This window comes from Erithacus rubecula (assembly GCF_903797595.1).
Source record: "Erithacus rubecula genome assembly, chromosome: 3".
NCBI lineage: Eukaryota > Metazoa > Chordata > Aves > Passeriformes > Muscicapidae > Erithacus > Erithacus rubecula.
The window spans coordinates 45,304,505-45,374,387 of NC_136689.1; the positions used below are offsets into that span (position 1 = coordinate 45,304,505).

Here is a 69,883-nt window from a genome sequence, read left to right on the forward strand (position 1 = left end):
TCCCTGGAGATGGAAATTTGCAGTGTCTGGCCATGTACTGAGTAACAGTCACCTTGTCAACAAATGATGAACATTTTTACTAAAGTACATCTTTGAACCTTAATTTTCAAATGTTTCTTCATTCCACCAGTCTTTTTGCATATTCCTGCACTGATATTTTGAATAACAAGGAAGCTAGAAAGAGATGTGTGAGTTTGGTTTAATCATCTGCAGCCCTTCTGTGCATTTTTTACTTGCAAGTTCAGCTTCAATCATATCTGCTGTGGTAATTCTGTTAAACTTCAGTTTAACAGACATAAGGGAAGCGTAACACCTACCAGAAACAAGAGAACAATTTCCATCTTTCTCTTTTTTATTTAACCACATAAGTACATGTCAACAGTTGGCATAAACTTCATAAAAATACAGTACCTTTTTGTGCCAAAACATGAGTCAATGTTTATATAAAGACATTTTTCCTGCTTAACATTAACATTTTAAAAAGTAACTTCCCAAAAGCCCTTTTTTGTGTTTCCTTATAGAAATTTTTCCAAAATCTATTCTGTAAAAGTTAAAAAGCTAATGCATTTTCAGCCATTCTCCCTCACCCTCTCAATAAAACAGATTATAAAAAAATAAGATGTTTTAGAGTACTGATCAGTTGTTACGCTACTACTTTATCACAGGTTCCCATTTAATTGACACTGTTACAGGCGTGATGGATGGTGTCCCTACAACATCCAGGATCACCAGATGCTATTAGGGCTAAAAAGACCAGTCATACCAATAGACTGATGTGAACAAAAAAGCTGAGCTGAAACAAATCTGAACCATTAATGATACATGGTGAAACATCAGACCTTAGAAGTCTTATGATGCTGTAGAATCACAGGAAGCTGTCATAGCTCCCAATGGCAATAAACATACAAAAATTCTACCAAGTCAGTTAAATGACTAAAGGGTATCCTCACACTGGGTATCTTGGAAGGTGAGTTTTCTATTATCTAATTATAATACTGGTGTGACATCAAGATGACAGAAAAACAGCAGAACCAGTCTAATAATGCTGGAGCATTTATAGCCACACAACTGACTACACCCATAGCACAACTGGGATAAATTTAATTTTTCTTTAATGCCGATGAAAAAGTCCAGGCAGAATCTAATATATGGGGAAAGGAAAAAGGGCATTAAATTTTGAAAGTAATTTCCTATCAAGTTAGGCGCTGAAGGTCTAGTTAAGGCAGTGAAGGATTTGTTTGATTATCTTTCTAAGGCTATGACAGATTTTTCCTGAATAAAGCATCTTCCCTTAAAATTTTCATGTATATTATGCCAGCTTATTTTGAAAGCATAAGGAAATGCTAAAAACCCTTGGACACTTAGAAGCTAAATATTGCTTACTGCAAATATTACCCTTATTAATCTTCTTCTTTAATATCAACAGGATTCCAATAACATGCACCAAAAAAATGAAGTTTCAGGTCTACCTACGAACTTTTCCATAGCTACTTTAAGCTCTTTTTGGATCAATGTTAAATAAAATGTGCAAATTTATAATCATTTGCATAGCAAATCTCAAGGGACTGACCCTGAAATAGAAATCCAACTGCTAGGTTTAAGATATTTCTACAATCAGAATTCACTTAAAATGGTAAAAAATAAAATACACATTTTTCCATTTTAAGTCTAGTAAAAAAAGTATTCTGATTTAGAATTCTTAACTGAATGCTTCATTGCATTGAAATATTATTCCTTCGGAATCTTCAAGACTCTGTAATTGCTATTTTCAAATACTGTGATGAAATATGGCCTGGAATCCTTGCTCATAAGGGTACATAAAGGAATTTTTCCTCTATTAGCAGGATCTTCAACATCCCAAATTTCAGGCATACTGCAGCCAGGCCTAAAAAATAGGAATATGAAAACAGAAATGAAGAAATGCCATAAAAAAACCATGAAGCTTGCTTCATAGCGCCCCATAAATACCTGATTGTGCCATCTGTATTTTTTAAGTTTGCCTTCATACTTGAAAAATTAGATTACAAAATCAATAAATATAATAGTAATTTAGAAATAGTATTGAGAATGTGTAAAATGCATCTGGCTTTTGTGGTTATGTAATTAATAAAGAATTAATTTGGAGGAGGAAGCACATAAAACAATGCAAATTATGTAACACATTATACATTACCAGGGACCCTTAAATCTTCCAATATAACGGACAGTGATATACATATTGCTAACATTTCTAAAGAAAATTCAGGGAATAAAACACCTTTAAAAAGTAGTAACTCCTTGCTTTTTATAAAAGATCATTGCCAACATTAATTCCCTGTACAGCTGCCTTTCAAAGTTATTATAACTGAGAATTTTCTAATTTCATCAAAGAAAATAGCAAAGAAATTGAACAGATACATTTAATTTTATTCTAAATGAAAAGTGAATAAAATCAAAAATCCAAAGTAATTGTGTTTTGGAGGCCAGAAAGAGAAACCAAGGGAGGAGGAGAGGGGAAAAAAAAAACCAAAGCTCTTTCTGAAAAACATCTTATATGTGACAAAATTTTTAGTGACTATTAGTGGTCACAGATTTGGTGCTCAACTATCTTTTAATTTGCACCTTTTATTCATACTAGGCTTTCATTATACACACATCTGTTCTTGCCATCAGAGAATAATTACTCCTTTCCTTTGTAATTACTTCTTTCCTCCTTTCCTTCACTGTTTTACAGTGAAGTTTAAAAACCCATACCACACAGCTTTCCAGGTTCACAAAAAGAACACAAGGTTGCTAATGATGGTAAAGTCAATTATACTGATTACTATCTACAGATGCTGGACAAATATGTATTTTGAATACTTTCAATAAATAAAGCACAAATTAACATTCCAAAACTTGATATGAATCTTCGACTACATATTTGAGGGATGTATCATTCTTGTGAGAAAGAGGGATATTACTTACTTTTTTCTGCTTACACACAATGACTCTTCAAGAATGTAGTAATTCACTCCTAGTTTTATCAAATCTCTTTTTACTTGGCTTGCAGGTTTTCGACTGTACATGGAATACACTACTTTAGTTCTGGCCCTTCAAAAATAAAAATCTAAGGGTTAGCTGCAATAGAGCATGAAAATGTAAGCTTTGACCTTAGACTGGAGAGAAGGGCTTTTTTATTTGACAAGGTTACTATGCTAAAGCAAGTTTACATTAATAGTGCCATTTGCTTAAGTATGATTATGTCTTCACAAATATAGTACTTCCAAGAAAAAGTTTGGTTTATCTGCAGCAGGAGACAACTTTGTAACAAGATCCATGGCTACTGTGAACTGAAAGTGTAAAGATGTCAAACCAATGCATTCACCATGTAATACTGAAGGCCAGAAATGACCTTCCTTGAACTGGGGTGATCAGGAGGAAGCAATCCTCAGCCAAGTCTCTCCAGATCCCTGTCACTGTGTTTCACTATGGTAACACTGCCCTTGCTGGGACATTCTGAAATGCAGAGCATAAGACCCGGAGTCCACTTCAGTAATGAAGGAAATTCAGCCCTTGGATACCATGATCCTGTTTCAGAACTAGATGACCTTTAAGGTCGCTCCAAACCAGGCCAGTCCATATCTCATCCAGCAATATCCTCCTCCAAATGTGCAAAGCATGATCCTGTTAAAGCTCATTCATTTTCTGATACTTAGTATGGGTTCTGCCTGTACCTTGTTTTTCCCAAACATGCACTGGTCCCGCAATTTTGTAACCAGGACAAAATATTTCAAATGAAAGGGACCTACAGTGATCATCCAAGACCCACTGTCTGCCAATTCAGGGCTGACCAAAAGTTAAAGCCAGTTAAGGCCAGGCAGAAAACTAAGGACATAAGGCATGTAAAATGAATTCCTGACTTTTCTCTTTTATCCCTCTCTATCTTGCTTCTTTCTTGTTGTAGATTTCTTTTAAGCAGTTTCACCAAATTAACAAAAACATGATGCACTATTAAATTCAGTAAAAGAAATTAATGACCTTTTCATAGAAATCAATTTCAATTTAGGCAAAGATCCTGATTTTGGAAACAAGAAGAGTACCAATCTTAGTAACTCCACTACAAAATTTCAGCTTCAATAATTAACCAATTATCACAAAAAATGGCAGCCAATCACAGAAAGCTATTAGAAATAAACACCCTGGCTATCCTAGGGGGAAAAAAAATATCTGTCTACAATGTCAGGAGTAACCAGAATGAAGAAAGGATATAATTGTACAGATTAAAGAAATCCAATTCCTTAACTTGATTCTGATTTTCTTGTATGTAAGTTTCAAACAACATCTGTCCCTAGAATGTATCCTTTCTGATGGACACAAACCCTGAAGAAATAATGCATGTGATTTCAATCTGACTGAAATAACAAATCCAGTTCTGCGAGGTTTTAACAAATTTTACAATGTAACATGATGCCATTCCTACTGTGTATTACATACATTACGAGAATCCATAGCAGATGCAAATGAAACCTCAACAACAAAGTTTACCTTAAACCTGCATCTTCATAGTGAGGATGATTTACAATAGGACGAAGTGTAGACAATTTAACACTTGCCATTGTAGGCATTGCTCCTGCAAAAACTGCATCTGAAATACACAATCAAAGGCATTTTTGAAATAAGAAATCAAGCAGATAGAGAAGCAATTCAAATATCTGAAGAGTAATCCTGCAGAAAAACCATGAAGAGGGTAGGGTACTCCTTTTTACAAGGCCATATGTGACATCAACAGGAAATGCACAAAATCAGTGTTTTCGTTTGTGGTTTTTTTAACCTTGAATATAAGCCATTAGATAACTAAGCATCAAAGAATGGAGATTTAATGCCCCTTATTTTTCTTGAATTGGTAGAATAACATACTCATTATAACAACACACTTTCATTAGTCACTTTCATCAGTGTTAAATGAGCAATAAAATCTCAGTTCACTTTGGCTTTAACATATTTTCCTTCTAGAAAGGCAACTACTTTGTTTCCAACCACTTTTCTGACAGATTTTAGGAAAAGGAGGGGTGTAACCACAACACACATAGTCATTTTTAAATCTCTTCTAGCAAAATACTGATCACATACCCACATACAGGACCAGTATAATTTAAGAAAAATCTGTTTTAACTGGACTTTGGCAAAGATGTTTTTGTTGAGAATAATACACCGGGGTTAGAACTTCCAGATCAGTAGCCTGGAGTCTAACAAAGTTAGCTTTTGCTGCTTTTTTCACTGGAGATACCTTTTATGTGAACAAGTAGACATGCCAGAGCCATAGACAGTACCAACACCTCTGCAGTCATTTGTGACAGGTTCTGTGGTCAACCTCACAGTAAATAGGGACATCCTACATTATTAAATAGTGTACCTTGTCTGGTATTGACTTGTATCCACTCTAAAAGTTCTTCCTGCGGCAAATTGCTAAATTCTCCCATGATGTTCCACTGAGTTCGAAGATTTGCAGATCCCTCTATTGTCATCAATGCTAAAATAGCAAAGACCAATGTTTTGGGCTGGATTTTATAGAAGAGCCATCCAAACAACTGAAATGCAAGAATCAATTAATTCCTAGACAACAATTCTGTAATGTTGTATGCAGAACAATTAATTTTTATTTCTCTATGAGGAACCTGACATATATTGCACTATGAAACATCTCTGCTATTTCTTCTTCACTAAACTTCAGATTATAATTCATAGTATTATAATATAGTTCAGAACATAAGAATATATTATATATAATACATATTATATTTCAGAATATAATTCCTAAGAATTTTTAATGGTTTAACAAATATTTTACATTACATTTCAAACTACCAATAAATAAATAAAAAATTTAAAAATTCACATTAATGTAAATTTTTAAAGTTGTAGCTGAAATGTAAAAATCTGCAAGTAAAGATGATTCAATAAAGCTAACTAGACTTTTACAGTATTTTATCATCTGTTTACATCCAGAGGTTTTATATGTAGTATACAGATTAGAGACTGTACTGCAAACTTTCAAAACTTATTAGAAAAACAGACTTTGAGGATAGTAAGTTTAATGCTGCTTTATATATCCCAATCTTTCCTTTCTTGAACTGGGGCTTGCATTGTTTCCTAAAGACAATTTGCTTGAGGCTCTAAGTGAATATTCATAAATATGGGAAAATGGGTAGTTAAATAAGTAGTACTAAATTTGCTGTGTTGAAGCTTAATTTAAGCAGCAACAGTTTACCACATTCATCTTTGAACTAAACCTTAAATAACAAAGTATGAACTACATTTTTTCCAATTAGAAGGCTCCACACATTAAAAATATCAAACCCACCTAAATAAATAAATTTAATTCATAATACCATTACCTGGGGTTCTTTTAAGTAAAGCATGAAACAATAAAATAATATCTCTCAGTAGAAGCTCCCACTAAGCTGACTACACCAATTAGATAGCGTGTGTTATCTTTCTTATAAACTAACCACAAACTACCTCAGAATACTAAAATTCTCCAGCCACCTCTCCAAAATAACAGTGTACTCTGCTCTCATCCCCAAAGACCCAATAACACTGTGAGAAGAACACCAATACTATCCAGGAAAAGTTAACAGCCCAAATAGACCTGACCACTGTGTGGATCTGGAAGAATGAAGCATTTGTAGGCTGCTCTACATGAGCAAACCTCCTTTTCACCAACAGCTGCAAAAATGTCACTTCATGAACATGTTAGAACCTTTGACAGTTCCACAGTTTTAAAATCATAGAAAACTGCATTACTGCCACACTTTTATAAAACCTCATTAATGTTCAAAGTCCCTGAATTTAGCACTATTTTGCTTACACAAGAAGCCTAGAATGATTGAATATATACGCAATGCAAAAGCAGCATTTCTTTCATGGGATGCTGTTCCTTATGTGGTGCTTTATCAATTCAATGTTTTGGGTTGTTTTTTGCTTTGTTTTTTATCCCTAAATGATTACTTCAAGTCTTTCTCCAGATATTTTGTTTTCAAAATTTCCACTCAGCATAGTATCATTTCCCCTAACAGAAAGAGGAAATGTGTGGATGTAAATTTCAGAAGTCTGAACAGAAACAACAGCAGATATGAGTCTAATTTGAAGCACAAACTGTAAATTCAATGACAAAAATTAACTGATACTTAATTTAATTACTCCTCTTGGTTCAACTTGAGAAGTAAAGATTCTAATCACAGGTTTCTCATAGTTAAAATGCACCTGTAGAGAGGAAGGGAGTTACTCCCTTTGCAAACATGCAGCTACTTTATATTTTTATTTCATTAAAAATCCTTTCTTGAAAGTGTGTTATGAAGTGAATTACTTTCACATGAAAATCAACATCAGGTCACTTCTTTTCATCAGAAAGCATTCCAGACAAGGAAAATATTCCTTATTAGAAAAAGAACATTATCATTTTTATTGCCACAAGCCGCTGATAATGGAAAAATGAAAAGTGCAGGGATTCATGCAATGGGCTGAAAGAACACAACATACAAAATTTCTTTTCCATATGCAAATAGTAATCTTTAGCCTTAAAACAAATTAGATATACTAATATACCACTGCAGATAAACTTTCATAGTCTGCTAGATGAAAGGGTAGTGTTGACCTCAATTACAATAAGGGAACTGCCTATCTTAAATTTGCGTAAATTCTTGCATCTGTAAAACCAAATTGTCACTTATTAACTTATGTTCATTCAAACAGCTAAAACTTAATCCTATAATAAAATGTACCGAGTGTTAATCAACAATTTGGTCATAAGTCCCATCTTCCTCCATCCAAGAAATTCTGGATCAGTATTGCACATACAGTCAGATTTTTCAGCCTCAACAAACTACTTCTCCTCAGCAGTTGTAATGTGGAAGGAGCAGAAAACCTGACACAGCCTCCTTGGAAAATCATCCCTTAATTGCTTCCCTAGAATGACTAATGCTAGAAATACCTAACCCCCTTCTTGCAGACCCCCACATTATCTTTTTTTTTTTTAGAAAATTGGTCCTTTTTCAATCCCTTGAGTGATTGGTCACTTTTTACCTAAAACTTTTAAGTAGCTGGTTAGCTTTTCAATTCTTGATATTGTTGGTTCATTTTTTAAGGCACCCTAACCCTATAAAAGCCCCTTTAATACCTTATGTACCCAGACTGCTGCTCAGACCCCTTTGTAGAAGAAATAAAGTTGTTTCAGAACCTCTGTGCAGCTTTCTCAGTCCCTTTCTCTTTGCTGGCTAAGAAGGTACTTGGCAAGCAAAGATCACAAAAGAGCTACTAGCCTGTATTCTACGCTTGCTTACAACCCAGTACCTTCTGGCTGAAATCTGCCTGAAGCACCAGGAAAAGCTGTTCCTTACAGAACTTTTTATTCAGACTTGTAGCAGCTTGGGGCAAACTCTAAGCCCCAACAGTCACAGGTATAAAAAAAGCTCATTAAAAAACACTCAGTATTTTCCTGGCCCTACAAAAACAAGCAAATCAACCAAAACAAAAATGAAAAAAAGAAGTTTTCTTATTGTTTGCTGAAGTCTTAGAAGTTATCTGCTCAATGGTGGCTTATGGCAGCTCCCAGAACAGGTTATCATCTGCAATTGCAGCTCCCTGAGAAGCTTACTCTCACTCTACAACAGGAAACAACAGAACAAACAAAGGGATAAAATGTAGTTGGAAGCCACAGATAAAAAATACTGACAAAATAATCTGAACTTGCCCTCCCTTCCAATATTTACACACTTATGACTTCTAGCATCCTCTAAGATCCAACATGCAACAATTATGAAAAGCACCAGCGTTCACTAATGTGCCTCATGACTCCAGCTGCACTACTAAACACCCATAACAATCCAGGAAGAATTATTGAAATGCTATTACTCAGCTGTCAATAAAAATAAAAAAGTCACCATGCAGCTAAAAAAAAATCAGGACAGATTTTACTGTGGCACAAAATATATAGATACTTTTAGTTCCAAACTTCACTACAAAACTCTAGTACTACTACCACCAGCACAACCAACAGGGCAGAAAAGCCCATCAGGAAACACATAGTCAAAATAAGAACTAAGAACAAATCAACATTGGACAGCATTAATTTAAATCATAATTGTTATCTAGAAATTGCACGTTAAAAGAACATTTTTTCATTTTTTCTGAACTTTGAAAAACAGCTTCATTTCAAATTACTCAGAAACACCTTATGAAAGTTCACTTAGAAAAATAACCAATGCAACTGCTATTGCTTGAACAACCAGACCACCTAAAAGGATGCCAGCTTTCAAGAACTAAGAGCTGCAAAACTGAACACCTGGTAATCTTCTAGAATAGCAAGCATGTTGAGGAAAATCCTAAATTCCAATACTCAATTTCAAGATGGCTAAAGAAAGAGGTTTTGACAATTTCTTAGTGTTTTATATTTTAACTGTAGAGATTCATTTGATATTGGCCAACTTGCAGCACTTTCACCTATGCCAAATTCATCAGGCATCAAGAAAGAGATAAGCATAACATATAAGCAGACTGATACTGTGTAATCTGTCCAGTGTTACAAAGAACTGCCCTTCTCTAAAGATCACTTAGGAAGCAGTTCAGTTTTCTGAAAAACAGTTATTTGTTCAGCTAGCCTAAAAAGCTTTTGCCTCTTTTTTTGCTCTTTTGCATAAACCCATCTCATTCACTCATCTTCCAGTTGTCTGACATGGTTATCAGCTGTTTCACAGACAGGAAATGCCTTCACCATACCACCCCAATTCCCCTTTAGATACTTTCTACAAAATCACAGTGCAGTGCACAGTGACAGGAACCTCTGAAGATCCAGCCCTGCTGCTTGAGCATGGTCACCCAGAGCAAAGTCCATGTCCAGAGAGCTTCTGAATACCTCCAAGGATGGACACTTCACCACAACACTAGGCAACCTGTGCCAGTGCTGACCACCCTCACAGTGAAAGTTTCCACATGCTCAGAGGAAACATTCATTTCATCATGTGCTCATTGCCTCTTGTCCTGTCACTGGGCACCATGTGAAAGACCCTGCCATTCTTCCCAGTTTTGCACCATCAGCAAACTTGCTGAGAGTGCACTCTGTCCCACCATTCATTCCACTAATAAAGATATTGAACAGTCCTGGACCTAGAATTGGCCCCTCAGGTTACTGGCCTTCATCCAGACTTGGCACCACTGATCATCCCTCTCTGGGCTCAGCTGTTCACTATTCAATCTACATCCCTGCCTACTTCCCAAAGGACTACTTACCCTACGTTTGCTGCATGTTAAAAGCTTCTAAAACAGCTATTTAAATAGCGGTTTAATCACATCCACTTCTCAAAAACACAGATAATGAAAGCCTATTCTAAGACCTTTTATATTTGGAGAAAATCTAGTAACATTTGGTGTTATAAATTATTTCAAAGTAGAAATCTCAAGTCTGAGTTAGTCATATCAGTTCGATTTTCAACACTGAAATGTTTTCAACACGCAAGACTTCAAACAAGACTTCTGGAAAGAATTAACAGACAAGAAATATGCAAGGTAATCAGCTCTGAAGAGCTGTAAAAACAGTGTAAACAAAGACAAACACTGGATAAAATTAATAGTCAATAAAAGCTTGCAGGTTTTTTTTTTTCACAGAGGTGTGCAAACACAGTAAAATCTGTCTCCCTGTGCTCAAGCTCAATACACAGCATGTTAACTTATATAACAATGCAGTTGGACAAGTTGCATAAAGCAAGCCTTTTGCTTTATTTTGGAAGAGGGAAGAATGGAACCATTTTTTGACAGGCAATATAACCTGGTTTATTTTTATCTGGTTCCCTCATATTCAGCAATTACACACAGAGAAATCTGCTTTAGGACATATATCTGTGTAATACTCTAAGTATGAGATAGCTACAGGAAAAAAAGAGACCTTACCTGTTTTGAACACACCAAGGAAGCCATAATACACAGATGTGGTGTTAAAAACAGTTTTAGTCTCATGATTAAAATTGCTAGGACACTGTATGCCAACAGCTGCAATGCATGGAATACCAGCTGAAAAGAAAAGAAGAAACCAAAAGACACAGAAGCAAATTTGCATAGTTTTCATTTCTGTCTTAAATACACAACTTCATTTTCAGTATAGCTTAAATGATGAACTTGTCTGAAAGGACTCCAAGTCAAGTTAAAGTATTCATATTTCAGATGATGATAGCGAGTTTCTGTTATCTTCTATCTAAAGTGCATGTAGTGCACCTAAGGAATGGAATAACAGGAAGAAGAAACATTATCAATAAAAAAAAAGGAGCTAAGAAACAGCTAGCTATTTAAAAAATCCTTAGACATTAACAGGCAATTATATATGCAAGATTTCTTGTATAACCTTTATAGAAGTTAAGAGACCCTGCTTTTTATTGCCCCAAATACCCAAGTATGGAATAAGAGAAGCAAAGATGATCACTCTTGATAATCACATAATCAGAGGCAGCTTGCTTTAGTATTCTAAAAAGCAGATATGTCACTCACTACTCTTTTAACATTAACCTATGTTACTTGTTAAAGTGCTGTGCTAAATCAGAGGCATTTTTGCAACCAGTGCTTTTATCTGATTATCATGGAATCATATAGGTTTGAAAAAACCTCTAAGATTAATTCCACTCATTAATCTAACACTGTCAAGTCCACAGCAAACCATGACCAACACTTTTGGGCATTTTTCCTAACATCCAACCTAAACCTCCTCTAAAGCAACTTGAGGTTAAACCATGAGACATCTACCAGCTTTCTGGACCACCTGATCCCAGTGTTTCACCATTCTCACTGTAGAAAGATTTCTTCCTTATAGCTAGCCTAAATCTACCTGATTTAGGCACAAGGGATACCTTGTCCTTCTTACAGGTCCCCTTTAAGTAACAACAGGCCCCAGTAAAGTCTCCCTGCAGACTTCTCTTCTCCAGGCTGAACAACCTCAACTCTTTCAGTCTGTCCTCATAGGAGAGGTGTTCTACACCTGTGTTTTTGTGGACGTCCTCTGGACCTGCTCTAAGAGTCCATGTTCTTCCTTTGCAGAGGGCTCCAGAGGGGGACACACTACATTGCTTTGCACAGTTTTACTAAAAAGAAAATGGAAGGTCCAGTCTAATGCCTTTTGGAGAAGCTCAAGATTCCTCTCTTGCACAGTCACCCCCATAAGCCAGTATATTCCTTTGTCCAACATTCCAGAGTTATTCTGGTGACATACCAGACCTAATTTAAGATGAAGGAAATAACAATGCAAATACTTAGCTTTGAATAAACCATGTGTATCAGTATCAGCCCATTGCAACCTGCATTTCAATACTGAGTATTTGCATTAACACAGGAGTAAGATCGTGCAGAAAGAGAATCTTACCTCACCATGGTTAAAGCGTTCTTCTCTGAAAAAAATAAGAACCCAAAACTCAACATTATTTATGTACTACAGAAGCACCTATGTACATTATTTATGTACTACAGAAGGTTTTATTTTAAAATCATCTCTAACAGCATTAGACAATGCAACTAATCCAGTAAATTTTAATCAAGTGTCAAATTTTTTTTCCCCCTCTATGCAAGTTTTGAAATAAATTGCAAATCACAACTATCTTCCTCAAACCCTGTATCTATTTGGAAATCTTGACTTTTGATTTCAGCAGGCTTTTAAAATTATTTCTGTGAGATCAAACTCAGGTATCTTTATAACCTGGAAGAAAATAATGGGGAAAAAAGAATTTGCATTTACTATTTATAACAAAAAAGCAAAAAGGCTTTTTTGCAATAACATAAACATAATACATAAATATTGGTTTAAGAACAGAGCAGAAAAAGTAGATCATTAAACATAAAATCTAGACATAAATGGGTCAAGATGTCTTAAAGGAGAGGAGGGGGCAGGGGGACCTGTCTGGCCCCACCACAGGAAGCTGAGCACAGGGAGAATGTCTGCAGCCAAAAAGGGCTGGAACCAAGTTACTGTTCTGTTTTGTTGTTAATTTTCACAGCTGTTGTTATTTTTGCTTGTCTTGTTAGATATATTAGTAAAGACCTGTTATTCCTCTTCCCATATCTTTGCCTGAGAGCCTCTGATTTCAAAATTATAACTTGGAGGGAGGGAGGGGGGTCTGCACTCTCCATCGCAGGGAGGAGTTCCTGCCTTTCCTGGCAAATACTTGTCTTTCAACCAGGACAAATACTTACTTTTCATATCGGCCTGTATGAGATAAGGACCACAAAATATATTTAATTGCCTGAAGAAAACAAGAGACAACAAAACGTATGAACAGACTATCAAAAACATTTTGAAGCATTTTCAACATTTGCTCAATTAAACTATACCTGGGTAATCTCTTTTCAAGATAATGCTAAGATAAAAGACATGCAATGTTTTAGCTGAAAGTTCTTTTAGAGGATGTTTAATTAGCAGTTAGCAGTTATCCCATCTGTTCCTGAGCAAAGTTTAAGTTGTTTTTACACAAATTATACATAATCAAATTTACAAAAACAGTTACAAATTCCAGTTTTAGTATTGATCAGCTAAATAACAGAAATTTTTTCGATGCTTAACATCAAATTAACTTTTATCAGGACTCAGGACTGGACCTTTGCAAAAATCTTTGTAAAGAGAACAAAGAATTTTAAATACATGCTTTTGAAAATCCGTATTTTTTCTGATTATATTTGGTTTACATGCCAAGGTTTCACCAGCAGGAGCGTTGCAGGGGTGGCTTCTGTGGGAAGAGATCAGGGGCTGCCCCCATGTCAGAGAGAGACAGTTCAGACAGCTTCAAACCAGATCTACCACTGGGCAAAGCTGAACGCATGACCAACACTGCTGGGGCCCCTATTGATAACATCTTTACAAAAAAGTAAAGGTTTTTTTTACAAAAAAATTTAAGAGAGAGCAGTGGGAGAATTGGGAGTGAAATGACCCTGAAGTCACTGAGGTCAGTGAAGGATCGGGAGGAGGTGCTCCATGTGAACCATGAGATGGCAGCTTTTGGAGAACACCACAGTGATGTAAGTTTTTTTCCCCTAGAGGCTTATGAAAGATTAAGATGGAGCAGACAGAAATTCACCTGTGAGACCTGTGCAGGACCCCATGCCAAAGCAAGTGCACGTGCCCTGAAGGATTCTGCAACCCACAGAGAACCCCCAAAGGAAAAAGCTCCTGGCAGGAACTGCAGCTGGGGGACAAGACCCTACAAAGGAGGAGGTTTTCTGGCAAGAGCTGCAATCTGTGGGGGACTCATGCTGGAGCAGTCTGTTTCTGAAGAACTGTATCACATGGAAAGCACCTGACCCAGTTTCTTAAAACAACTACAGCCTATGGAAGGGACCCAGTGAGCCTGGGGATGAGAAAAAGATGTTTTAGTTTTGCTTTTTCCATTTTATTTTCAATTTACAAAAAATTCATTTGATCTTCCTCAATTCAAGCTCATGATAGTGAATCAGAAAGTGAGGCCCCAATAGTTACCTTGACACATGAGATTTATCTATTCTTCTTTCCTCATCATACTGAGAGCAGGGAATGGCAAGCATGGCTTGGCACGCACCTGGTAGCCAGCAAAGGTTAACTCACCACATCAATTTTTTCCCATCTCAAATAAATAATTAAATAGCAAATTCTTCAAAAAAACTGAAATGTAAGTTCAAGGTAAAGGTAACTCATTAAATCAATCACTTACCCTTTTGATGATTACCCCAAAAACCACCAGAACAACTGGTAATAGCAGAGTCTTTGTGTATCTTACTGGCGTCTAAAATGGAAATCAAATTCATTAATCACTTTCCTTCATCTGTAATAACTTCAATCACCATTTTAAAGAAATTAATATAAGGAAATCTTCCTGGAGTAAAATGCAAATACAAACTGCACCCAGCAATCATACTAAAGACACAATACTAGGGTCATCAGTAAATTATTTCCAATTCTTTGGCAAACCATCCAATGATGAGAAGTGGATTGTATCTCATCTGAATTTGAGTACTATAGGATGACTAAACTATAAACATTCCAAATACATATCTAGGTGCTAATAAATTAAAAGGAGTCTATTAATGCCACATTATGAAGCTTCAATGCTTTTCTGTAGACTAAACCTACCACACAAGGTCCTTGCAGCTCTCAGTACATTTTCCATATACTCAAAACCAGGTACTGAGAGCCCCATAAAATCTTGTTCGCAGAAATGTAACCTTTCATTTATTCCTGAGGAAGCACGTCTTTCATTCAAGCAAGCAGATTTCTTAAATCTAAAATCAGAACACTGCTTCGCTTTAAGTTAATTTAAATGCAAAAAACCCAATTAAATTAATTTTAGTTAATTAATTTCTCTTTTCACAAACATTCATTTGAACTTATGATGGCAGTAGGAAGTGCGGCTCTCAAACGTTTTGTCAAAAATAAAGATAAAGCAAGAAGTTTCCTCTTCCAAAATCACATATTTTGACCAAATTACCTCTTTTTCCATGAAGTCAAACTCGGCAGCACAGGTATACATTAATGTATCAAAATCCTTGTAGCCAATAAATTTAGATTTCAATATATTTCCTATATGAGCCTGGTAGGACATGCAAGAAAGAAATACCAAACTGTAGTAAGCAAAAACTGTCCTGCTTTCCATAACGAAGTTGTATAAATATAAGAAATTATATTGTATTTAGAAATATTTTTAATTAGAACAGAAGTTTATACCACTTACAGTATTGTTACAAGAGCACCAAAATCTACTTCCAGGGTATGAAATAACATCTTTGAGTCTAACACAGATTGTACGGTGTTAAATAAAAAGCAGAAAACAGGAGTAAAAAGGGTGTTAACATTGTGACTGTATTTAACAAGAGTATAGTTTTGCATAGTTATATTGTAAGATGTGACCTTCCTATCTTTTATCCCTTGATAAACATCTGCAGACAGGTTTTTAACAATAGAATAAAGGGGCTGAAATACAGCAAAGGCTGTACTTGTTACAACAAGCATTTCAAAACTCTCATGAAAATTAGTTTAAGAAAAGAGTGAACTGACATACTGAGTAAATAAAGGTATAGGAGAAGAAAGCCAAGACAAACAAAGCCCTATAAATCCACATTTAAAAACAAACACATAGAGCATTCACTAAGACAAGAGTAAATATATTTGTGTTTTCACAAATTTTAGTAAAGTGATAATGAAAGAAAAAGCAAATATACAATCTCTATTCCACTTCTGCAAAACAAATTCTGGAAATTCAGGAAAGTGTATCAGTAAGACATCAAAACCAAATATTAGGAGTGATAAAATTTTTGAAATATAGCAACCAAATAGTTTGATAAGAGAACTTACATCATCAGCTATTCCAAACACAAGAGAAGTCAGGTACTTCAAGGCGACTGTCCCAAATAGCCACGCACATCCTTCAATGACCTTGAAAAATACATTTATAATGAAATGAATGTCTTTAACTTTTATAATTTTTTTTCTTTTTTAAAAGGCTTCCTAAATTTAGCTGCTACTATTAAATTCTCCTATGTTATAGCTGAAATAGTTTTGTGCAACTGGCAGCAAAGTGATCTTTAAACAGGGGCAGCCTCACTGTCTGTTCCACCTGTTTTGCACATATTAGTGTATAGGGATTGTTTTTGGACAAGAACTGCTCCACATTATTGACCTGTGCTGGCCCAATAACTCAAATCTTTGGAGGAATTTGATGATTTATAGCACTGTCTCAAGATGATCTGATGCTAGAAGTTGATGGAAATATAAACAAAGCACGTACAGTTACTACTTTTAGTTATGTATCAAGTTTATTCCTGTACCAGGAAGGTTAAATTCTTGGCAGTGTAACCTAATCTAGTTTATTCTTTATAAAACTGGAACAACAGAATTGGACAACTTGTCTCAGTATCTTGTATTTGAGACTCACAGCAGATGCTTTAAGAGAGAATGCAACAAAAACCTGATGTAACCAGAATTTTTAGTGAAAATGATCTGTATTCAATTGTCTCGTTTAATGGCTGCTAAGAAACCTAAATACCTAGGAGGCATCCTAATCCTTTACTGAATGGTTCTGGGTTTTTTTCTTCCACAGTAACTTTGTTATGCCTTATCAACTTATCACTGCTAGCATAAGGGGCACTAAAAAAACTATTATTATATTCTACTTTTATTCACTGGCTTGTCATATTTACCTTTATTTTACAATATGTAGAATCCTAATGTATTTTAAAATCTCAACTATTTGGTGAATCTACATTAATAATTATCTTTATACTCTACATAATGGTAATAGATTTGGGGTCAGGCATTCTCATATTTTAATTTTTTTAAGCAAGACACACTGACTGAGACTACATGCAGTATTTACATCACATACGAATTTACAAAATTTAAAAAAAAACCTGCTTTCTCTACAGGTCCTTCTCTGTGATTTCCATCAAATATTTTCGTTCTTGGTGCCTGCTCAGTAATAAATTGGTGTGTTCAGTGAACTCTGAGTAGGAATACTGAGATTTCTCTGCTGAATGGCAGCACCTTATTTGGGATCAATTATTTTATACATGCTTTTAGGGTCAAGGTGGTCTTTTGAAAACTTACCATTCAATCCTACCCTTTGTTTCTGACCTAATATTCATACCTTATCTCATGAATTTTAATTTCTTTTACAGTTTCAGTTAGACAGCTTCTCAAAAAAGTTCCTGAAATTTACATACATTACATTCACCCACACACCCTTCTCTACATCCTTCAGTGGAGTCAAACACTTCTGCAAGACTTGATTTCATTCTACAAAGGCTGCATTGGGTGTCTCTCACTATGCTGCACGTATATACAGCTTAACACACCTTCCTCATCATACAAGTTCTTATTCTTTTACAAAATGTATTAGTTTGCTGATCCACAAGTGCCTTGGATCTTCATTTCAGAAAACTGACATGAAATTTGTCTACACTGATTTTCCCTGATACTACAGTCAGGCATGCATACATGCATTGCCATTTGCAATAAATATTTTAATTCCTTTCTATTCTAATTCCAGTATAATATCTGTATGAATTTCATCCAGTTTTGCTAACAGCTTACCCTTCATTTAATATGAATGCCTGTCTTAAGTCAGGCATAAGTCTTGGTAGGCTCCCATTTCAGGTGTTCTTATATAGTAATGTCTTAAGCAGCAAGTCACTTCTCATGTTCTCTACAGTGTTACATTTCATTCATAATAGTTTTGGGAGAGTTCTCCCTGTTTGGACATGACTTCTACTACCGTCCAACCTCACCCACACACTCTACAGTGTTTTACTCTGACTTGCTTCCTTACATAATTTTAAGATGTTTGCTGCTGTCATAAAAATATCCTTAAAAATTATGTAGATATCCACATGTTAGTGAGTATCTAATGCAGTACCTTAATCTCCATTTCTGCAAGCACTGTTAGCATTTTACTTGCCTTTTCTAAATTGGCTTTTACTTTAAAAGGATTTCCATACAGATCTTATGTTTTGTAAACATGTAAAGTTAGCAATTTAAAATTAAACATGTTGCCATTTAAAGGCTATTTCAGCTTTTTGATATAAATGTGTGTTTATGCTTCTTTATTTCTTCAGGAATTTAAGACTAATTGCTGGGAACACTGACAATTTATTAAAGACAGTAGTTCAGCTATATGCCTTAATTTTCAGTTATTAGAAATGAAACCAGAAGTTGTTTTTGTATTTGACAACAAAACTCCCAAAAAAGTCATAGTTTTTCTCTGAAATTCAAAATTATATTAAATTCCTTACCCATACACAGACTCCTCTTTTGCGTCTTCTCAAGACTTTTGGACTCCATTCAAGAATTCCCTAATAAAAAAATTATTGCACATTTTCAGGTAATGTAATAACATCAAGCTATTTCAGCACCCTGAATGAGAGGTTTTTCCTTTTGGTAAGCCTATTGCATCGCATATTTATTTATTAAAAAATCTTCCATAATTAATACAACCTGAGATATGAGTATATATAGTACGATTTTACCCTGCACTGGCAAAACTTGCCAACATAAAAACTCTTACTGCAGCTCAAGCACAATTAATGGAAGACTACTTTTCTCCTGAATGAGTAAGGAGATTCTGTATTCTTCAGTTCTAAGCTTCTTTAAATCAAAACCAATGGGAAACTGAGTTCTGTCTGCTTCTGTGAATGACAAGAGACTGAAGCAATAAATATATTACTAGCAGCATAAGACAAACAATTTTCAAGTAAGGCAACAAAGCATGGAGGGCAGTAGGAGTCACTCTTTTGTGTTTCACAATATGTTCATTTTATGACACAAGGAAGACCCATCTTAGGCTAATTTGACAAACAATGTAATTAAAAGCTGCCAGAAATCCAGTCCATAAGTGAGACTGAGGCTGCTATAGGCAACCAAATAGCAGACAAACAACACTTTTTTCAAAGCAGAAAACAGGCAATGAACTCAGCAGGTTGAGAACTCAACTCAATTTGTACTTAATATATAATGACAAAAGCTGCTGTAAGAAACAAGAATAGATTCATAACAAGCAAACTATACTGCAACAAATATGCAGCCAAGGCAGTTTACTGTTAGCTCAAGTGAGAATTTGCCACACTCCTGCTCATCAACAAAATATAAACAGACAAAGAAGAAAAAAGAATCAGAAATTAAGATAATTTGCAGTAAGCTAAATAGGATCTGTTCACAACACTTTATCTCCTATTTCTTACATACATAAATCCTTTATGAGGAACTACACAAAACTGAAAGAGGTTGTGGGATTTTTTACTATTTAAAGAAAAATTAAGATGATGAATGGTGAGATGATGAATCTTCAGTGAATCATTTTGCTAACACAGCAGCAGTTTCAGTCTTAAACCACTGTTATATATGGTTTAGTCATTTGTTCTGCACTAGTGGATTTACTATCAATAAGAAGCATTTAAATGAAGTTCCTCCTTGCTCATATTCTTGTTTTACAGTCACTCTGGTCAAAAATACGTACATGGTAAATTTTATATTTTTATTAAAAGAAGAGAACTGCAAAAGTAGAAGAGCTGAGTCTTAACTGAATTTCTCTTACAAAGAGGTTTTGATGTAAATTATGGTTTCTTGAATTAGCATTTACCCTTTCACCAGATATCTTTATGGTCTAATTCTGTTTCTCATGTGAAAGGTTTCTCATCTGTCTGGCAACGCAGCAGTTTCATATTTTACATCAATAAATATACAACTGTACAGCAGTGCAGCCTTAGCACAGCATGATTCTTCTTAAGCAACCTACCGAGATAACTACTAAAGATGCAGCATAATATGATGTCAGTAACATTGAATTACCAAACATCAGAATAAAACACACCAGAAGAGATACCTGAAAGAAGAAAATAGAAGTTATTCGATTTAAAACAGAAAAGGTAAGGATTACCTAATCTGTTAACAGCTTTAAATTTAAAAACACCTACTTTACAGCAAAGTGCAAGCCTGATACTCACACTTGCAGATTTGTTCTGAAAACAGGGATTGTAAGGACTTAATGGCACAAGCTGGTAGCCAAGTGTAGATTATTGTTTACATTTATTAAAAGTACGCAGGAACAAATCCTGGTCAAAAGACAAATGTATGCAATATAATAGCTACATTTTTGAAGTTATTTCTAACATATTAATTTTTTTCTAAATTACTGTATGAGTTCTCTCCATCCTGTTTGTCACCTTTTAGAATTCTGGACAAATATAAAAAGAATAGAATGTTTGATGTTTTCTTTCTTCCTACCTGACAAACAGATATTTAAAATACCATCATCATCAAAGTCAAGGAAGCAGAACTCTGACTGTTTGATCTTATGCACCTAATTATACGAATTTGAAAGTCAATGCTGAAATACAACTTCTATCCACCATCCTTATCTTCTGTGCTCTCTTTTTAACAGAAAGCAATCTGAATTATATTTTCCAACTTGGAGGGCAAAAATCAATAAACAAGCTCTGTCTTCTTTTATACACAGGAATAAGGAAAAATAACAGTAATTTGCAGACTTTTCTACTCCGCTCTTCACATAGTTAAGACTTTCATTTTCCACAGAAGGAGTAGAGTAGGAGGGAGGCAAAAATTGAAAACAGCACAAAACAGACTGGCAGTTTACCCAGTCTCACTAAGCTGTCTCTGTAATACAACATGATTGCTTATCTATCTGAAAATGGGCTATTTATGGCACTTCAGCACCTAAATTATGATATAGATATTCACATAAGCTAGAAAGCTTAAGTATGTCACCCTTATTCTGTCAAAAAAATACCAAACAAACCTGCTTATTTTGTCCCTGCTTTATATTTGAAATGAGTTGCATAGAACTTACCATTGCCTCTAGTTTATCATTTACAGTATTTCAAAAAATTGTTTGAAAACATATGAAATGTAACTTAGTTTCTTTTCTGGGAAAATACTCTCTTTTTGCCCACTGAGTTAGCATAGAACAATTTTAGCGAAAAAAAATTTTCAAACACCATCACATTTCTTAAAAAAACCTTGTCTACATCTTCCTTTACATTTAAAACTATAATGTCACTTCAAAAAGCAAAACTTGGTCATTACCTCAACTTTAAAAATTAAACTCAGACATTATGCAGAAACTTACACATCTTTTACTTACAAATTCCCTTCTTTCTTGACTTTCTCACCCAGTTTTGAAAAAAAGAAAAATGAGTTTTCAACTTAACAGTTTATTTTCTTGTCCTCCTTTCCAAGTATCTTCCCAAGTAGTGAAACCATAAGATCTCTGCATGGTCAAGACTACAATATTTTTCAAAACTCAATTTTACTTCCAATCCAGACCCCTCCCTCCCTTATCACTGCAAGTTTTCAACCTTTGTGCAACTACAGAAAACACTTTAGACAAATAGTCTCTTTTCATGCTTTGACCTGTTTGAGAGGATTTAAGGTTTTTTTAAAAAAGTATTACCATATGAGCAGATAGTATCTTCTGTAATTTGCTGGAGTCAATATAACCCATAATACACACCGCAAATAATGAAGCTATCTAAAATCAAAAGTGAAAGGAGAGTTAAAATAATTTGCACTGGAGTACTCCTTCATGAAAAGAAAAGATTATTCAAACAATCAAAAATTTTTATTGCTACTTTTATTGCTAGGTACTTAGGCATTTCATAATTATTTCTTTCCAAAATCCTGTTGTGGTGCTCTAAATAAGAATTATCAAATATAGTTGAATATTTAAGAAAAAAGTATTCAACTTTATAAAAATGCAAGTGACCAAAATACAGCACTAACATATTACCTTTCACTTTTAAATTCAAAACAAAATTTAAAAAAAAAAACAAACAAAAAACATAAAAGCCACAAACCAACCAAACAAAAACCCAAATAAAATAAACCAAACAAAACAAAAAAGGGAAAAAAACCCCAACAAACAAAAAAAACCAAACCAACCAAAACCAAAAACGCAAAGTATATCAGTCAAAACCACAAAAGAATTACTCATTAATTTTAGGTTTTCAGCAAAGTATGAAAACATTCACAATTTGTCACTGAAGAAAATAAGACTTGTTGACTTATTGATTAGTCCGCCTCTTAAAAGTCATATTGGAAATTAATAAAATTATGAAGAGAACCTGAATTTTCAAATTTCAGGCTCAGCATTTTAAACAAGTTATAGTGACAGGTTTCTTACAATATTTTACAGAACTTATTGGTTTCCTCCTATGCAGTTATAAAACTTGCAGACCACAGCTTCTATTGATTGTTTAAAGCTATCAACTCAAACCAGGCAACATCTGCTTCAAGTAAGGCAGACAAGTGAAGGTCTGGAGACAGATGGACTCCAGTCAACAGGCTACATTTCAACTAACTCAAAGACTAAGAAAGTTGCTGTGTGACAGTATTCTACTGTTCCAATCAGCATTCACTAAACTTCAATGCTAACCACAGTTACCTCAACTACCCAAAATCTCAGGCTACAGCACTACTCACAGACTTACCAAAATTATATAAAAAAACATGCAAGATCATGCCAAATATTACACATGCCATGCAAACACTGATAAATTTAAAAATTTATAACAGCCTGAAGAGATGCAAGATCAATGCCTTTATTTATTTTTGTGCTTCAAAATACAAAGGTTTTTCCTTGTTCTAATGAACTGATCTCAGGCTAGAGGCTGCTTGTATGGTAAAAGCAAACACTTTTAGCCTGGAGACAGAATAGTAAGTGATGTAAATGGTCAGCTTTTAAACTCAAGACTAGAAATATATTGATGCAATAAATGGTGATTCTTGCCTGACAGCAAGAAAAATCTGGCTAAAAGGAAAGTGCTGGTATAGTTGTGAATTCAATGGCTGCCTATACAAAGCAGTCAATTTCTCCAAGTTAGACAAAGAGGCTATTTAAAGGTAAATATGGGCTTACCTGAGTTAGAAGAACAAACTGAGCAAACTGCCAGGGAAGCATGAAAAAGATATTAGAAACACACAGTGCAATCAAGCTTCCTGTATTAATACTCGGAATCCTTGGGAAAAAGAGACAGAATAGGCATCAGTAAGTACAATTACACAGGTGTTTGCATATAATTGAAAAGTACAACAGAAAATGCAGTAAAACAGTGACCTTGGAAGATAGCTAGCAATACTGATCAACTACAAATAACACTGTTTAAGTAAATTTAATATTTTTTTTTCTTGAGTTTCCAAGACAACAGCTCTGATGCTCCATGTTCCTTGACTATTTGATGAGTTACTGACTACGAAACAAGTCTTCTCCCAGCAGTATGCAATACAGCAAGCCAAAGTAAGCCATTTGCAAGTGCTTCACCTTCTTGTGACAGCTTTACAGTCAGGTCACAACCACTCCCATTTCAGCTGAAATTTAACTCCTCTCTCACACATTTCTTCCATATTTACTTTCTGCAACTTTCTGCTAGCAATCCTGAGTGATGTTTCAGGTAAGGAGGCAATGAGTACATGAAACTCGTCTGTAACTGAAACCACAGTCTATTCTCCATGTCCTGAAATAAATGCTACTTAAAATATTTAATCCTATGTTGATTCAAGTTCAATTCCAAAACATGTTGTGCTTCAAATTTCACTAAACTCTAGAGAGCACGTTATCTTTTCCTCATATAAACAAACACAAATTAGTGACAAGCATGAAATATTTTTGCTTCAAACATCAACAACTACAAATCCATATGACCTAACAAAGGAAAATTGGTGGTTATAAATACTAAGTTCAGCTAAATTATAAATACATTGTAAATCTGATACGATAGAGTTGGTGGAAAAGCCCTTAAGTATGAACGGTCATGCTTATTTTCTAAAACAGAGGCAAGACAGTAACAATCACATTGCAAGCCAGAAATAATCATGGAAAAGCAGGGCTAATGAACTCAAGAGCACCCCTGCATTAATGTAATTAGATTGCTCTAAATCGTTGAACTAGTTAATGAAACTAGTTAATCAGTCATAGAAAACTGCAAAAACATACTAGCTTATGGGTGCCTATAGCATCCTCTGTCGCAAAGCACAGGCTTACTCTACGTGCAGCCAACATACCACTCTCCAAGAGGGACAAAACCAATTGATGAAGTACCAGCTTGTTTCTCATGGGAAGGAAGGGACATCAACCAAAAATTTACTTTAGATACGTATTTGCCAACACAGTAATTCTGATTTTTATGTTAATCATGTCTTCAAGTTGCAAAGTTTTTCCTTTTAGTAAGTGAGTAATATGACTGCAGTTCTACTGGTGCAGCGTCTGCAATGTAACAGCCACAGGAAAGTTTCTCTGTTAATGATACCATTGTTACAGCACATGGAGGCAATTAAATAAATATTTAAATAAAGACAAATAAATGTTCTGTGACATTGAATTTTTAAAAAGTATTGTAAAGATCCAGTATAAACTGAAAGGTACCTGAGAATGTAGGTCACAAGCAACATCTGCAACACAAGGAATGGGTACGAGAAACTTTCACGAAGAGGCGGAGTCCACATGACGCGAGTGCACTAAAAATAAGAACTGGGTTAGATGATAACATTCACTGATGTATTTCAATAAAACCACACATTTGTATTTCAAAATTAATGACAATAAAAAACCAAGATATATGGGGTTTTAGTCAGAAAGTTAGAAAAAACAAGCCAGGAAGCAGAAAAGAGGAAGTAAAAGGAAGTAGCTTTGACACTTCAAGCCTAACATACACTGTGTAATTAAAATAGATCATTGCTCTTCCAAAATGAAATGTGGCAAATAGAAAATATTCAGGAAAAAAGCAGGACAGCAGCTACTTGTCCCTGATTCTGCTGATATTATCAACTATTCCAGGTAAATCGTTCTCAAATTCATGCAGTGACTTGCCACACTGAGACTGTGTGGGGAGATAATCTGAAGGATAAACCAATATATTCTCATAAAGCTAGAGTTCCTTTGGTTACAAGCACTTCAAATTTCTATTAGTAATAGCACATTAAGTATAAAATCAGAAACTGCCCTCCAAAACAGGCCAGTACACTAAATTAATGAAATTATGTTCATACAGAGCCTATACTACTTATACATAACTTATGTATTCCACTCTTTAATCCTAATAAAGCAAAACGTAATACAGTGAAGTTAACTGAATAGTTTTTTTCATTAATTTCTTAATTAATGGGGTTCATGACAAATAAATAATGGCTTCATGGCAAATGCCTCAGCTACGACTCTTGTCTCCGATGTTTATATTCAGCTCTTTATAAAGTGCTTGCACTGATCATAGAAAAAGAACAAATACAACTTTACAGGAGTACTTTGACATATAAAAAACTGTTTCAAATTTGCTATCAAGAGATTTGCATTAAATATTAAAAGTTGATTCTTTACAACTCCAGGAGAAAAATATAATTCATCTTAACATGGACCATAATGAATCTATGAAAAGCTTGTAGGATACTGTTGCCAGGATGCTCCTTCTCCTTTGCTTCCTTTTTAAAATATCGTTTTACCACAGAAGTCACTAAAATCAACATGTAACTCCTTGGTTATTGTCTTGCTATTTCCCAAGTATGTTAAATTAATAGTGTAAAGTAGAAGCAAAGTACAGAAACTCATCACATGAATCACAGCCCCTACAGTCTAGAACACTCTTTGTAAAAGCTGCACTAATTATTAAAACCTTTCATAAATACATGTGTTACTGTGCTGTCCTCAGCTGACTGCACAGATGAGTGCATTTTTTTTAATAAGCAATAAATATAATCTAATTAATGTAATCTGATTATTCTAAAGCAGTGTAGTAATTTTGAATATTTCTCAAGACTAGAGCAACATTTGGTTTACCAAATCTTATGATATTGGAGAAGGTAAGAGGAAAAAGATGAGCATATACAATCATAAAGAGGAAGCATTATATTACAAGTGGATTGACTAACGTGGGCTATGCTATATTTGGAATGAAACACTAAACTCAAGCATCTGTGGATGATTTATCAATGCTGTAAGCTCACTCTGCTGCAGGTAGAAATATCAGATTTGCCTAAGTTTGAAATCATTGAAATCATCTGAAATCAAAACACAGTAGCACAGCACAAACAAAAACATACAGCCTTAGGTCACTAGCTCAAAGCCAGAGAGCATTTTTACATACATTTTTATATAACATTAGAGCTGAGACACCAAGGCTTGCAGATCAGGCTTACTCTTCTAGCTATGTTCTATTCTTCCCAAATAGGAAAGGAAATTTTTAGCAGCTGGTCTAGCTCGACTGCACACACTGTCGACCCACGCAAGATTATCTGCACATAATCACAAGCATACTGAAGAGCTGGGCATTTCTTTCATACACACAGGTACACCCACAGTATGGGATTCAACAGAGACCCAGTGAAGAGAGGCTTCCTGTGCACCTGTAACTATAGCTACTACCATAACTATATACACAAAAATATCAAATAAGTCTGAGTTACTTCACTCAACTATGGTCGGAACACAAAGTGCCAGCTGAGATCCAATGCTGCACCTCTGCAAGTATTTCCTACTATTCTCCAGAAAACCACAGAGTTGAGCCTGAATCAGGGTTGCCTTCCTTAAGCCCTACATAAGCCCAGACTACATGTGTGTAAAGCTGTGCAGAATCTGATTTCACACCATTCTCCAAAATATAGTGTCTGTGCTTTTTCCCCAAGTCAAGTCATTAACAGAGAGGAACTCTCCTACAGTCACCTATGGATAGAACAGCACTGTACCACAGTGAAATAAACATTTTTTTCTGCTACCACTACCTTGAAGTTTTCAACACATCTCTTTCTGAAGTTACACCTTCACAGACTCAGCAAAACAGTGCCTATTCTATTAGTATTCACTAGCAAAGGATGAAACATCATTTCACTTCAGGATGCCATTATGAACAGAAATCCACATAAAATACTCTATTTACACTTGCAAAGCACAAAAAAAGTTCAGCAACTCTAATGTTTACCTGTTCTCAACCTGGCAGTTCAATATCTATGGGTGACAAGGTTTTAACATGCTTAAATTCTTAAATTCTTTAAACATCCCCCGTGCATGTAGGATATTTAAAGAAAAGACATTTCAAATGAAGCTTGAAAATAAAATAGCTATTTCATCACACACAAGATTTTTGTTTTACAAGAAAACTGTCAAAGCTTACTGTGAATGGAAGCATCTCTAATTCTGTTATGTACAATACATGTTCTTACAACTCACCGTTCTCTACGAAGTTCAGCTCAGTAAAATAAAAAAAACATAACATAAATTCAACCGTAAACTAAATTATAAGGCAGTTAGTTTCCATTTAGATCTTTACAAATTTCCATTCATAAAATGTGCACTAAAAAAAACAAAAAACAAAAAAAACAAAACAGGCCAAGGGAATCAAAATGAAAGCTATGAATTTTCTTACAAAATACGAAACAATGACATGAGCAGCATTAACTGGTAAAACCAGGAGATGCTTTAAGTGACAGTTTCTTATTTTCTTCTTTCCTGCAATGCAGCTTACTTGAATTTAGCATTGGAATCCTTTATAGACACACATTATTTCTAAATTCTGTGTATCCTGAGTATAGTATATAAGTAATGCAAAGCTTTATTTGCACTTTTCTTTGTATTGATGAATTTCCAGTAAAATATATAGTAATTTAAAGAAGCTTCCGAAGCTTACTCATACATTACCTGTAGCCCAGTTATGTGTGGTATGGGCACAAAAATAGAATATTCTGATGTTTTGAAACTTAAAGTCATTGTGCTATTAAGTTTCAATCTCAGGACCAATTTACAATATATTTCTTTTCTGATTTTTTATTTTAAGCACTAAAGTGACGTTGGACTGTGCTATATATTTTCCAGTCACAGTCTATTTTGCTTTCAATTGTCTTTATTTATTTTAATTGAAGTTATTTAAATTCAATTTCAAATAATTTAGCAACATCACTACATTTAATGAAATGAGAATTAGCTTAAACTTCAGTAATAATTTTTTAAAAAGGAGTGGTGGGAGAGGGAAACCTACCTCTCCATGATTGAAAAAGAAGCATAACACAGTAACAAGGCCTCCTAGACGACTCCCACTGTGAAAAGAAGAAAAATAGGTAAAACCAAATCTTATAATGGTCAATGTTGCTTAAAAAATGTGAAGAAGCACTTGTGTGCAGGCAAGTTTATTGCGGGAAAGGGAGGAAAGCTTTTAAGCATCAAGGGAAGGCAATCAACAGAGTACATAAAATATTAAAATACTAGTTAATCAGACAGTGTTTATTTCACAGCAAACCAGTCCTTCATACATCATCTCTTTCACAGAACACCAATTTTAATGTTAACAACTTGGAAAACAGTTATTCCACTGCTCACAAATTTTGGTTTAGATCATTACATCTGATGCTTTTAAAAACCAGACAATACAAATGCAATACTTTGCTAAGATGTTGAGCAGTAAATTTCAGAATCCACATGCTCAATCATCCAAACAAGAAACTTTGGTCTGGATCTAAAGATTGATCTAGGATAATCAAATCAAACACATTCAAAAAACATACTTAAAAATTAAGTCATTATATAGTCAATGCAAGATACAATTTAATTTTTATGTGAAATACTGCAATGTTAACATGAGAAAGCTTTTCAATCCTTTGACTTAAGTATTCTTTTACATGTCCATATAAATCAAATTCACCACTGAATAAAAAGCAAAAGTAAACCCAAAGATATTACTTAGATTTTTCCCATTTCAAAAGAGCAATAGATAAGGCTCCTATTTGTTTGAACAGATTTGTAATTACTCAAGTTATGTGATAAAGCAAAGAGCATTTTTGCATACACAAGTTCACTACTACTCTGAATGACAGATGATTCCATTTTTAGTACTGAACACAAGCAGCAGTAAGATCTTGAGATTCCTTAAAAAAACCCCAAACCAAACAAAAACAACAAAAAAATCAAATCCGCCCCAAAAAAAAGCCAACCAAAAAACTCCTTCACATCCTCTCAGATCCTTCATGCATTTGCTAAGTCAAGTCAAAGCAGAAGTCACAAGTCAAACAAAATGAGTTGGTTCTGGGTACAAAATCTGAGGATTAAAGATACTGAGTGCCAAAACAATCTCCATGTATTGTGCATTCTTGCACATAAAATTCAATCTTACATCCCAAAAATTCGAAAGGCTTCAATACTAAAATGCAAAATGACAAAAAGAAGGTGCTTAATATTAAAAATGTTATCCCTAGAAAAAAACTCCAAAATTAGCCAAAAAATAGCCCAAACCACAAACAAAATTCAAGGTCTATGCTTTCTGAAGAAACTGAGAAATAAAGAGCTCACTGATTTTTCAATGACATTCGTATATATTCTGTATAACTCCCTTAAGAGAATATTACAAGTTAATGACACAAATATTCAAAGTTTATCTACTTCCTCAAAGCATACACTAGGCAACTTCCTGTTTTTACTGACAGTGTGTGCCCTGGGCTATTCCTTATTTGAACTATCAGCACATGCTTGAGAGATAAAAAGAAGAAAACCCGTGACAATGAAGCCAGAAAATTAATGAGGGGGAAAACTAATCACATCTCTCAGAGGAAAATATAGCTGCCTTTCACTTTTTGGCAAAACCAACACATGAAAACAGACGTAAACAGAAAACATATTTCCACTTCTGCTTTTCTACTGAATGTGGAATCTACTTTTGTATGAAAGTGCATTACAGTTCCTGAAATATAAGGACAGATGCTGAAAACACAAATTTAGAGAAAAAGGGAAGTGCAAATAATTTGTCCAAAGGAAAGCATTATGTCAAAAAATATTTTGCCTTCTCAGTTAAGTTTAAATGGAACTACATGTAAATATGACTTGAAGCAAAGCACTGGGAAAATCCCAATCTTGGTTAAAAGTGCACCATCACTCAACTTGCCTTTAAAAATTATTTACAGTGATAATTTTGAGAGCAGATGTATGTCAAAAGCTATTTAAAACACCTACAGCATCTAGTTTTATCTACGAGGTGGTATCAATGAGATAGATACCACCTAATGACATTTTCCACATTTTTTTCAGCATCATCATTATTTTAAGCAAAAAGATTCTCTACTTCAGTAATTTTTAGTGACAATATAGATGTAAAAAAAAGCATCACTGCTGTACAAACAAATAAAAATATTTTTATGGGATATTGATTATGTTCACTTTTTCAATTTTTATAAAAAAACTGACAGCTTATACCAACTAAATAACCTAGTCTCCGCTGACTTACCTGAGGTATGTACCATATATGAAGAACAGTGACATCATGAATCCATTCAATAGAAAAATCACAGCGACGTAAAAGGAAGCAGGGTCTCCCAACCCTAAGAAAAACCAGTTAATATGTTGTCAAATATAGAGGGCCATATTGATTATAAAGAACCATACAATTAGTATACTATCGTAATATATCTTTATTATATATAAACTATCAGTATAGTATCTCAGTGTATCCACAGAAAGAGACAATTTAAAAAAAAGTAGATATCATAATGACTATTGTGAAGATTCAATCAGGAGACCACTGCTTTGCAAAAAACCGTAACATTGACATAACCAGACATAACACTGGGGCAGTCAGTGACAGAATAATCCAAGAGGGATGCAATAACTGCAGAGAAAAAACTGTGAGGTTCAGAAGGTAGAATATTTTAATATGCTAAGAATATTCTCTAGACTACATTTTGACTTCACAGAGCTTTTTAGAACAGGTTTGTTAACCCTACTCTCACTTCCTATCTCTTGCAGGAGTAAATCCATCTTTAAACATATCATACACAAGTCTCTCTGCTTTCTTGTTTCATTATAAGCCAAGGTATTTTTCAGTAATGCAAATCTGTCAATTTATTCATTTACAGACACTTTTGTGGTTCACTCTTCTGCAGTTATTCTATTTCTTTAAACCCTCCTGGCTCTAATAATTCCCACAATAAAGCATTAAAAGCCTTTTTCATGAAAATGAATGGCAGCAAAACTTCATAGTTTCATATGCAGAACTGATTATTCCCCACAGCTGAAAATACAGCAAGACAGTTTTCTAAAGTAAGATGATGATATGCTCACCAAACATCCTGAATAGCTGGTGCTTCTGTTGGTTTTGTTTTTAAGAAAAACAGGAATGAAAGGTTGCACACTGTTTATTGCTTCTTACAAAATTAGAAAAAGCTTTCTAATTCAAGCTCCAAAGTTCTTACAGACTTTGTGCAAAGGAAAGATACTACCCTGTCATCACACAAAGGCATTCTAAATGATAATATGAAAAAAATTCACAAACTATCATCGATTATTCAGCTTGAACTGACTGTAGAGCACCTCAAAAGCACTTCTTTGTAAGGTATTTTAATACTTATTTGACAAGCCAATATTTCAAACATCGGGGGAAAAAAAAGTGGCAGAGTCCTTGCTTTGGTGTTAAAATCAAGGTATAAGGTTGAAATTCTTATGCTGAATAGTAGTTCATAAGAGGAGGAGGATTTTTCTCAGCAGCATCACTAAGTAAGGTTTCTCTAAAAAATCTCCAAACTTTAGGGAGGAAATTTTGAACTGTAAGAACTTAGAATGCATTTGGGATCCTTCCGAAGTTACAAAAAAAATGTACAGTAGGTTTCCAATCACATTTAAAACATCTTATTCTTTGTAAAAATCCAACATTATGAAGGCTCAGACCATAACTGTGAAGTTTTGAAGTCCAGGATGGGAATTCAATCTAGGCAAGAGGACTTATCTAATAAACAAAACCCACATTTTTCACCCTTGGTAACACAGGAATATTTATTATTTTTGAAATGCATAAAGCCACAATTGTATGCTTCCAAGGAGAAACCATGATAAACCAGCATTTACCTTCACAGCTTTCAACAGGACTAAGCCCTTTTCCTCTGTTTACAGTCCAACATGTCTTTGTAGGTACACCAAGGAAATCCATAACAGTGGTATATATGCGGTACCAGCTCGCAAGGACCACCTAGAGGAAAACAGGATTAGAAGTTTCTGCCCAGAGTAACCTCTCATGACAGCTGGCCCTCATCCAGAATAATTTTCAAACTCAGAATTTATTTTAGCCACTTAGCACTTTTGATGACAATTTCCTACAGGCATTTAACAGACCAAGAGTTAATTAATACACTAAAATATGCCTATTGATATTTAGATGCTTTATAAGAGAAATCATTCCATGCATTAACCTGTTATATTCAGAAAAAAAATCCCTACATATTGTCTGGAAGGTCCCCCATTTGAGTATTTTCATTTATCAGATAATAAAATCACACGTGTTGTTGACAGAGGGCAGTTGGCCAAATTTAACCCATTCAAGCCAATTAATTTTTTCCACCTCACAAGCATATTAGCAGACCAAATCTTCAGGACTTTTAGTCTGTTAAATTTTGACTGGTTCATTTTAAGTATGTATTACAAAGGACTTCCAGATGCAATGCAAGAGAGCATTTCCATTTTCCATCCAAAGGTTGTTCTTATAACAATTCAAATCTCAACATGTTACACAGAAAACACCAGTACTTTACATACAGCAAAAATGACACCTCACCTCACAGCAAAGTCATTAGTTAATAACATTACTAAGCTACTCTGTCAGGATGTAGCTGACTTTATAGAGTTCATAAATGAGTAATGTGGCCATTCCAGTAGAGCTGCTTTCAAAGTTATAACCCAGGGGTTCCCAGACTTACAATATGTTTCACCACTGCAGTATTAACTGCCTCTGCCCTGTGTCACAGAGAACATACATAAGAAAGATAATTCTCTCTTCTCATTCCCCATACAATTAATAAAACTCTTTAAGTCACTTCAAGAAGAGCAACAAACAACCCGTTTGAGAATGTGAAGGAGTAAATCCTCCTGGAAACCACTTTCAAATATACAAAGGACAAAAAAGTGATTTGAAGGAATCAGCATGGATTTACCAAGTTGAAATCACACCTGTCTGGCTTTATAACCTTCTGGGATGACTGTCTTGATAGATAAAGAGCTGTGGATATTTTTTTAATCTGGTGTCAATCTGTCCTACATATTAAGACTAGATAATGGCACAAGGGAACATCCTCAGCAAGTCTGCAGGATAAACACTGGAAGGAGTGACTGATCCTTGTGCTGCCATTTGGAGACACATCAGGAATCTGAAATTCCTGATGAAATGGGCCTATAGGAATTCTCCCAACAGGGAAACGCAAAGTCCTGTACTGAAGATGAACACCACTGTGCACCAGTAAAGTTGGAAGCTGACCACCTAGAAAGCAGTTTTGCAGAAAAGGACCTGTGAGTCCTGGTGGACAATTTATATTTGAGCCAGTAACAAGCCCTTGATGCAAAAAAGACAAATATATCAGCTGTATGTCACCAGGACAAGAGGGGAGACTCTTCCCCTCTACTCAGCACTGCTAAGACTGTATTTGCAGTGCTGAGCCCAGTTCTGGGCTGCCCAAGACAAGAAGGACATAGAATAAAGATGACTGAGGCAGACTCTTTCGGTTTGTAAGAGATGAGACAAGGAGGACAAATTCAAATACAGGAAATTCCACTTATACACAAGAAAAAAATTTGGGAGTGGTCAAACACTAGCAACCTGTACATAGATAGAGTATATTCAAATAAAAACTGGAGATGACCCTGAGCAACCTGCTCTACCTCACCCTGGTTTGAGCAGTGTTGAGACTAGACAAACTTTAGACAGCCCATCCAACCTAAAGTTTTCTGGGATTCAAAAATTTATTTAGTTTTACAACCAAGGCTCCAACCATCATGGTTCACTTCATCTGTGGCCTTCATACCCTGGCAATGTAAACCCTGTATATTTCAAATATGACTACATCTCCCTAGACCAAGACTCTGTGCCTCAAAATTGTGCCTTACAAAGTACAGTATCCTGAATTCCTGGAAGTTTTGTAAACATCTGTGCCAGACACCTGCCCCATCTCCAGACAGCCATCAATAGGCATGGAGAACCAAATCAGTGTCTTTCTTCTAATCAACCAATTGTGCTTTGTTACGGGTATCTGTATGGCATATTTGCATCATCAGTCCTGTAGCTGACATTACCCAAGCATATTAAACATTCTTGCCAAACCAATGTTTCACAAAAAAAAAAAAAAAAAAAAAAAAAAAAAAAAAAAAAAAAAAAAAAAAAATAAAAAAATCCAATTATTAATTCATCAAGTTACCCATTTAACTTGTTAATGCCACAAGTGCCTGTGTCTGCTGCAGATTTTACAAGTGAAAACTCCCCTAAAAATGCCAGGTACTTAATGTAAAAAAAACCATTTTTTGCCAAAAGCTACTTCACATGAAACAGTTAACATAGGCATAAAAATGGAAGCAAATCAGTAAGCAGTACAGGGCAGTTGGAGCACAGTGATGTCTCTGGAATTTCTACTGCTTTCTATCAAATAAAGCACAGAACCCAGAAAACAGAAGACTAGCTTTCAGACCCAGGAGAGCTCTGTGGACAAGGCCAGTCCTCTGCTGTAAAAGAACATGTAGAAAACTCAAGCACTTTCACTAGCTGCCTTTGAGCATGCACTTTAAAGCCAACTATATGGATCTTTGGAACACCCCTCATTTCAACTCACGTTTTCATTATCAACACCACACACAGAAATATCAACTGTTTCATAACAATGAACATCGAGAGAGCAAACTGAACACATTATCTCTCCACCACAGAAACAAATACATTATCTCTCTGTCCTTTTTCATCGGAAATAAAAACACCACAATTACTAGAACAACCCAACTATGGAGTAAATACTTGTAAAATAACTGTATTTGGATTATAACATTGTACAGCTACAAGGACTACTTTGTTGTTTTCAATAGTTTTTTTACTGCTTATATGTATAATTTACATAAATGATGTATTGATTCCTGCAGACTAATTTTACTTTTTTTTCCTTTTTTAATTTTTTTTTATGCTAGTACTGGCTGTACATGCAAGTGAATTGTTTATCTTAATTTATTTAACATCCTATTGAGCAAAGGGATTTCCAGACTGGTGTTGATAAATTTAATTTTAATATCCACTAAACAAACATTTTATTACAATTGAGTCTTAGTGCTACTAATGGGCTGAAAAAGCTGGAAAGATCCCAAAATATCAAACAGGAAATGAAACACATTCAGGAAGCCTGACTGGATACTAAGCATCTGAAGGAAAAATTTTACTGCCAACAAATAAATACATGAGCATCTTCTCACCACCCAGACCCATTATAATCCTAAGAAAATTCTATAAATTTGGAAAATGTATTTCAAAGGTCAAGTTGCACTACTGACAGTTTTATAAACACAGTTATGTGGAGACAGGAGTACTCAAGAAATACACTAAAAAAAGCCCCAAAGCAGTATTTATAGGAAGGCTAGACATTAGGCAGTAAATGACTGGAAGAAGAAGACTATCTGTCTGCTTTGCATGCCCACACAGGCACAGAAAAGATAAATGAATTCATACCTTACCACCAATTTTTGAGAGCCAGTATAATACTAGAAAACTGAATGAACAGCCAAACCTACACATTTTGCACTGCAACCAACCTAGTGTTCTTACAGAATATCAGCCACTATATCTGACTGTTCTTGTTTTGGTTTCATCATCCAATTTACTTAGTCATCTTTCAGGATGATACTGATGAGTCTTTAAGAACAAATTCATTTGACCCGGAATCTTTGATTTTTGAAAGTGAGACTATAGCTGAAGTCAATAAATATTTGTCAGCTAAAGGAAGTAACTCTTTAGTATTCAAATGATGTTCACAATGGAGCATTTCTAGAACTGAACTGCAATCCCACTGGAGTTTGAAAAAAAATTTCAAGCAAACCCTAAACAAGTGAGAGGGCAACAAAAAGTGATAATCTATATAGCATTTAGTTCTTCCAGAGCAAGGACTTAAGAAGCAAATGAAACCACTACATATAACTTGTACAAACACATGCACACCAAGAACTCTTACACACAGTTTCTGAAAGCAGCTCTGCTCCAACAGAGCAGGAGAATGAGTAGAAAAGCTAGTATCCAATAATCACAGCCATTATTAGTTGGGTCTCATAAAAATAAACTGCTGCTGACATGTGAAATTACAGAAATGGACATTAACCAAAACAATCGTCCCTTTGCAAAATGTTTGAGACACATTGGCAAAACCTTAAGAGACAGACACCTCAACATTTCTTTACTTTAAACACAAGTTCTTTTTACTGACAAAAAAGTAGAGTAGGAATGCAATCAAACCAGGTAACAAGTCCAACACTAAGTATGTACAAAACAACAGCAGTCAGTCTTCCACAGAGGAATTTCCTCTGCAACATCTAAGGAAACTATTACATGGACTTCACAGCCACTGTGAACTGTGAAGTGCTTAGTTCTGTCAATTTTCTGTGTCCTATACAAAATGGAAAACAAAATAACCTCTTGTAACCTGTATCACTGCAGTCATTATTTCCACATACTACTGATATTTCATACATCTTATTTCCTGAATCACATAATGTCACCAACCTACTTGCTCTCAGGGAAATGAACAAAAAAAGGCAAGAAGGATAGAACTGGTCTGGAACTTCTGGGCAGAAAATACTAAGATACAGAAAGTTTTCACTCCTGATTGAAAATACTTGAAGTTTCGAAATTGATCACAATGTATGAATTAACTTACACATTTGAAATCTGGAACTGAAATACAGTATTTAAGCAACACTTCATTGGTCACTGTATCTTTACAACCACATCTTCCAAAACAACTTTTCTTAAAAATTTGTTGTCAAAGTTAAAACAACTGAAGATTTGCAGAAGGTATTGTATTTAAAACACAGCTTACCTCTGGGTAAAGATTGAACCTTTGCAAGGTGTTAATCACTAAAGGATATTCCGTTAGTTTGTCATTCATAATTGCGCATACTCCACTCCAAAATGATGGTGCTTCAATAATGATCTTGAAGTAGGAATAATAAAGACCCTACAGGAGAACAGATTTATTATTTACAATTAGAGATGTCACTTCTGTTTCAGGAACCACTACATTCAAGCTTCATTTAAAAACAAATTTTGTAACACAACAAACAGGACAGACTTACAGAAGATGACTACCCAGTTTTTCAGATCTCTTCTATTACTGCCACTGAAATAAGCAATGTGGGTTTCCTTCCACCTTGTTTCATAGCATACCTGGCAATCTCTCATTTGGGCTGGTAACAGCATTACATAGTGTTTCACAATTCTCAAAATAAAAGTAGATAAAAGGTGATATGTGTGTGTGTGCGCACCAACATATATTAATTGACAAAATATTTAGAAAAAAAGGCTGCATAAGAAGACTATAACCAAAAACAAGTATAAGATACTTGCAGTTTTGTATTTTGGGCACTTCAGAACCACACTTTTAGATTATATTTTAAGTGAACTGTGAAGTGATAAATTCATAGGGGTCAACTGCAAGTCAAGTCACACAATTACCCTGCATGTAAAAGTGTAATGCACAGTAGTTATAAGAGATCAATATGTATATTTATGCAGAATGTATTAAGAAATTTTGGAAAGCCCATGGTCAGATTACAGACAGAAGTTTTCCAAACACTGAAACATAATCTAACCATTTCTGTGCGAAAAGCCATTTCTCTTTCTAGTGTTGACAGGTGAGAAAAATGACGGTCATTCTCAAAAAGAGTTGTTATGTGACACCTGCCAAAAAATAATAACAATTAAAATGGAATAAAGAGGTTTAGAATATGTACTAAGTCACAGATGCTGAAGAACATTCAATGAATACCCAAAGTTTACTTAAAAACTGCTATTGTAGTTTATTCATATATTATACCAATATCCTCATCTATTCAGATAATTTTAAATTGAAAATGTATGAACACAGAGTATTTATTAAATTCTATTATGGGATTAGTAATAATGCTATAATGCTATATATTATATATAAAACCGTAATGTATTTTAATTTAAGTGCAGACACTTAAGAATTAAGCAGCAATTTTTCACCTGAAAAGCAAGCTTCACTCTTCTCTGAACAGGCTTAAGCAACCTTCCATGTCAGCTTCACAAGAACAGAATTATTCAGCTCAAAGACAATTTAGTCTTGAAAGTTCTAAACATAAATTACCCCAACACCTTCTCTAAAAATAACTAAAAATTGTATTTTTATTATTTTATAATAACATATTATTTTGAAGCAATAAATTTAACCTTACCAATGTAGGACTCCTGCAAAAACAGCTGTAAAGCAAACAAAAGGTGCAAAGTTACTCAAATATTTATATGACTGAACATGAAATCGTGTTCACTGCAGTAATTGCAGTACTACTTCAGAGATGCAGAGAAGGTACTCAAGACCTCAGCAAACAGAAGAATAGGAACATCTGAAGTAACCTCCATAGCCAGGTCTCTGAAAATTTTCTGTGGTATTCAGCACTAGGCAACATTTCCACCTACATCCAGCATCACTCAAGCTGACCCAACAGCATCTAATACACACATTTCAGTTATCAACAACAAAACTGAATTACAAGTATTTTTTTTAAATAAGCATAAATATTTTTAGAATTCTTATGACACCTACTGTGACTTATTATTCAACTCCTGCTCAGATTTTCACTAACTCATGGTAAAAGTCCTGAAGCACACTACAAGCAGCACTACTAGGTCAAAGCAAGGACAATCAACAGGCAGGACTGGCTGCCTGGAAGGGCTTAAGGTCACTCTGCAGCCATTATCAACTGCAGCCTGCTGTCTCCTGCACCTCCTGGTGTATTGATTGTCTGGCAGCTTCTTCAGAAACTGCTAACTCATGGAAACATGACAGACCAAAATTTCAGGCTCTAAGGCACATCAGTTAGCCAAAAAGCTTCTGAAGCAGATCCAGCGGCAGCTGAACTCCTGAGGTTTTCAATGCTTCTTGGTGTGATACAGCATCATGATGAAAAAGGAAGGATGAACAGTACCAACATCATCCAGTAAATATTTTGCTGAGAGATGCACAAGTTAGAAGTTTCAAGTTGAGCTATGAACTAAAGAACTTGTGAGTTCAGAACCTAATGCCTTAAATGATGATTTAGTGAATTCCTATGTTAGAGCAGCCTGTACAAAGTAAACTGGCCCTTGTTTGTTGTGGTTTTTTTTTTCTTTCCTAATGGACTCATAAAATAAAGTTTAATTTACAGACCACACTGTGCTGTAAATACAAAAAAATCCAAATGGACCATGACAACCAACACAAATCTAATTGAGACTGTAATTGCTAAAAACATTATAGACTCCACACTCAAATAGGTTCCATTTGTCCATTTGAAGACTATCTGCAGTGCTGCCATGTAGGTACAGAACATGGAGGTAATATGAGGGACAAAGGGAAGAGACAACTGCTGATAAACCTCTTGAGCACGGCAAGATCCAGAGAGAGCAGGAGCCACTCCATTCCACTTGGGCAGCGCTAACAACAAAGGCACCTTACCATGGAAGCAAAGCCTGCACGGGTGAAGATAACAGGAAGACTTTTAAAGGGACCACTGTGTTTCTCCTAGACTGGAGGTGTCTTGGTTGTCCTCTAGGCTTTCTGCCATAGAAAGATCTGGCAGACTAGCTGTCTTTAATCCATGAAAATCCTTATGGTTAATTAAGAGTCCTCTTATCCACATAAACTGTAGGGACCATTGAGAAAGTGGAGAGAACAAACACCCTCCCTGCTTAGACCCAGCTGTGGCCAGAAGGGTGCTGAGTACCATGTCCCTCTCCAGGGTGCTGACTGGCATGCACCTTCCCTCATTTTGGCACGTGGACACTGCTGCTGCCTCTCTGAAGACATGGAATGAGTCAAGTTGCTTGCACATTGGTAAAACACACAACTATGCCTGCACTGATGCAGAATATAGTCTGAGAGTTAGTGAATGTTCATTTATTTAGGCTGCATGTTACAAATCTAGGGATTAACACCTTTGCAAACCCACTAAATTTATGTGGAACGGGAGTGGACTTCATGTACACTTCTTGCCATAGAATATATACCCAATATATATATTTCACACATATATTCCACATATTCCTCCAATACAGAGTTTGGAAGTGCTGCTGCTCACAGTATTTATCATGGTCACAACAAGGCTTCTAACTGTAATGTGTTGCATTATGACCTAATTTTAAAATTCAAGTTTTGTATGCAAGGAGATCCAAGCTAAAGCTGAGTAAGACAAAAAATAAAATTTAAAAAATCCAAAAGCAAAACAACACAAATTACCACCACAAAAAAAGAAAAACACACAAAAAAATTACCTACAAAAAATTTCTGAACTAGTAGTGATACAATTAACAACATTTACCTCATGCCAAATGCTTTGCACAGCAGGTGAGGTGGTACTATACAATGAAACTCCCCTCAGAGTTTTACAGTTCCACTTCCATCACTGAAGTAGGTTTTTCAAAGACAAGCCTGGGTTCCAATTAGATAATTAAGACCTCACTCTTTCACCTAAAACTTCACCTTTTCATATACTTTAGGAAAAAAATCACCAAAATTGCTTGGTGTGAGCAGAACTTAATGTTTTAGGGAAGGTTCAGAAGATGCAGGAGTTATTTTTATACTACGGGCATTTACATTAGTTGTCATGGAATACTGCAAATGTCTTTTTCAGAAGAGCAGGTACATATGATATTGAACTCCAGGTAAGTGCATTAGCTCTAACAGCAATGCAGCAAACCACATTCCATATAAAAAAACCACGTTTTTCAGCAACTGTATGGAAAGAAACAGAGCAGCCCATACCTTTCTTAGTTATTACTTATTGGGTAATAGTTACACATGTTCACAAGGCATTATTTCATTTCTCAGCAACTTTCCCAAGATTCCCAGTAAGATTAGATGCTGAAATACATTCACTTATACACATACACCAGCTATGAAAAAATAACAATTTTACAACAGATCACACATGAGGTAAGAATATACAGTAAAGTCCAATGCATTTTAGTTACCAGTACTGCTCACTAACTCAAATTCATGCGGTTCCAAGTAAGGCAAACATGCAGTGTTTTATTGATGCAAACAAATTATCTATTATTATTGGAAATTACATTTCACATCCAGACATACCACTTATTTCATAAAGGAAACAATGTCTTTGAATCTGATTCTTCCCATCAGTAAATGTTTTATTAAAAGTCAATGCAGTAAGGGTAAATACATTCACAGTTATTATGGAGAATTTCATATACGTTTTTGCAGTATCGTTCTATCATAATTACAAAGCGAAGACCTTTCATAATCACACCGCAATTAATGTTAATTACTCATATTTCAAGAGACAATAGGCTTAATTCCTAGACTTCACTCTAAGTCCCAATCAGCATTTTTCAAGAGATTGCATTAAGCCAGTTTCTGATGGAAAACATGCAGCTCAGCTCTGTTAAATTACCACCCTTTGATCTCATTAATGTCCTTACTGGAGAGGGAATGAAGGAGGGGACAGGAAGGGAATACTATAGTCCTAATGCTATAGACACTTACACAGCTACTATGTACTTGAACTTGCAGATCCCATTTTCTCAAACAGCCTAAGATGCCCTAAAAGCAAAGCATATGATAAGATTTTTGCAGATTAGGGCTATTATGTAAAATCTGATAGATTTCCTATTTTTGCCTGTGTGTTATTGTAAGGAAAGCAATATGAATAGCATATAAAAAGGATTCTAATTCTGGAAATTAAATGCTGATGAACACAGCCATTCTTTGGCTTTATTTACCAAGAGAACAACAAATGCTGTAATCCAACAGGATGTGAAAGGTATAATAAACTGATTCATATTTTGCAAATATCCACAAAGTGACCAGGTAAGAGATTCTCTTTCCGGCAGAACTGGAAACAATGGCATTGACTACTTCAGCAGCTTAGTCAAGTTGTTGCATTTTGAGATTCTGTGTAATGTAATAAGGATGTCTTCAGGAATAAGGCATCAAGTCAATGGTCATTATGAAAAAAAACTGAACAACATAATAGGGTGAAATGCTGTATAAGAATATCCATGAAAGTCTGACAACTTTACTGCTACACATAAATTTGAGATAATTTGTAAGAGAAAAACATTCACACCCTATAATTAAACTAGCTCCAGCTCTGGGAGCCTCTGTTTTTAAAATATAGGCCTTAAATCTTAAGCAAAGCAACAACAAAAATTCAAATTCCACTAAACTTAATCAAAACACATTATTATATTTAGTGTGAGTACATTCTTTGCTACTGCAAATACTGTACACTAGGTACATACTTTGCTATTAAGGTTTTACTCCAATCAAAAAAAGACCTCCCTGAAATATTTAATAGGTTATCTTGGATTCACAGACAAATTCAAATTCCAGAAATTATAAAGCTCTCTCCCTAATCTGCTGTAAAATTTCTATCAGAGGAAAGCATTTTTCAATTCTGGCCATCATTTTAGTGCTTCTATATCATTTAAGTAACTACAAGTCTAGGAAATGCTGAATAAACAGATGTAAGTAAAGCAATTCAGAACACTTTATTCATTAATTAGTTTATAAACTAAGGGCCATTTCCCTGCTACTACTTTGCAATGTAATTTATCAAACTGAAGAAACTCCCTTCGGGAACCAGGACTATTGCTGATGTGATTAACAGTATCAACATCTTTGGAATCTCCTGGCAGTCTTCACTACCTTTCAGGGTATATCCAATGGTGGATCTGACAAATATGCTATTACTTAACATTTGTTAACTTTAGGAATCCATCTCTTTGCAAATACTTAATGTGTTTTTTTTCAAGACTTTGGTCATCAGCCATTATTTACTTAAAAATATTCCCAAACATAATAACATCCAAATTTACATCCCTCTCCAACTGTACATACATCCACTCATAATTCTTCCTGAACAAGTTGTTGCGATTACATTATTTAAGAAGAGTTGCTGATTTTTTATTTATTTTCCTAGAAATTAATGATTGGATAGGACAAATCCATAAATATCTAGAATTTTTTTTCCTATAAACATTGTGATACCACATCAACTGCTACAGTAACAGCTTTACAAAAGTTACCACATAGGAAGTTATTTCCTGACCTTTTTCAACATGACCTATGTTTGTTTTTTTTCCAAGTTGTGTTTCCAAATATATTTTAACACAATTTACAATTCCAGAGAAAGAAAGGTAAAAAGATCAGTATTTCCCTTCCCCCCAGTTTTAGCCCTTCTACTTACCCAGAATGAATGTGAGCCATATCTTGCTATCAGCTTTTGTGATGAAGGCCTTTCTATCGACAACAAATACTGCCAAAGGAATAGAAGCACTTTAAGCATCACTTAAGCACAGCGTCTATAAAAGGATATGTGAACTATGCAACGTTAGTTTTACATAAAAATCTCATAGACCTCAAAAATTATGAAAGAAACTTCATACAGCAAGTTCATGACTACACATAAAAGCTTTAAACATCACAGATACACTACTAAGGTATTTTAATTTCTGAAATAACTTTTACAGAATAATTTGTCAAATAGGAATTTCTACATAGCTATGTTACTGGCAAATTTGCTCAAGCAGAAAATCAGACTTCTAAAGAACACACCACCCTCCATGCTTTCCAGCAGAAATAAGATGGTCACGCAAGCACTGCAAGCTACGACAGTCAACACCACCAGACAGTTTTAACTATAGATAGCTACATAAACAGCTCGTTTCCCCACTTCTCCCCCAAAGGATGATGAAGTGATAAAAAGTCCTCTCCTTTTCCCTCGCCCCCGTTTCTCGCCGAACTCCTGTGTGGGTTTTGCCAGCTCTTCCCTCTCTTTACCGTCCCCGCGCTGTGACAGGCTGGAGCATGGGCCCGAGCAGAGCGGGAGCGCGACCCCGCCGCCGCTGCCCTAGGCAGTGCCAGCCAGACACCGCCCGCCGCCTCCCTTCCTCCTTCCCTCCCGCCGGACCCCGACCGCCGCTGGGGAAAGACGTCCCGGCGCTGCCATTCCCGGCAACAGCCACCCCGTGCCACGGGGCAAGGGCACGGCCACTTGCCGGAAAGAGGGACGGGAAGCGGCGCTCAGCCCCACCGCACTTCCCCCGGGCGGAAGGGCTGGCTCCTATCCCAGCGGGGACAGAGAGAGCGGGGACAGGGTTCGGGGGAGGAACCTCACCTCGGAGCCGGTCTCCGCATACGCGCAGGAGACTCAGGGGGCCGCGGCCCAGCACGTCCCGCTCCCCGTCGGCCGTGGGTCCCCGGGGGTCGCCTCTGGCTCCCCGCCGGCCGCCGCCTCCCTTCCGCATGGCGCGGGCCCCGCCGGAGCCCTGCCGGCCAGATGAGTGCGGCCGGCGGCCGCGGCTGGGGCTGGCGCCCGGTGACTGCTGCTGGTGCTGCTGCTGCTGCCCGGGCTTGAGTGGCGGCGACTCTTTGTTCCTTCCTCGGCTCGGGACGACCATCTCCGCATAGTCCCCGCCAGGGCCAGGGCGCCGCGCTGGAGGGGAGGGGACTCGAGCCGAGCCGAGCCTAGAGGGGCGGTGCTCAGCGAGGAGCTTCCCCCACCCCCTGGCAGGGCCCGGAGGCCACGGGGCGGAGCCGCAGCCGGCGGCTCGTAGTAACGGGGCGAGGGGGCGGCCGGTCCTCGCTCCGCTGCTGCCGCCGCCGCCCGCTCCGCCCGGCTGGACACGTGGGGGCGGGGGCGGTGCTGCCGACGGGCGGGAAGGGGCGTCCGCGCCCCTCGCTCCGCCCCGCCGCTCACGGACGCACCGCCCCGGAGCCCCGCGGCGGGGGGAAGGAGGAGGAGGAGGCGGTGGTAGCTGCACTCGTGTGCTTAATCCTTTTTAATCCTTTCCGAGGGACAGCCGCGATTAGCCTGCCGGCACCATGCGGGCGGTCCTGCCGTGATCCCCGCGCTGCTGCGGCCTCGTCCTCCGACACCTCTTGGTGTTTCGCTCAGTTCCCTTTCCCGTTCCCGGGCCGTTCAGCTTTGTAACGTCATCTGCTTCAACTGAGTCCACCCCAGAAATGCTTGTCGACCTTCCCCCCCCCAAATTCCCGAAATTTTAACTCCCACGAGGTAACTCGTCTGTATTGTTGCTATGTCCTGCAGAGCTTCCGCACTACAGAAAACACCTCTTCTCCTACTCCTTGTTCTGGAGTTTTATTGTGGGTTTGCCTTTGTAATGCGGCATCTTCGCTCATGAACACCCTGCAGATCCAGCCAAACCCTTGCTTTGGGTTCAGATGTTAGAAGGCCCCGTTGCACGTAAACTCTATGTAACACGGACCTTGAGACAGGAGATACTTCATGACTTTGCCAGAGCAGTTATCTCCTGGAGCTCTCAGTAGCAATCCCTGAAGCTCCTACTCTAATCACTCCTCTTTCAAGAGCAGTGAATATACAGCAGCTGTGGAACAAGACCCAGCTACAGCAAAGCCGCTGTTCCTCCTCCTTCTTGTGCTCAGGCAGCTGCTCATCTGATAGGGATATATTAATATATTAATTTCCACTTTTTGGTAATGCTGATTAAATATAGCAGAGTATAACCTCTTCTGTAACTGCAACCCCTCCAAACAGATAAATTTCACTCCTTCCTACCTGACTTCTTAGTTTTATCTTTCTTGACTGTACCTATTTGTTGCCTTCCAGGTGCTCCTCATTTCTGTCTTCGGGCTTTTCTTTATCCTTCTGCACCCTTCATTTTATGTTTCTGCTCCCAAGTTTTCTATGTTTGAGTTTTCCATACAACTCTGTTTGCTTTTCCTAGCCTTTCCTCTTTTTTTCCTCTGACATAACATATGTAGGTTTCTTCTAAAATGTTTACAACCTCGTTATGTCCATCTCTTTTTCCTAATTATTTTTATGAATCCTATCTTGTGATACACAAGGTTTGAGTCTAATGTGGCAAATACTGTACTAAGCATATAAAAAAGAGTATTTAACATATATGTGACTGTCACACTGTTAGCACAGGAAAGTAATTTTGGTTCAGATTCAGCTACTGAGGCAATGGAAGTGTAAGAACAGGATGGCTTTTGCTGTCCTTGTAGTAGTAAGGCTGTTAGCATCCCGATAAGGTTGTAAAGATAAAAGTGGTACTAAACCAGCAGGTAGGACTGACAGAAATCCTGTGTGTCCACAAGTTCTCTTGGTGCCATATTTCTTTCCTTGCTGGGAGAGAATCACCCTTCTACCACTAGCTGTTTTGAGGAGATAACTGAAAAGCACATGTATTGCACTGAACTCCAAAAAGCAAGCAAAGAAGAAATACAATTTTTCATATAAGACAGCCAGTCTCCTGAGTACCCAGGCTCTTCTTCCAACATGAATTATGTGTGGCAGTTTCATAGTGCAAGAAACATTTATATGTGCTTATTACATACTAAATATAAATGAAGGCATAAAAGGAACAGCCTTCTAGTGTTTGAAGAGTACATACTATTTTCCTCACCTGCTTTTCAGAAGAAGTTGCACAATCTGCTCTTTTTGGTATTTTATTTTAATTGAGTAGCTTTGTAATAAAGTCAGTAACCAAAGGAGTCTGTTGTCTGAGTGATTGAATGGTACAGAGTCCAGATAGAGTTATGTACGTAACCAGCATAGAAAAAGAGCAATATTATACATTCTGTTGATTTTTAACTCCTGTAACCTATGTTTCAATTTTTGCCATAATCAATAGAGTCATGGAACACCAAGAAACTTGAAGGGTTGATATTAAGGTTCATAAAATTGCTGTGGGATGGCTCAGCCATTGAGATTAACTGGGCCTGCTCCAGCCTGCAGCAGATTAATTACCTTCAGACTGTTTTGTCTTAATAAAACTCTTTGGGCAATTTATTTGAGCAGGTACCACCCAGAGACCCTGGTTACAAAGGCACATACTACTAAACAATTCTTAAGGTTTTAAAAGTTACTCTAAGTGTGCAAAAACAGAACATCACATTCTTGAATGCATAGGTGCCCATATTCAGCAACCATGAATTGCTATAGAAAACCTCCAACACTATTTCAGAAGAGCTGCAACATAGCGAGCAGTAGTACTCCTCTAAAAATAAAATTACATTTGTTTCAATCTAAAAGGTACAAGATAGTAAGAAATAAAACTTGTGTTTTTATCATCACAGGAACTTCTTTTTTTTTTTTTTTTTGAGAAGTGCTATGTTTAATATCCAGCCTCATGTTTCAGACAGTGTAGCTCATTACTAAGCCTGCACATCACAGCAAAAGGAGTGATTCCAATAAATCAACACATACCTTTCTGTTTATAACAAAAAAGGAAGGGAAGAAATGTATCTCTGAAAATAAATTTTATTTTTCTCAACTCTCAAGGGTGCTGAAGGACAAATAAAAGTACAAAGGAAAGACATCATCTTAATCAGATTGTCCTAACTTCTTTTGTCCAGGGAAAGCAAAAATCTGTAAGATGTTGTTCCATAGTTTTCTGCTGTCCCGGTATAAGGCACATTCTGGAACCCAGTATTTCTATTCCCGCTAGATCTTCTCTAACTCTTTGCTCACACATTTTCCATGATCACTGGACTGTCTATTCATATTTCCAAATCACTGACAAATATCACCAATCTCAGCTGAACAGTGGTTGTAACACACTGTCGGTGGAAATAATTCATAGTCCTCAGGAATAAGACCCTGCTAGTGAAGCACATTGGCCCTGGCAGCTCTTATATATTCTCTAACAGTATTTGTTCCTTGGGACCCTGGACAGGCATACTTCATTACTGAACAGTCAAGAGCTTGCTTTGCTCTCCCCCACTCATCCTCATCTTCTGTATTGTTTCTTGACACCAGTTCTCTCTTCTTCTCTTGCCTCAGGTGAGACCTTCACTTTCTAGTTTCTTACCAATACCAACTTGTGTCTCTTCAGCCACCTCCAAGGTGATCCAAATAAGGTGCCTGTAGAGATTCCTTTTTTCAAGTCTGTAATGATGTTTCTTGTACTGCTCTGCTTTGTTCCAGTGGTGCTGCCTCAGAGCATATTCTGCAGATTTTGTGACAAGACTGCCATTTCCACCTACCACAGGGCTTTGCTGTGAAGTTTGTGTTGATCCCCCACATTTTCACACATTCAGCAGCAGACTTAATAATAGCAGGGACTGCATTGTAGCAAGTTAGGGAACTTCAGGCTCCCTTTCCTTGGTTCATTTAATCCAAGGTTACCATGAAATGAAGGCATGTTCTAGAAAGTATGTTTCTTCAGAAAACCATTGTGTGACTGCTTCATGGTTAGATATACTCAACCTAGCATTAAATGAGCCATTTTGAGTGCTGACAGCAAGAGAGTTGCAGTAATGTGGAGCTCAGAGGGCCTCAGGTAACTAACTGGGACATTAGAGCATTTTGAGCTCCATGCCATATGGCCAGAACTGACTTAATTCATTATTTATACTACTTGAGCTTCAGTCACTGAGCAGACAAATTCTTATAGAAAGATCTTTATGGAAACAGAAATAGTTGTAATCTCTTCATGTGAAGATCAGGCTGAATATAAGTGCAGAAGATTCGTAAGGCAGAAGTAAAGAAGCAGGATTGCCATTGGAGTTTGTACATGGAGGAATTTGCTAGGGAAAAACAAAAACAGCAGAATGCAATGGCAAACTGTTGTAGTATGTACTTTGTCCTATTTAACAGCTTTGTGGGGCCAGTTCACTTACTGCAGGATACAAATAATTCCCTCTGAGCTAACCCCTTTAAAAATACATTACCTATATTCTGAGGAGGGGAAAGTATGTTCCTGGTTGATTAGTAATCCGATCTCTACTTGCACATGTCAGTTCACATGTATCTTCTCTCACTTTTAAAGTTGTGGTTGCGTTTTAACTTTTGTATATATAAAAAACCATGTAGAACTGGATTGTCTGTGTCTGTATGGCTAAGTGCTCATACAAGCAAAACCTTGTTTCTACTAGAAACAAATGAGAACAACTTACCTAGCTTGCCTACCCTGGCAACAGCAAAAGAAACAAAAAATCACATATTTTGAATAAGAGGTCCTAAAAGCCCTTCTATCTTTGACACAGAAATTGCTTCCTTTTTTTTTTAATAATGTTGATTATAAATCTCAAACTTCCTGCTGCCAGAAAAACATTGAAGAACGTTAGTGACTCAGAAAACCTAATTAATCTCCACCAGAGTTTTTCTTATTTCTTTGCTTTCAGTTTCCAATACCATATATTCATGCTTAAGTGCTTCCCTGCAGCTCTGAAAAAAACCAAAAAAACAAAAAAACCACTAAATACTATGTCTTCAGGAAAGAAATTTAGGCTACACTTTTGGGTAGTTCTAACATATTTCCAGTTGCCTTTCTTTCCTTGCTGCAGACAGAACAATGAAAGCAGCATAGGCATTCATTTGCCCTATTGAGCAGCTGACTGGGGAGATTTGGCAATGCCCCTTCCTAAGGCATGGAGCATGATCATCTCCTCCCAGCTAAGGCCTGGAGTATTTCTATAATTCTTCACTGTTCTGAGGACTTTTAACTCCTCAGCATGACATAATCTCCTTACAGATTTCAAAATGAAGATCTCTTGCTGTATACACCACATTCTCCTTGCGTGGCATTTGGCCACTGTGAGTAATCATGGTAATTTGGCATAGATACCATGATTCATAGCCACAGCAACTGCATCTCATTATGCTTCTATTTGGAAGAGCTAATTATAGAGTAAATTATCCAAGGACCACAGAACTCAATATTTACAAGCAGAAGTGATGGTTTCGGCTTCCTCTAGCCTGATTTACTAGCCATGGTCCTTTTTCTTAATTTTTTATGGAGTCAGTGTTTATCTGCTGTGTCTCTAAGTAGCAGCTGCCAAAAGATGCATCAGAGAACACGGAGGAAACAGCTTGCAGCAACAAGCAGAAGCTAAGTGATAACAACAGAACAGAACCATATGAACATGGGCTGAGCTACTACTGTATTTCATGACAGATGCTCCCTGTGTGAGATTAAGAATATAGACACCACTTATGGTGGAAATACAGGAAGGCCAGCAATGGACTTAGAAACAATAGAAAAGCAATGATCTGGTAGTGCTCACAGAATAGCTTTTCAGTGAAAAACTGGCAGAGCAGCCAGATGTGAGAAACAGTGGGGCTCTTGAAATATGCTACCATATTGAAGTCAGTATATCTGCATCAGTGGAGATTTACTGGAAAATCTGTTTTGGCAAGAGAAGCTTGTGGACCATTGTGAAATACAAACAGTGGCATCAGAAGCAACAGCAAGGTCTAAGCTTGCATGTTCAGATGTTAGCAAGTTTATTTCTGTTTCACACTTTGCTTACTTAACCTGATTTTTGTTTTAGTGGGGATTCCAGAATGTGCTTTGCTGCCCTGGTTACTGGAGGTAACATTAGGACAGTAATAGAAAGTACCTCTGGCAAACTGAGCAACATGGCAGACAAGATTGAAGGCAAGATAATCCTACACATCAAACACCCTTTCAATGGCAAACAAAGTCGTGGCTTGGAAAGACTGTTTGCTTCCTATGTACAACTGAGAAAGGGTGAATTCTTTATGACAAATTGAGGTGACTAACACAGTCACTTTGAGGCCTGCAGAGCATCCTTTCTTTTAAATCTGGTCTTTTTCCTAGATACCTTATAAAGAAGAGGCGGGGGGGGGAAAGACATTGAGGCTGCAAATCCTTTAATCTATATCCATGCAAAACTAAAACTGTGATAGAAATTTTACACAGAAAAATTTTGAAAATGGTACTTGGAGTCCTGTTGGTGTCCTGTTGGTAACTAAAAATAGTAGCTGCATCTTCTCATCTCCTTCCTCACCTTTTCAAATTTTAGACAATTTGTCTCAGAGCATGATCCTAAATACTTCATTATGCATTCTAAAATTTCATTAAGAATAGCATCCAACTCAGGCTTTAAAGACTGTGTTCACAAAACATTAAGATATACCACAGTGTCAAGCATCTTGATGGAATTAATTCATTTTTTTCAATTTGTTAATTCCTTTTGTTCAATTTGTGTGAATTTGTAGTGATCATGTCTTTCTACTATCTCTAATTCCAACCCCTCCTTGCTTTTTGACATTATTTATCTAGTTTCTAGGATTACTAAGAAATAAACAGAGCTCTTTTTCGGTTGGAATATGGCATTTGTCTGTGTCTGGTGAGCTGTGCTCACAGAAAGGCTCAATTGCAGCCCGGTTTGAGGGCTGTATTTTTGAGGTCACAGTGCCCTCTACTGTCCAATGCATCCTCTCTGCTGCTGCATCATAATTTAAACAGCAGCAGGTGAAATAACACATTCATTTGTGTTTCAATATACTCTTTCATCTAGGCTAGTAGGCCAAGTCTGGGATTGTTCGACTGATTGAAAAGAAAACAGATTGGCCATGGCCCTTACAATTTCTTGCTGACTCTCATGCTGCTTTGTCAGAGTTGCTGATAATTTTAATTAAACCACTGATCTATGCAGATCTTGAATCATACCTGATTTGTAAATGTTGAGTAAGTCTACATAAGGAAGCACTTGGAGATGCATGCAAAGTAAGAAGAATCAGGCCTGTGTTTCAAGTACAAATTGTAAATACCTCTGCCACAGATTTGTATTGCTCCAGGTGATCATTCCAGCTCTGCAGATACAAATTACCTATTACATACAGAGGTGTTCTTTACAAGCTGGTCTTGCATTTGTGTTTGCCTTCACCCTCTCCATGAGTGGTGTGTGGCAATGTAGGTAGTTTCACTTCCCTGTGAGTGCCGCCTGTAGCACCACAGGCTGTCCTGTGAGAGAGCCTGGGACTGCTTTCCCACCCACCACTGCACACAAGTAACCCCAGACCTTTAGTGGCACTCCCTCTCTCACCCCAAAAGCCCTATTGACATTTACACAAGGCATAGACTGCTCTGCCCATTCCATCCCTAGCATTAGAAAATCCTACTTATTTTAGATGTTACAGGAAACAATTCAAAAGAAGTATCTGTAGGCAACAAAAATATCTAGCCTCACCCACTTCTCAAGAGGCATACAGCTGTTAGCACTGAAGAGTTTATGTGGGAGGAAGGGAAAAATTCCTTCTAAAATATACAGTTTGTTTCATAATATCAATTTCTTTTTAGTTTGACAGAACAACTCAATATGCTCAGATAACAGCAGATGACTTATTGTTTCACAAGGCAGGTACAACAACTCCAGTTCCTCAATGTGCTACAACTTGTTTCCCAGTAGCATGGCTCCCTGTGGCGTGACAAGTGGGAGTTCAGAGGATTTCCCTTCCAGAGATTACATTGATGATATATATCAAGGTATATATTGATAATGGGCTGAAGCCTGAATATAGGATGGCATAATTTTCTCCTGCTAACCCCACAGTAAAATGAGAATTCACTAAACAATGCACTTTCAAGCGAGCACATACAAGTGTATGTTTGCATGTATGTATATATTAAAAAAATCTATAAAATACTAAAAATCCTGCACTGTTGAGCATTGAAAGCATATTTCACAAGACAGACCTGTCTTTAGCCATTTCTACCATGCAGCTGTCTTGTCATAAAGTCACCAAGAATTTAATTGAGTAGAGCTGTGGTTCCAGAATGAGTCCCAGGGCTGCATTGCAAGGAAACTGTGGCCCACTAGTAATCCTGGGTTTTGGTGAAGAAATATTTCACTGGGAAGTATGCTTTTAAAATTGCCACTTAATGGAAGGAGAAAATGATATCAAAGAACAGAATGCAGAATGACTGACAGAAAAACATGATAAAGTTTTAAAAGGTATTTTCTCTTTAGAGATAAGTTTCTGATCTGTTGGGTTAGTGCGTGGAAAAATTCCATCTGCCTTTCAAACAGAAAGAGCTTTAATGCCTACTAACAACTTATAAACTGCCTGTACGAAGTTTAAAATAGTTTCATGTTAGCACAACACATGCAGAACTCCATTTTACAGGCAGCATGGAACCTCCACATTTCAGCTGTCATTATAAGCCTCACTGCCAGCATTATTAGAAAAACTGCAGAAGAAAGAATACAAAATAGATTATGTCTGTCTTACTTTGTAAGACTCTATTAACTTTAGTTAGTACTGGGGAGATCTCAGCTAAAGGAATGTGTCTGATAGTGAGCACTGCACTTCAGGAAACATGTAGATTCACTGAAAGACAGGGACTTTTCCTAATCTCCTTTATCCCTTGCTGTCATCCTTAATTTACTTCAGCCATGGTAGTTGCAAAGCAGATTTCCTCCTCTACCAAGCACATACATACAGCAGAAAACACCCCTGAAGTCTACACAAGGAAGATGTAAAAAGTAGCCTGGAGAAGAGTAATCAGAGGGAATGTAATACCAGTTTTCAAATTAGCAAAAGGTTGCTACAAGAAGTGACAGAAGCACTGGATAAGGAGTGAAGGGCTAAAATTTCAGTCTGGATCAGGTTAGATATTAGAGCCAGTTTCTAAAGAAAGGATAGTTAAGCATCAGAATCTTTAAAGGACCTGTGGAGTCTCCATTGTTGGGGCCTTTTAAAAACAAAGAAGATAAACATCTGCTAGAGGTGGTTTAATTATAAACTGATCTTGGCTTGAATCAAGGAGATGATCTCTGAAGACCCCTTCCTGCCCTAGCTATTATTATTATTATATACCAGCTAATCCCTCAATGAGTATTTATGAAGAAAATTCCTCACCTACCTTTGAGCTGGAGACCACCCAGCTCCTAATATACTGAGGAAAATGCTACTTTTACCTTGAGATGCCATGTTGTTTATCATGAAGGCTCTATGTAAACTTGGAGATTATCAGTCTTCAACATGTGCAACACCTCAAATTTTGCAAATGCCTGAAAAGGAAGGAAAAAAAACAAACAAGAAAAGAGAAAGAAATCTGGAAGCAGAAGAGCAGGTACAAACCTGTAATATTTGCTTGGGCCTCTGTTTTGAGGTGAGAGAGCAGAAGAAGGAAAAGAAGGAAGAGAGATAACACTGAGTTTGCAGTTCAAAACTAGCCCAAGTCTTAAAGAGGCACACAGGTGTCACTACTGGGTCTGCCACAGATCTACTTTGTAAGTAGATCTGTGGATGGTCTAAGATGAGGTGATAACAAAGAAGGAAGAGATCAGTAATTGATTAGCAGCATTGAGAAAAGGAGATTTGTATGCAGAATGAGAATGAAGAGGAGTAGGCAATAAATGAGGAAGAAATTGAAAAGTCAGAGGACAAAGAAGGAAAGAGGAAAGAAAAGTCATATTAGAAAATAACCTTAAATGTGCAAGTGCAACAGAGGCCTAACTCCAGCAAAGATTCTGTGCTTTTCAGTGTTTCATATGTTGTTAAAGGAGTGCTACAGGAAAAAAAAAAATTATAAGTGCTGAAGTGAATCTGGAACTGTATGAACTTCTCTAATATATGAAATTACTTTTTACTATATAGCCAGTTTTAATTTAATTCCATGTTGTTTAAAATTGTGGGGTGTGGCTTTATAGTTTGATAGCTTCTGTGTTAATGACAGTTTAGATCAACACAATCAGTGGAAGGAAAAGGGGACAATTCCCTGAACTGCTGTATTGCCCTCATTCAAGAGTGGGTCAGTCTGTCTGTTCTGTGATGGATTTTTGCTGCTGTCTTATTTTGAACTGACTCAAGGTTGCTTCCTGCTCAGGATTCCCACAAATAAGTCCCAAAGGTCTTTTGAAGAGCCTGTTTCTGGTCCTCACTTTTCATTGTCACTATTTTTCATTGTCACTATTATCTGAATTAGGATCATAGAAAGATAGAAAATGCTGTGTTGGAAGGGCCTCATTAGGATCATTGAGTCCAACTTCTGGCACTACACAGGACACCCTGAGAATCACACCATGTGCCTGAGAGCATTATCCAAATACTTCTTGAAATCAGACAAGGCTTGATGCTGTGACCACTTCCCTGGTGAGCCTGTTGCAGTGCTGAACCCTCCTCTGGGTGAGCAGCCTTTTTTTGATAACCAGTCTAAATCTCCCCTGACTCAGCTTCATGATGTTTCCTCAAGTCCTGTCACTGGTTCTGAGAGTGAGATCAGTGTCTGCCATTCCTGTTCCCCTCACAAGGAAGTTGCAGTCTCCCCTCAGTCTCCTCTAGGCTGAACAGACCAAGTGACTTCAACTACTTCCCATATAGCTTTGCCTCAAGGCCTTTCATTATCCTCATTGCTCTCCTTTGGATGCTCTCTAACAGCTTCGTGTCTTTTTTATATTATGGTGCCCAAAACTGCACACAGGACTCAAGGTGAGTCCCTTGCTTGGCTGGGGATGCTGTGCCTGATGTCCCCCAGGCCAGGATTCCTCCTGCTGGCTTCCAGGGTACTTCTGACTCATGTTCAGCTTACTGTCACAGCTAGGACCCCCAGGTCCCTTTCCACAGCACTGTTCTCCAGCTTCTCATTCCCTGGGCACATAATCAGGGTTGCCCTGTCCCAGGGGCAGAATTTGGCACTCGCCCTTGTTAAATTTTTATAAAACTGTGCCTCTTGTTCAAGAAGAAAAGGAAAACCAAAGAATTTCACCCCACCTTGCAAAAAGAAAGATTGCAATTTCACCTTCAAGTTTTTCTGACGCTTTTCCTGTTGTAAAGTCCTTAATAAACAGTCAGGTTTGTGTTCTATCTCTGGTCTACTCTTTGGAGTTTCCCTGTCCTTGTCTCAAAGTCCCTGTAATAGAATGGGATGTTGTCCTGGTTTGAAAGGACAGGTGTCTGCCAGTAAAGGCAGAAGTTTCCCTTTGAAATAGAGACTTTGATTCCACTCCCCCCCCCCCCCCCCCCAAGTATTATAATTGTTTGAATCAAGGACTCTGAGGCAGAGATAAGGGGGTGGGAATAACAGCTCTTTTACTAATATATCTAACCGTACAAGCAGAAAACAACAGCAGTTGTTAAAATTGCTAACAGAACAGAATAGATAACTCGGTGTCAGTCTCTTTAGATGCAAGCACGCTGTCTCTGTGCTTAGTCCCAAGCCCGGAGCTGCCGAGGGCCGGCGGGAGTGCAGGCAGGAGGGGGCGGCAGTGGCCACGTCGGTCTCGGGTGTGTGTCCGGGTGATCAGCTGTGTCCGCAGAGGCAGGAGGCTGGAACGGGGCAGATGCAGGGCAGGTGATCACAGAGGGTCTGGCTCTCCTGTGCTCCGGCCGCATGGGCTGAAGATCAGGCGCCCTCCTCCAAGCTCACCGGAAACACAAGTCCATCAGTCCGTCCGTCCGTCCGTCCATCCGTCCCCGCCCCCCCCCCCCCCCCCCCCCTGCCCCGGAAGCCTCAGAGGCCCCTCTGGGAGCCGTTCCCATCTACTCCTTTTGTCTGGACTCATCAGAGACCCTGGGTGTAACCCGGCCAGCTCCATTGGCATGATAATGGGAAAAATTCTTTAAATTGACACAGTAATAGAAAAACACTCAACCCCCAACAGATGTTGTTGGGTTTTTTTTTCCTAGAGTTTAGCCCTTCTGTTTCTAAAAAGCTCTCCATATATGGCTTGGAAGAAGAAGGAGGAATTCAAACTGAAGACCAGTCATATGTCTTTATTCCTCAGAGATGGCAGGGCTATGGCAGATACATGCTTTGGACTTCAGCATTTCCATTAAGAGAGAATTATTCCCATTTCACTAGGGAGTTCAGCTAAGACAACATGATCCTTTTGCAGAGACTGTATTAATCCTTTTCAGTGTGTGATTCCATTCCTTTAATTGTGTGCACTTGAATACAAAATCCAATATCACAAAGATTAAAGAGGAAAATAAGTCCTTATGCTCATGCTTTTTACTTAGTTTCCTACAGAAAAAGTTTGGATATACATGTATGAACTTCTCTAATATATGAAATTACTTTTTACTATATAGCCAGTTTTAATTTAATTCCATGTTGTTTAAAATTGTGGGGTGTGGCTTTATAGTTTGATAGCTTCTGTGTTAATGACAGTTTAGATCAACACAATCAGTGGAAGGAAAAGGGGACAAAATGCTGAGACCATCAGCATGCTTTCTGAGATCCAAAGTGAAGGGCTGCAAATATATGAAAATGATTGCCACAAAAGAAAATACATGCATCTTTATGCAAACATGCAATCTACATAGTTTTGCCCTGAGTAAGGTATTAGGTGTGGCACACTTACCCAGTTCAGCAGCAGCAAGTCCTGAACAACTATTCAGTTACACAGTTGTAGTGTGGAAAGAAAGCTCTAAGTGGGTGCAGACATCTGCTTTAATCCTTGCAAGGCTTCCTGAGCTTTATAAATTGGCTTTTGTGTAAGTAAAAATCAAGATGTGTATTTTTTGCCTGGTGTGGTGTTGACTGCATATTCTAGAAGTATTCAAAGATTACTTCTTTGTTACAATACAGACAGAGCAAAATACTTGTTTTGTCTACCTAGAAAAAATTAGTACATGTGGATACAAGCTAACTCTTTTCTTTTGTTCAGACTCATTTATTCCATACAACAGTAATATTTGCTGAAAATGAGAGAGTAAAAAAATTTGTATCTTACATTCACAATCCAAAAAGACATTTATGACTTGCCTGGATGTCATCCAACCAGTAAGTAGAAAACAAACAAACAAAATTACTGAGATAAAAACAAACCTGGGAAAAGCCTAATCAACTTAAGAAACATTAATAGATATCTGATGCAGGCTAGCACGCTTTCACTCACCATGTAGGTTTTATACCTGAGGACCTGGTAGAAAATCTGGGAAAACATACTCCATATATTACATATTGTGTATGGAGGGAAAAAGGGATATCACTGCCTGAAAAACGTCCAAGGCATTCAGTGGAATTGTGCAGCCGTAGCAGAAGGTCCTGGTCCCTGTGTTACAGGGTCTCGAGAGGAGGAGGAGGAGGCAGCGGGAGTTCAGGCGATACCAGAAGTGGCATGTGGGGCGCATGGAAAATACTGCATGCACAAATCCCTCTTTTTCTTCTGTTTTTTCCCTCTCGCTGTTTCGTCTCCCGCCTGCCTTGTCCCGGAGGCGCGGCCGGCAGAGGGCACAGGGCGCCCGCGGGACCCGCGCCTGCGCTCCCCTCCGCGGACTGGTGGCCCCGACCTCACAGGCGTATAACGCAAAGACTATTACTTTTCGACTAGGAACAAACAAACAGAAAAGTTCCCGTGTCTATGTTCCTGTGACTCTGTACCTTCAGAACAGGCTGTTAGGTGACAATCCTCCTTTGCGTTTTGTTTGTTTTCTTCCCTCTAACAATAAAAGCTATGATGGAATGGCTGCGTGTAATACAGTAATGATTACAGAGTCATGTGAAGAAGTGTCTTAGGACCCCACATGGCCAAGAAGTTCAGTGATAAGTGCATTTGTCAAAAGAAAAATCTGGTTCCTGGAAGTGGAAATGAGTTTCTAATTCAGACCAAATGATTTTCAGCTGGAAGTAAAAAGAGGAAACTATATAAGAAATTGAAAATAAAAAGTTATTTGATAGATGATAAAGTGTTTTAGTATTTAATTTGAAACTGATGGAATTAGTAAGTTAACAAAGAGTTGTGATGACTTTGAGGACACAGTCAAATATTTTCAGTAAATACGACATTGTGCATTTGCCCAAAATGTATGGGTCTTCTTGTTCTTCATTTAAATCAGATATTTATACTCCTCCACTTTGATTTTTGCATTTTCATTTAATTCTGATTTCATTTCCTCCTATTTTTACAGTTCATTAGCCAACCAAAAACGATCCACAAGCCCCTCCTTTTTTAAAAGATTCCTAAAGGCTCTGTAAAGAGTGACAGCAAAAAGTCACTTTTCCAGTACAGGTTCTTTTGGTCCTGTAACTGGAATAAATTATATTAGAAATAAACTTATTTGCTGACATAGCAACAACAGCAAAAGTTATTGTTTCCAATCCCAAATATTATTTTTTTTTTAAAGTGTCCAAACAAGAATTATAAGGTGGTTTATTTATTAGTATCCCGAATTTTGAAATATTTATTCCATCTTAGTTTCCTCCCACCATTTTTCTTTTTTGGAAGGTGGGGTTCTCATGAAATTCTGTTTCTCATGTCCATGCTTTTAATAACAACACAAGATGAAAAAACAAAAATTCATAGTAAAATTTAAAAAAGAAAAATCAGAGGATGCTTTGGAGAGGAAAAGGTTGGCTTCCCTAATACTGAATTGAAATGTTTTAGTCTTAAAAGTAGGTAATGGGAATAGCCATCCCAGATAAAAATTTAAAAGCAGTCTTATACCTTATAACTCTATGTGTGAATATCTAATACACATGGGTCTGGGTGAAGCAAGAACAACTAGTCTATAATGTCTTGTTTATATAAATAAGGAAAGGCAGTTAAAACAGCTGAAACCACATTTGTGTTAAATGAACAAGCTCCTTGCTCTGGTCCTTTTCATCACAGAGATGCACAGTACCTGAACATTTTCATGCTTAGGAATCATTATTCTATTTACTAGCAAAAGTGCAGAACATCATGTAACATTTTTGCAAAGGCTTTTTTTTTTAAAATTTGTGATTTCCTCACTATCTTGAAACGTTTCACTCCAAAGCTAGTTTTCAAAGTGACTTCACATGGAGAAATCTATTTTAAGTATTTTAAGGCATGGGTTAATTCAACATTAGTGAAGTGTGGAGAGAAACAAAAATGAAGTAATTGTTCATTTTAAAATTATTTGGTTTTTTATTCAATTGTCGGGAAAATTTTGCATACCTTTCTTTCTTTTCTCAGTTTTATTCCAACAGATTGGTGCACTTATTAATTCTTATGGCTTTTATTAGTTAAATGAAGATGATACACAGATCTGTTTCCTTTTCGTCTTTTCTAAATAATTTTTCCATCTGGATGCATGTTCAGCATTTGCCATGAATCCCAGATAAAGCAGAAAAATCCATTATTGCCATTCCACTTGTCTTTGTGTATCTGGACAACTGGTTTAAGCAACAGTAGAGCAACTTATTTTATGTGGACATACTCCAGAACCAAAGCAGTAAGCAGGGAATTAGCAGTGTATTCTAAAACAAAAATTAAAATAAGCATCCATATTTCCTGGGTTTAGGCATGTTTACCCTGGTGCTTTTAAATTTATTTTTTTCAGTTAGGGTCTAGTATAGCTGAAATTTGGAAGTATGATATGGTTTGCCTTCAGGTTACATGTTACGGAGACCTTTCTTAGCTAGAGTTGTCTTTAACCATACTGCAGTTTTGTTTATGGTCACATTGTATGTGTGAGTTTTAGCATTCTTTTTTGTGGTTTGAAATTTCTCATGTGATTTTAGGTTTTTAAATGTCTGCCCTATTCTTGTGTTATCATGCAGTGCATAGTCAGTGCAACGCTTTGTGCTTGGCACATAGGGCAGTTCATCTCAAAATTACATGTTATTTGCTTAATTTGGTATTTCTATTTACACTAACTCTAAATACCCACTTGGAGTGTATGATCAGCTTCCAATTTATTTCTACTGTTGCATCCGGACAGTTGCTATTTACATCTTCCTGGATTTTCCAGTGTGTCCATTCTGGTGAACATGTTCATCTCATTGCAGCTGCACTGTGGATTCGCATTTCCAGAATAATACAAGTGTTAAAAATATTCTAAGCCATAAGTTTTTACATGTGTGAAAGAGAGACATGAACATTGCAAATCTTAGGTTCTAGGCTTTTAGATCACTTGGGGAATCCACAGCCTTGAGTGGCTCTAGGCATAAGCTGATGAAGCCCTTCCTCAGCATCAAATACTCTGCGTGTTTATATGTTTGTGGGCAAGGTGGGGACAAACCAATCACAAAACTGATACCTGTTTTGCAGCCTATACCAAAGCCCTGAAGAGGAAAACATTTTGCTTTTGCTGTTGGGGAAATTTTGCATGCAGAATGGCAGCAGCTGCTCAGGAGCAGAGTGGGAGTTCCTGGCAGTGGTAAAAGCATGATCTGATGCTTCTCTATGCCATTTTACATTCTCATTTCTTTTATGTCAAGATGGCTTGAGACCATCCCTCAAATTTTGGACAGCAAAATTCAGCTTTGCATATATTGTCATGATGGCCAACTCTGCCTTTGAGACAAATATATGATATAGACAATTCTTCTATAAGCAAAGCAAAAAAGAAGTAAGCTCTGAAAAGCAGGATCCAAAAAAAAAAAAAAAAAAAAAACCCACCACATCCAAAACTCCACAAAGAAAGAAAAAAAGTAAATTAACCTCTTCAGCTCACATGAGTTCTTATTATTGAGTTAGTAAATGAAAAGGAAGAATCCATATGTTCTCTAACAGTTTGGCCACAGTTGAAAGAACAGAAGAACAAAAGCATGATATTATGGTATGGAGCAAAAGAGGCTTTACAATATTCAGGAAAAAATGTTAAAATGTTTAGGCTGGTCTCTGAAAAAAAACATTAACTTTTTAAGATAACAAACACTACAGCAAAGACTTTCTGAACAGGACTCAAACACACGTCTTGCTAAAATTATTGTGAGCTATGCATCTGCCTTTGTAATGGCTTTGAAATCTCAACCTATAATATTCCTTATTAGTCTTTTCCCTCGTCAGGTATATTGGAAGGAAAACATTTTCTGTGACTGAAAACACAAGTAGTTGTCTGTCCAGAACTACTGGAAACCATGCCAAGTTGTCTTAAGTGCTAGACAGGCTCTTCAACACATACTAATTAATTTAAAAACAACTCGGAAGTGTTTAAAGCATTGTAAAGGAAATTACGGTGCACAAGTGTTAGGCTTTTATATGTTCAGTCAAAAATGCACAAGGTTCCTAGTACATTGTAAAATGAGGGAGCAAGGAAGGCCAAAGTCTTTAACCATCTGAAACAATCCAATCATCCTCTGGAAATACACTGTTTGAGGTGACTATATTAACTGAAAATGGAGAGATTAAATAAAGTCAAGCTGATAAATCCCAAGTACTACTAACTTATTTGTACTATCATTGGAGATGAGTAGTATGACTGGCGTCTCAAGTCTGAAAGCTATGACATTCAGAAGGAAGGTAATTGAAGCCTGCCACTCCAAAACCCTCAGTACATGTTCAGATATTATCAACGCAAATCTTATAGCCAACAATTTGAATCAAGATAAAAAGTAATTCCTCCTTTGACTGCCTTGGGATCAATCATGAGAGAGCATAGGAAGAAATAATAATTGATTTGTGATGACGTATCAACCATGTCTTTAAGATAAACAGAAACATTTCTCTCCCGCACTCAACTCTCACAGTAGAAGGAGGGCCATCGACTTTTACACCACGGTGAAGAACCACAGAGTTCTTGTTTCAGAAAATCATGTGGGATTTTCTATTGAAAAAACCCTTATTCAAGTCCAATTTCAGTGACCGCTATTAAGCACAGACTACCAGTTTAGGCATCACAATTTACTCTACCTCTGTGAGTACTCAAAGTTTCTGATGACACCAAATACCTAAGTGATTTAGTATTTTATTTAAAATTAAAATTTTCCATAGAAGCTGACTGGAAGACAGTGCAGACCAGAAGTAAAGAAGTCGTGAACTTCGCCAATTCCATATAACTCCTTTCACATCATTTAAGATGCCTTAAGACTGAGACCCAGGTAAAAAACACAAAAATCATTCTAGTTTGAGGTGACAAAACCATATGAATGTATTGCTTTTGAAAGCACAGTTAACAGACTTCTGGGACAGGTGACAGACACAGATTTCTTGCTATGTACTTTGTTTCTTCTGTGATTCTCTCAGAACAACTGACCAAAGTTAAGCATCTAAATAGAGAAAAGCCACAGCTGTTCAAGGAATGGTTATCACCTTCACTTTTGAGGGGATTATTTGTTCTAAATATCATCAATTAAAGATGCAAGCATTTTTTCTTTTTAAATTCTCTTACTCTTTGAGCTATTCTGCAATTGTTGGTAATTTAAACAGACAGAGAGCTAGCTGAGTGCCTATCTGAGGGACAACCATTCAGCTCACAACCATTTCTGCAACTGCCCTTCTGCAAACTCAGGAGAACACCGTCTCTGAGAAGGGGGTACTCATGGAGTTTGTGAAATCATGACTCAAGCCTGGGACATTCTCTAGGATACAACACCCTCAAACCACTCAAAATTACTGCATATATTCCTGGTAGGCTGCACATTGGGAATAATGACAAAGTCAACCAAGAGGCAAAAATTGTTGCTTGCGAATAATTGCTTGATTTTAATTTATCAAATTAGTTAGTCAGTGCAGTTGCTGCAATGGACCTATTTTCCATCCTAAAAAGCCTTAAAAATACTGGATTTGGAGGTGCCTGTCTGTCAAATTATATTTTATATCAACAGAGCTAAAAATGCTACAGTGGTGATATAGCTAATACTCTCTGTATTGGGAGAAATTATTATGCTACTCTTCAAAAAAACCTCTCTGTCCAACTTTTTTGGTAGGCATCCCCATAGGTTTTTCTTGGTCCCTCTGGTTATTACTCTGGAGAACAAGGACTAGCTTCTGTACCGCCTGCAAAGGTCCTTAAAGCCTTGCTGATCAACCCTGATTATCAGTGACTAACTTCACTAAAGATCTTCAACATTAGAACACTGGCAGTTTAATTTTTAGAGTTATTATTAGTGATTATTGTTAGTTTTTATATATTGAACTGGTGGTGTATAATCTAAATATTTTATGTGTATTTGAAATGTTCTGGATTCAAAATATTGTTTATTGCTCTGCATTTCAAGTATACCATTAAATCATGCATTCATTGTGCTCCTGCACAGGAAGTTTAGAAAATAGCATTCTCCAAATAATTTATTTTCTGCACTGCTTATCTTCAAGACAGATCATTTGGATATAAATCTATTTTCTAAATGTGATACACAAAGCAGCCTACAGTCATCATGACTACTCATCAGTCTATTCAAAGTAACCATACCAGGAGACAGTTCAGAATCTTCATTTTGTTGAATTCCCCAGGTTCTATTTAGAAAATAGCAGATAAAGGCTCCAATTATAGAGGTGTTTGTTGCAGAGACAACTTGTTCCCCAAAGTCTTGATTCTGCAATCACAAGGAGTTTTGCTGTTGCAGAGCCACTGCAATGCTTAAGCACTGATTTAACTTTACACAAGCAAGCCTGCTGATTTCAATGGGACCATTGGCATAACTAATCATCTTGAACCAGTGCACAGCCAATAGTTCTGATTCAGGAAAGTGCTAATGCTCATGTTTGATTTTACTTGTCATCAAGGAAGCCCCCTTAGCCTGAGGTTAGGCAAAAGATTTTCACAGCACTGAATATCCATGAGAGAATGCAGGTGTTTTGCTACCAAGATGCCATAAAAATATAATGCAGAGACAAAAGGCATCACGCGGAGTTACCAGCTCAGTGATCTATCTTGATTTTCATACATCCCAAACTTAATGAGATACATTAATGCATGGTTGCAATTTAGCATAGTTAAAGATAGATTGGAATTACCTCAGGCTGTTATCTCCTTGCTGACATTCACAAACCAAGACAATACTGCTGCTACTGCTCCTTAGAACCTCACAGGTCTTCCATCCCATAAGCTTCTTTGAAAACCAGGGAGGTTTTCCAAGTCTTGTGACCTAGCTATAAAAGACCCAGCAACAGATCTCAATTTGGGGACAAGATAAACTGCAGGTGTGTAACAAAAACTTTTTAAGCAACATGAGAATTTTGTCAGAAGCTGCTTTAAGGGATGGTTCTTGTAGGAACCTTGGAAGCACCTCAACAGATCATTTGATTGCCCTAAGACAAGATTAACTTTAATTAAATCATTCTTGAGTGGTGCATGTTCAACCTGTTTTAAAAGACCTTGTATGATAGGTATTGCTCCTTATACTCTCTAGGCAATCCTGTACTGTGCCTCACTATCTTTCCTCTTTGAATAGCTTAGAGTCTTGTTGCAATTATGTCAAGACAAACGTGACTGGCATCAGTCCTTTATTAAAAGCTTCTCATTGGACTTCTTGCAGGCAAATCTGCACTGTACTGATTCCTTTCCTCATTAGCTGCTTCACACAATACTGACTCTTTTCCTCAGAGGCAGCTCCCCTGAGCTCTGACTCCTTCTCTCCTCTGCTAAGCCCCAACCTGTCCCTTACCAGGCTGCCTAACATCTTCTTATCTGTCCCTTGCATGACCACATGTCCCCTACCTCCTCACAGCACAGCTAGAAGACTCCATCCTGAACTGCAGCAGACCCTCAGTCTCAAGCTCCAACTGTAACTTGTGGCTAGCTAGCCCATTCTTTCATAACACCCAACTTCACTGGGCAGGCTGTTTCTACTCCTTGGTAATCAGTACAGCTGTAATTCATTGGAAAAGATTGCCACAGAGTCTCAGCTAACTCTCTCTTGCTTTAATATATGCTATTATAATGGAAATAAACTCCTTTTAAATAAAAAGCTTGCAGCAGTTATGGAGAGGAATTTATTCCTCACTTCTTCATATTCTTCACTTCTCCTGACTTAACAGACCTAATTCCACTCTCTTCTTGTACTTTGTTTCCTAGGTCTGTATTTACTATCATGGGGTCCCTGAGAACCCTATATTTCAGCCATTTATTTGGGTTGTGCTGGCAAGCCCAGGAATTTTTATGAATATGATTGCAAAGCATTTTTAAAAATAAATAATTTGTGTAACTCCATGCAAACTACAGTTGTATTTAACTAGACTACAACTATCACTCCACATGAATCCAAGACTTAGAGCACCTTTTGTAGATAAGCAGCCCTAACAAATTTTGTGTACTCTCAGAAACATCTGTTACTGGTTCCACTGCCCTCAGCAACTTGGTTAGAGGAAAAAAAAACAGAAGCAGAAAGATTTGGCTAAATAAGAATGATATATCAAAACACCCAATATTTTAATGAAAGAAACTGAATATCCACACATTTGCACTTCTGTACAGTTTTTGTGATATACATATAATTTTAAGCTGTTTACAAATAACATTTAGTGCTTCAAATATTACATATGTTGATACTATATTTCTAGCAGAAATAAATATATTGCACTTAAAAAGAAACTTTTCATTAGATGTTGCTTCATAGTTTATGTTCACACCTTTTTTTTTTCCATAAAAAGATTTCCCTCTACCCCCAACCCATACACACAAACACACACTTCAGTACATGGTGAATGCGCTCACGCAATGCATTATAAACAACAAAGTCAACACAGCAAACAGAAGAACTGTGGTACATTCTGTTAAAGAGGCTACATCCAGGTTTTCTACATTTCTTATTTTTAAACCAAATCTTTCCATGTGTTTCTGAAGGTACAATTAAAAAAGAAAAAATATTGTATAAATGTGCTAAAGGTAAAATACAGCAAACTGTATTTTTTGTCCTTAAACTATTATGAAAAGTTATTTCAGAGCTTATTTAATTCACTGCTTAGGTTTTTTTTCTTAAAAAGATAAAGAAGTTGTCATTTGATAATCTATAGATTATATGCAAGGACATTTTATTACAGAGTAATACATAAATCCTCTGGCCAGCAAGTAGATAGTTGGTAAAGAAACCACATCTCCTGCAGGAGAAAATGCTCTGTAAAAAGTAGTGAGAATAAAATCTCACTAAAACCAAAATTAATCCTGCAGTGAGTGCCATCCCCCTACAGATGATGAGTATATGCACTGTAGGCACAACTTCCTCTAGACAAGGAGCCGTGTTACACTGATCTCACTGTTGCTTTTACCCTTATCTAGGAGTAAAATACCACAGTTTATATATACTTACACTTTTGGAAATTATCCCAAATTTTTGTAAAAATTTTCCTTGATATTTCTGTTCCTGCATAGTACATACACATAAAGAGGGTACACTACATAATCAAGCAGCCAGCCCAAAAGCTTTTCAATTAAAAAAGGTTCCTTTTCACGTGCCAATCAGTGTTTGCTGGATGTTGGAAATGGCAACATCTTCTTACACGTGTGCATGTTGATGCAGCTTCCCAGCCTTCGTGAGTAAAACTGTCTGTGAGAAATTCTGCAACTTCATTCTGAAGGTTGTGGAACCAAGCATGTTTGCTACCATACAACTTACCATCCTTGGACTCATGAATAAACATTTCCATTAGGAATTCTACCTTTATCTACTTGGTCTATGTTTGTTTTTCAGTTAACATCCAGAAGAGTAGGACTGAAACCCAGTAGTATTGATTTGCTGTCTTTGACAAGGAAATAAAGGAATGCTGCAAGCCAAAGAGATAAATTAAAAATGGGTTTGTGTTTAGATGCTCAGGGCTCCAAAAATAAAAGAAAAAATAATTCAGATAAATACATCCAAATCCGTTTTGTTAATATATGGGATGTTTTTGTTGGATTGAGGACTGGAGGTTGTTGATGATCTATGGATAAAATGGAATTTCAGGGAAAAGACAAAAATACTTGCAACACTTCAAAGGAAAATCTTATAATTCTCTTTGAAAAGCATATTCAGGCATGTTAACTCCACTTTTTTTTTTTTTTTTAAATGCAAACAACACTTCCCCCCCACAAAAAACCTGAAAAATCAAGCAACATAAACCAGCTCCATTTTTCTGAGCCAAGAAAAAAAGCTCATAAAAGTGAAGAGCACTTCTCGTGGGATATAAAATGTGAATTGTGTTTGGAAAATAAATTCTAGATTATATTTGGCATTCCTAGCATCTACCAACAACAGATGTTCTGTCATGGAAGTGATATAATGTTGACAGCAGTACAGCAAGTCCTTAAGTAAATTACTAGGTTATTGTCAAAATGGTGGATATAATTTATTTTTTTTATTTTTTAGCAAAAGTGATTTAACTCTTTAACCAATTAATTATAAATTTGCATTCATTTTCTTTCAGTTGTGAGTTCAGTGCTAAAGCTAATTTGTACTTGGGTTTTAATCTTTTCTGTACTGTTTCTATATTGTTGGTGTCATTCAACCCACTGTTTTTACTGTCAGACTTTATTTTTAGATGACAATAGGGAATTAAATCCTGCCTCCATTACAGTCAATAAATTTCTATTTGACTTCAGTTGGGCAGGAATTTTATTCCTGGAATCATTCCCATGCTTCTGCGGCCCACAGGAAGGTGAGAGGGATATGGAGCAGAAACATTGTGACGTGGCAAGACCTCTTCACTGGGCGTTCTGTGGCCTCTGTGAACTTAATCCCTTTAGCCTTGAATCTATGCAAGAAGTTTCATAGGTAGGAGTGTGAGGGCAAAAAAGAGGAAGTGAGGAATGGACATAGCTATTGATCTAATTCCTGGGGAAATCTGGCACAAGCTGCCTTCATTCCCTTACTTGGCACCTGCCTGCGATTCTGCATTAGTGGGGAATCCAATGGATTTCTGCTGCAAAGGAATTAAGCCATCAGAGAGCAGCACAAGGAGGGATGAGCCCACTAAGAAAGACTTAGTCTGACTGGAAAAATCAAGCCATGGATTTTGACAGATAATTCTGCATCATCCGTAATACAAAATTAATCAGAGAGAATTTGCATGAGGAGTTGGTTTTCATATCAAGACAGCCTACTGCTATGTTATTTCAGGTATGAATCATTTACAGTAGTGGAAAGCACTTTTCTTTCATTTAATATTTTTTGTAAATGAAGTTGTCAAAATCCAGTTTTATTCTCCAGAAAGGGCCAGGAGAATTTTCTCTGAAACAGTATTGGGGGCATTTCTGCATGCCAAATATTGGCATTCTCAGAGCAGGAACTGGGATAGGGCAGAAAAGACTGTACAGTTTATTTCTCTGAATTTGATTCATGGAGGAAAGTCATGTATGAGCAGCCTTTATGTCACACATTGACCATGCCTAAATCAGCCTACCTGTTTCAAACTCGATTCTGGAGTCATATAAAAGTTGCCTACCTACTTGGCCTTTTCCTGATGCAAGTATCAGTAGTAAAACTACTAGCTTGAATTCTGATCCTAATCATATCCCCTGCAAGTCCAGATAAGTTAATGAAGCTGCAGAAGGAACTAGATAAAATAAACAGAATTTCCCACAGCTTTAGTGCATGTCATCCTAGGGTCTTCATTCAACTCTAACAGAAGTCAAACAACTGAAGAGAAAACTTTCTTCCAAACCTCTTCTGTAATTATTGTTTCTGTAGAGTCATGTGTACTTGAAGAATGACATTCTTGTAGGGTCAGTATCACCTAATTTCCTGAAAAATAGGGGGTTTATATCAAAACTAGTTGTAAGTAGGCATAATCTTGCAACATGCAGTTTTCCCATGTCTCTGACAGCCTACAGCAAAATCTAGTAATTTGGTACATCAAGACAAATTCAATGTCTGATTCTGTGCCATTTAAATACTCCAGAGTATTTTACTGCAGAGCCTGTTATATTAATTTATGGAACTTCTTGTAGCAGGTCTGAATTGTAAATAAATTTTCATTTTTATTTACATACAGAGCACAGGAGTTGCAAATTAGTCCAGGTAATTTCTCATCAGCAGGTCCAACAGTGATTAATGAGAAATTAGGGTGATATTAAAGGTAACTTGGTTGAAAAGA

General features: G+C 36.9%; 1 protein-coding gene across 1 annotated transcript; it reads right to left on the reverse strand.

The window, feature by feature from the left end:
* Positions 1-334: 334 nt before the first annotated feature.
* On the reverse strand, positions 335-45,100 carry DPY19L1 (dpy-19 like C-mannosyltransferase 1). The gene is made up of 23 exons (XM_079302623.1): positions 44,619-45,100; positions 43,689-43,757; positions 38,679-38,703; positions 38,073-38,160; positions 37,301-37,438; positions 32,322-32,442; positions 30,709-30,802; positions 28,477-28,534; positions 24,882-24,973; positions 23,379-23,478; positions 21,915-21,992; positions 20,241-20,327; positions 18,742-18,801; positions 16,307-16,387; positions 15,444-15,545; positions 14,670-14,741; positions 13,183-13,232; positions 12,359-12,383; positions 10,903-11,022; positions 5,375-5,549; positions 4,507-4,606; positions 2,947-3,072; positions 335-1,885 (listed from the first exon to the last, which is right to left on the reverse strand). Exons 1-23 carry the CDS (start codon positions 44,899-44,901, stop codon positions 1,729-1,731), a joined length of 2,301 nt encoding a protein of 766 aa, XP_079158749.1. The 5' UTR covers positions 44,902-45,100; the 3' UTR covers positions 335-1,728.
* Positions 45,101-69,883: the final 24,783 nt, after the last annotated feature.

Bases quoted from the DNA above. Each gene is read 5' to 3' on its own strand.
- DPY19L1 (XM_079302623.1), bottom strand. From the start codon at position 44,901: ATGGTCGTCCCGAGCCGAGGAAGGAACAAAGAGTCGCCGCCACTCAAG. The intron at 24,974-28,476 runs GTAGGTTTCCCT...TCTTATTTTTAG, and splicing joins TCTTTTTCAATCATGGAGAG to TGCACTCGCGTCATGTGGAC. The intron at 14,742-15,443 runs GTAATTTGGTCA...TTTCCATTTTAG, and splicing joins TTGACTTCATGGAAAAAGAG to ACGCCAGTAAGATACACAAA.